The sequence below is a fragment of the Oncorhynchus nerka genome, unplaced genomic scaffold (genome assembly GCF_034236695.1).
Source record: "Oncorhynchus nerka isolate Pitt River unplaced genomic scaffold, Oner_Uvic_2.0 unplaced_scaffold_764, whole genome shotgun sequence".
Taxonomy (NCBI): Eukaryota; Metazoa; Chordata; class Actinopteri; order Salmoniformes; family Salmonidae; genus Oncorhynchus; species Oncorhynchus nerka.
The window spans coordinates 263,520-335,608 of record NW_027040452.1 but is presented as its reverse complement, the minus strand read 5'-3'; the positions used below and the strand labels follow the sequence as shown (position 1 = coordinate 335,608).

The 72,089-nt window shown below is 41.1% G+C and overlaps 2 protein-coding genes across 4 annotated transcripts; one reads left to right on the top strand and one right to left on the bottom strand.

The window, feature by feature from the left end:
- Nucleotides 1-5,479: 5,479 nt before the first annotated feature.
- On the top strand, nt 5,480-14,201 carry LOC135571104 (NLR family CARD domain-containing protein 3-like). Of its 3 annotated transcripts, none has more exons than XM_065016910.1 (8): nt 5,480-5,755; nt 6,027-6,111; nt 6,241-6,463; nt 6,840-8,613; nt 8,900-9,073; nt 9,475-9,648; nt 10,198-10,244; nt 10,683-14,201. In XM_065016910.1, exons 1-8 carry the CDS (start codon nt 5,688-5,690, stop codon nt 10,979-10,981), a joined length of 2,844 nt encoding a protein of 947 aa, XP_064872982.1. In that variant the 5' UTR covers nt 5,480-5,687; the 3' UTR covers nt 10,982-14,201. The 3 variants fall into 3 exon arrangements, with proteins under 3 accessions (XP_064872982.1, XP_064872981.1, XP_064872983.1); XM_065016909.1 differs by having other exon boundaries at nt 6,834-8,613; XM_065016911.1 differs by lacking the exon at nt 8,900-9,073 and having other exon boundaries at nt 6,834-8,613.
- A 16,177-nt stretch (nt 14,202-30,378) lies between these two features.
- On the bottom strand, nt 30,379-60,565 carry LOC135571103 (NACHT, LRR and PYD domains-containing protein 12-like). Its single transcript, XM_065016908.1, has 15 exons — nt 60,430-60,565; nt 59,327-59,417; nt 47,238-47,354; nt 45,267-45,383; nt 44,937-45,021; nt 44,566-44,794; nt 42,425-44,195; nt 41,964-42,137; nt 41,324-41,497; nt 40,560-40,733; nt 37,258-37,431; nt 36,598-36,771; nt 35,002-35,175; nt 31,896-31,942; nt 30,379-31,538 (listed from the first exon to the last, which is right to left on the bottom strand). The coding sequence occupies exons 3-15, from the start codon at nt 47,303-47,305 to the stop codon at nt 31,006-31,008; spliced, it is 3,894 nt and encodes a 1,297-aa protein (XP_064872980.1). The 5' UTR covers nt 47,306-47,354; nt 59,327-59,417; nt 60,430-60,565; the 3' UTR covers nt 30,379-31,005.
- Nucleotides 60,566-72,089: the final 11,524 nt, after the last annotated feature.

Below are 72,089 nucleotides of genomic sequence, written 5' to 3'. Positions count from 1 at the left end.
AGCAATATGATTGACATAAAATAGCATGCAACCACAGACTATATGTCCCATGATTTTCTAAAATGATCTCTCATGACTTTAGTTAGCTGTATATCTCCTATTAGGGCAGTGTTGCTTTTGGGAGAGAAAAAAAAGTGACTATAGCAGGTATTGAATCCCAGGTAAATAATCACTAGTCAAAACCTCAACCTTAGTATACATTCATTATAAAAATCTGCTTAATATCTGATATTGTTTATAAACAACCTCAGAATAGAAAAGACAGAGTGCGTCTTCCAGCCCGTCAATATATGACATCACACAACCCTAGCAGTTAGCAAATAGCACATTTTACACATACAAACCAGCCACCTTTAGGCCACAAGTCCAACTCCTTAACCACTGGGTGAAAACCTGAGTTAATCTTGGGGAATAAGCCTGAGTTAATCTGCCAAAATGAAGACAAAATGCTATGCATACATGGTATCACTTGTTATTCATAATTATTACACATAAATCATTGCCAAAAGCACAAGACATATATTATTAATGTATTGATCACAAATATACATGTTGCATCTGGTCAATATTATTAATGTATTGATCATATCAAATATCAAAACATGATTTTTATCTGCTCCAAAACAATTACATGTTGTGCAGAAACCACTGACTCACTGCATTATTCTATAGTATTATCAAGACACCTGCTGTTAACTCTTAACTACTTAGGACACCTGCTGTTAACTCTTAACTACTTAGGACACCTGCTGTTAACTCTTAACTACTTAGGACACCTGCTGTTAACTCTTAACTACTTAGGACAGCTCACGAGGTGTCATAAATTTCTGCCAACTAGGTGGGACTAGAGACTTCATAAATAGCTTTAATTTATACCCATAAGTGTAAAATGTCTTTATTCTCAGCACTTATACGACCAATTTTCTCCTCTGAGACACTTTGGCGATATGGACCCAGATCTCAAAATATTGTTATAAAAAAACATAGAATGTTTGTTAAACATAATAATAAATAATTCATATTACTAATGTAACCCACTGTAAAGACTGGGTTTCAGTTGATTGTGTTCCCCGTACAGAACGTGCGTCCCGTACAGAACCGCGTCCCCGTACAGAACCGTCCGCGTCCCCGTACAGAACCGTCCGCGTCCACGTTCGGTGTGGCGACAAGGATATTGTCTGGTTACGCGCAGAGTGGACTGAGGTGATCTTGGGGAATAACGACGGAGTTTGTTACAGTGTTGAGACACCGAAGTTTACTGTTCAATTTGCTTTTTTCTTTACGGTCAGGGACAGTATGAGTGTAGCCAGATCCTTTTCACTCTCTATCCTTGTTTCAATTTGTGTTTCACCGGATTCATCATCGAGACGAGGGACAGACAAACGACCTGCTAACTAACCAGCAGCATCCTAGTTATCCTAGCTAGTCGGTACAGCTCGGTAAGCTAGCTAGCTACTCAACCAGCAGCATCCTAGTTACCATAGCTACCACTACATCATCACCGGCTGTCTGCATTTCTTGTGGACCGATGGAGCTCCCCGGTTGTTTCTTCCACCTGTTAAATCCCGGTGAGGCTTCTCCCTCTCTCGTTGACGGATGCTGGCTACCTCTGTCCGGTTCTCCTCTCTTCACTAGATGGACGGTAACTTTAGTGTTTAAACCTCTGTGTCCAAGGACCAAACTTTTGAATATTATTTTCAGGGCGCCTCAATAGCAGGTATTGAACCCCGGGTAAATAATCACTAGTCAGAACCTCAACCTCAGTATACATTCATTATAAAAAATCATCTTAATATCTGATATTGTGAGTAAATAACCTCGAGATTGCGTCTTCCAGCCCTCCAATAAATCACATCATTCAAACCCTCCCGGTTAGTAAATGTACCTCAACATGCCCCCGGAGAAGGCAGAGTAACGACACCAGCCTTTTAGCGGGGCTGACAGACTGACTACAACGCTCGCGTCGATAAATGAATTTCGTCATTTTAAATGACACACTGCTCGCGCGCGTTAACTAATGTCTAGAAGTCAGTTATATTTGTGAAACTCTTCTTATGTTTCCCAATCTGAGCTCAGAGTAGATGAGAGATGTAATGTTTGTCTCTGTTGTGTTGAAGTCCAATCAAGCAGGAGAGACCAGCCTCCCCTGTTCCCAGCTGTGTGTCCATGAAGAGTGACATGTCTATGGATCCTCCTCTATACTTTAGAGAGGGAGACTTTTCTACTGAACAAAGGTAAGAAGAACTCATGGGTCCTGGTCAGTGAGTTAAACAACACTGTCTCTAGTCATTTCTCCTCTCCCATTTTCCAAATCCTTTTGTCCATTTTCATAGTCCTAAAACAATATTAAACAAACACAACATTCCCTCACTGTGTGTGTATGTGTGTGTGTGTGTGTGTGTGTGTGTGGTACCTGGTACCCTGCACATTGACTCAGTACTGGTTCTCCTTATAGTCTCATTATTACCTCAACTACCTGGTACCCTGCACATTGACTCAGTACTGGTAGTCCTTAAACAATATTAAACAAACACAACATTCCCTCCCTGTGTGTGTGTGTGTGTGTGTGTGTGTGTGTGTGTGTGTGTGTGTGTGTGTGTGTGTGTGTGTGTGTGTCTGAACTCCCTGGATGAGGAGAAGTAATCTCTATTCTGATTGTCTAGTACCTCTACCTACATGTACATATTATCTCTGCACACTTTGACTCAGTACTGTACATATTATCCAATTTATAGTCTCATTATTACCTCAACTACCTGGTACCCCCTGCACATTGACTCAGTACTGGTACTCCTTATAGTCTCATTATTACCTCAACTACCTGGTACCCTGCACATTGACTCAGTACTGGTACTCCTTATAGCCTCATTATTACCTCAACTACCTTACCCTGCACATTGACTCAGTAACTCCTTATAGCCTCATTATTACCTCAACTACCTGGTACCCTGCACATTGACTCAGTACTGGTACTCCTTATAGTCTCATTATTACCTCAACTACCTGGTACCCTGCACATTGACTCAGTACTGGTTCTCTCTCATTATTACCTTATAGTCTCATTATTACCTCAACTACCTGGTACCCTGCACATTGACTCAGTACTGGTACTCCTTATAGTCTCATTATTACCTCAACTACCTGGTACCCTGCACATTGACTCAGTACTGGTACTCCTTATAGTCTCATTATTACCTCAACTACCTGGTACCCTGCACATTGACTCAGTACTGGTACTCCTTATAGTCTCATTATTACCTCAACTACCTGGTACCCTGCACATTGACTCAGTACTGGTTCTCCTTATAGTCTCATTATTACCTCAACTACCTGGTACCCTGCACATTGACTCAGTACTGGTACTCCTTATAGTCTCATTATTACCTCAACTACCTGGTACCCTGCACATTGACTCATTACTGGTTCTCCTTATAGTCTCATTATTACCTCAACTACCTGGTACCCTGCACATTGACTCAGTACTGGTTCTCCTTATAGTCTCATTATTACCTCAACTACCTGGTACCCTGCACATTGACTCAGTACTGGTACTCCTTATAGTCTCATTATTACCTCAACTACCTGGTACCCTGCATATTGACTCAGTACTGGTACTCCTTATAGTCTCATTATTACCTCAACTACCTGGTACCCTGCACATTGACTCAGTACTGGTTCTCCTTATAGTCTCATTATTACCTCAACTACCTGGTACCCTGCACATTGACTCAGTATTGGTACTCCTTATAGTCTCATTATTCCGGCGGTAACATTTGAGTGAGGCAAATATATAGCATTTTGCGGAAAAAAAACATGATTATTTGTCTCTCTGAAATTAAGACATCAAGTTATTTTAAACAAATACATATCTGTCATTGAACAACCCCATGATTAGATAGTGAACAACCCCATGATTAGATAGTGAACAACCCCATGATTAGATAGTGAACAACCCCATGATTAGATAGTGAACAACCCCATGATTAGATAGTGAACAACCCCATGATTAGATAGTGAACAACCCCATGATTAGATAGTGAACAACCCCATGATTAGATAGTGAACAACCCCATGATTAGATAGTGAACAACCCCATGATTAGATAGTGAACAACCCCATGATTAGATAGTGAACAACCCCATGATTAGATAGTGAACAACCCCATGATTAGAGTAGTGAACAACCCCATGATTAGATAGTGAACAACCCCATGATTAGATAGTGAACAACCCCATGATTATGATTAGATAGTGAACAACCCCATGATTAGATAGTGAACAACCCCATGATTAGATAGTGAACAACCCCATGATTAGATAGTGAACAACCCCATGATTAGATAGTGAACAACCCCATGATTAGATAGTGAACAACCCCATGATTAGATAGTGAACAACCCCATGATTAGATAGTGAACAACCCCATGATTAGATAGTGAACAACCCCATGATTAGATAGAGAACAACCCCATGATTAGATAGTGAACAACCCCATGATTAGATAGAGAACAACCCCATGATTAGATAGTGAACAACCCCATGATTAGATAGTGAACAACCCCATGATTAGAAGTGAACAACCCCATGATTAGATAGTGAACAACCCCATGATTAGATAGTGAACAACCCCCCATGATTAGATAGTGAACAACCCCATGATTAGATAGTGAACAACCCCATGATTAGATAGTGAACAACCCCATGATTAGATAGTGAACAACCCCATGATTAGATAGTGAACAACCCCATGATTAGATAGTGAACAACCCCATGATTAGATAGTGAACAACCCCATGATTAGATAGTGAACAACCCCATGATTAGATAGTGAACAACCCCATGATTAGATAGTGAACAACCCCATGATTAGATAGTGAACAACCCCATGATTAGATAGTGAACAACCCCATGATTAGATAGTGTGATTAGATAGTGAACAACCCCATGATTAGATAGTGAACAACCCCATGATTAGATAGTGAACAACCCCATGATTAGATAGTGAAAAACCCCATGATTAGATAGTGAACAACCCCATGATTAGATAGTGAACAACCCCATGATTTAGATAGTGAACAACCCCATGATTAGATAGTGAACAACCCCATGATTAGATAGTGAACAACCCCATGATTAGATAGTGAACAACCCCATGATTAGATAGTGAACAACCCCATGATTAGATAGTGAACAACCCCATGATTAGATAGTGAACAACCCCATGATTAGATTAGATTAGATAGTGAACAATCCCATGATTAGATAGTGAACAACCCCATGATTAGATAGTGAACAACCCCATGATTAGATAGTGAACAACCCCATGATTAGATAGTGAACAACCCCATGATTAGATAGTGAACAATCCCATGATTAGATAGTGAACAACCCCATGATTAGATAGTGAACAACCCCATGATTAGATAGTGAACAACCCATGATTAGATAGTGAACAACCCCATGATTAGATAGATAGAAAAAACACACCAATCTCTTTCAGAAATGCTTTGAACAATAAAAGCTAATTTACTAACATTTCTGAAAAGTGATATATAGTGTTTTGGAATGAAACTCTTATGTTTCCCCATCTGAGCTCAGAGTAGATGAGAGATGTAATGTTTGTCTCTGTTGTGTTGAAGACCAATCAAGCAGGAGAGACCAGCCTCCCCTGTTCCCAGCTGTGTGTCTATGAAGAGTGATAAGTCTATGGATCAACCTATAGTGTTTAGAGAGGGAGACTTTTCTACTGAACAAAGGTAAGAAGAACTCATGGGTCCTGGTCAGTGAGTTAAACAACACTGTCTCTAGTCATTTCTCCTCCCATTTTCCCATTTATTGTTGTTGTTTTCATAATCCATATGCTAATCCTTTTGTCCATTCTCATAGTCCTAAAACAATTAAACAAACACAACATTCCCTCACTGTGTGTGTGTGTGTGTGTGTGTGTGTGTGTGTGTGTGTGTGTGCGCGTGTGTGTGTGTGTGTACTCCCTGGATGAGGAGATGTAATCTCATGTTTTGTCCACAGAAACCAACAGGAGAGATCAGAGTCAGAGATTCTCAGTGGTCAGTCTTCCCAGAGTCATCAAACAGACCTGGCCTCCATATTCAGTGTATGTGGTCCTGTTATGTACATTTGTTTTTGTTTACCTCAAGTAAAGTTGATCTGTCAATCATTCATTAATGTGTTAATGAGAAAGCATTTATTATCTTGCTTAACTTATTTACTTGATTTATTCCAGATGCTTGAAGATAAAATTATGACATTTGTGAAGAACGAGCTGAAGATGTTCAAGAGGATTCTTAGTCCAGAATTCCCAGAAGGCTTTGAGAGTCAGAAACAGGAAGTGGTGGACCCTGAAGATGAGCAGCAGGAGAGCAGTGCCAGAGAGGGGGCTCTGAAGATCACACTGCACATCCTGAGGAAAATGAACCAGAAGGAGCTTGCTGACACACTGGAGAAATGTAAGATCTGTCTGCCTCATGTTGAATGCTGTTTTATAACATTTAAAAGCTGTAGCTAAAGTACAGCTAAAGTAGCTGTGTAACTCAATGATATTGTAGCAGCCTTAACACAACACCTAGTGACCTCATCAAGTAGCAGCAGGGATGTGTTGTGGTGATTCATTTAGAGAGAGAACATTAATAATACCATCAATAATACCAATAATAATATAATCAGTCACACCAGTCTGTAATGCATTATGAAAACATTTACACATTTATACAGTCAGTTAAGAGAATACATTATTATAATGTACAACTTTATAACAGTCCTACAATACTGTAGACATTAAAACAGACGTAATATTCATATCCTCTGTGTTATTTCTAGATTCAGATGAGCTTGCTGTGATTTGCCAACGTGAACTCAAATCTAATCTAAAGAAGAAGTTTCAATGTGTATTTGAGGGGATCGCTAAACAAGGAAACCCAACACTTCTCAATAAGATCTACACAGAGCTCTACATCACAGAGGGTGGAACAGGAGAGGTCAATAATGAACATGAGCTGAGACAGATTGAGACAACAACCAGGAAACAAGCAAGACCAGAGACTGCAATCAAATGTAACGACATCTTCAAACCCTTAACTGGACAAGACAAACCTATCAGAACTGTGCTGACAAAGGGAGTCGCTGGCATTGGAAAAACAGTCTCTGTGCAGAAGTTCATTCTGGACTGGGCTGAAGGAAAAGCAAATCAGGATGTCCAATTTGTATTTTCATTCCCTTTTCGGGAGCTGAATTTGATGAAAGAGGACAAACACACTTTCATTGAACTTCTTAATCACTTCTCAATGGAAACCAAACAATCAGGAATCTCCATCTACAACAAGTACAAAGTTCTGTTCATCTTTGATGGTCTGGATGAGTGCCGACTGCCCCTAGACTTCCAGAAGAACAAGATCTGTTGGGACGTCACAGAGTCAACCTCAGTGGATGTTCTGCTGACAAATCTCATCAAGGGAAATCTGCTTCCCTCTGCTCTCCTCTGGATAACTACCCGACCTGCAGCAGCCAATAAGATCCCTTCAGGGTGTGTTGACCAGGTGACAGAGGTACGAGGGTTCAATGACCCACAGAAGGAGGAGTACTTCAGGAAGAGATTCAGTGATGAGGACCTGGCCAGCAGAATCATCTCACACATAAAGACATCAAGGAGCCTCCACATCATGTGCCACATTCCAGTCTTCTGTTGGATTTCTGCAACAGTCCTTGAACACATGCTGAAACATAAGAGAGAAGAGATGCCCAAGACTCTGACTGAGATGTACACACACCTTGTGGAGTTTCATACCAAACAGAAGAATGAAAAGTATCTTGGGAAAGAAGAGACAGGTCCACACTGGAATAAAGAGAGCATTCTGTCACTGGGAAAACTGGCTTTTCAACAGCTTGTGAAAGGCAATCTGATTTTCTATGAAGAAGACCTGAAAGAGGCTGGCATTGATGTTAATGAAGCCTCAGTGTACTCAGGATTGTGCACACAGCTCTTTAAAGAGGAATGTGGGCTGTACCAGGACAAGGTGTACTGCTTCGTACATCTGAGCATTCAGGAGTTTCTGGCTGCTGTATATGTGTTCCTCTCATTCAACAACAACAATGAGAATCTAATGGATGAACTGCAAACAAACGACAAGCCTGAAGTTGCTGAAGTTACTGTCTACAAGAGTGCTGTGGATAAAGCCTTACAAAGTGAGACGGGAAACCTGGACCTTTTCCTCCGCTTCCTTCTGGGCCTCTCATTGGAGTCCAATCAGAAGCACTTACGAGGTCTACTGACAAAGACAAGAATCAGCTCACAGAGCCATGAAGAAACAGTCAAGTACATCAAGGAGAAGATCAGGAAAAATCCCTCTCCAGAGAGGAGCATCAATCTGTTCCACTGTCTGAATGAACTGAATGACCATTCTCTAGTGGAGGAGATCCAAAGCTACCTGAGCTCAGGAAGTCTCTCAGAACCCAACCTGTCACCTGCACAGTGGTCAGCTCTGGTCTTTGTGTTGCTGACTTCAGAAAAGGAGCTGGATGTGTTTGACCTGAAGAAATACTCCAGATCAGAGGAAGGTCTTCTGAGGCTGCTGCCAGTGGTCAAAGCCTCCAGAGCTGTTCTGTGAGTAAATAAAATGACATTTAAGAACTAATCATCAGGAAGAAATATTCAGTTTAGAGAAAAATATGTATTATAATATGTATATAATATTATATTGAAAAACATATTGAATAAATTCATTGATTTTCACATTAGTATAACATTATGACCATACAATTCTAGGAAACGGAAGATGAATCTATATGTTGTTTGAGAGAATAAACCAAATGCATCTGCCATTGTCCTTCTACACTACTGGTGTTAAATGAACAGTGTGTTTGTGAAGTCATGATGATCTCTTTGTCAGGCTGTCAGGCTGTGGAGTCACAGAGGAAGGCTGTGCTTCTCTGGTCTCAGCTCTGGAGTCAAACCCCTCACACCTGAGAGAGCTGGACCTGAGTAACAATGACCTGAAGGATTCAGGAGTGAAGCTGCTCTCTGCTGGACTGGGGAATCCCCACTGTAAACTGGAGACTCTGAGGTCAGTATTCCTGTAGTTGGTCAACAAGTGATAACTGTTCACCAGATCCACATGTGTTTACCAGACACACATAGTCCACACCATATGTGTTTGGACAGTGAAGGTTTACAGTTTTAAATGTGGTGCTTTGCTAAATCTGATTCCTCACTGTCTGTCTTCTGACTGATACTGCTTTTTAAACTGGTCTGGTCAGTCTACTATAATATTTGTAATATGCATCTGTCTATCTGCAGGCAATACTTTGATCATTTGTCATTTTTTATGATGATACACTATTTTATGAATAGATATGAAAGGTTTCAGGACACTGATATATCTGAATATGTTGAAAAAATATACTGCCACTATTTTCACCACCAAAGAATAGCAGTGTGATTTTAATATGATTTGACTCTTTGCAGGCTGTCAGGCTGTCTAGTCACAGAGGAAGGCTGTGCTTCTCTGGTCTCAGCTCTGAGGTCAAACCCCTCACACCTGAGAGAGCTGGACCTGAGCTACAATCACCCAGGAGACTCAGGAGTCAGACTGCTCTCTGCTGGACTGGAGGATCCACACTGCAGACTGGAGAAACTCAAGTATGTAGAGGGTTTATGTCAATGTTCATATCAGACATGTTTGACTTATCAGGCTAGTTAAGACAAACATTCTGACCACCACTTGGACAAAGTTATATGCTGACTGTGTGATGTGTGTGTTTGCAGTGTCTCACACACTGTGTACTGTGTGTCACAGTGTGTGGGTACACCAGCACACATGATCACACACACACTGGACACTGTGTACACACACACACACACAAGCACTGTCTCCTGTGTGACTGTTACACACTGACACACTGGACACACACACAAAGGACAACACAAACACAGAGCACACACACAACTGACACACACACACACACACACTGGACACACAAAAAAACACAATGCACTTGACACACACACTGGACACACACACACACTGGACACACACACACAGACACACACTGGTGTGTGTGTGAACTGTGTGTGTCACACAGTGACAAAACATTTGCTTGGTGATATACATGCTATATTGTGTGTGTATATGTTGTGTGTGTGTGTGTATCCCTCAATGACTGTCTGTTCTTCTGCTTACCGCTACAGTGTGGAACATGGTGGAGAGAACAGAATGAAACCTGGACTTAGAAAATGTGAGTGTTGACTGCTGTGAAGAATATGACTAAGAATAAGTCTTAATTCAAGTTAAGTCAAAGTCAAAGACCAACATCATTACTGACTTGGTCATATTAAATATCAGCTGTAGTTCTACAGAAGCAGAAATCAGGGACACCAACGTTTACAAAGAGTTTGTCAATGTTGTGTGTGTGTGTGTGTGTGTGTGTGTGTGTGTGTGTGTGTGTGTGTGTGTGTGTGTGTGTGTGTGTGTGTGTGTGTGTAATTAATGGGAATAAGTGTGTTTTATATTACCATACAGTATAACATATGATCATTCAACAAGTCTCAAGTTACCTTAACTTCTCCTTTTGATACCTAGAAACATCTACATTAAATGAATTAGTGAAAAGTGAGTTAACATTCTAATGTGAATGATGATGATTTCTAATATTGTGTCTGGTTTCATCCATCAGATGTCTGTGATCTCACACTGGACCCAAACACAGTAAACAGACACCTCTCTCTGTCTGAGGAGAACAGAAAGGTGACATGGAGGACAGAGGAGCAGCCGTATCCTGATCACCCAGAGAGATTTGAGGACTATGGACAGGTGCTGTGTAGAGAGGGTCTGACTGGGCGCTGTTACTGGGAGGTAGAGTGGAGTGGGAGAAGGGGGGCTGATATAGGAGTGACATATAAAGGAATCAGCAGGAGAGGATGGGTTAAGGACTGTCTTATTGGACACAATAACAAGTCCTGCCAGGCACAATAGTAATCCCACTACCATAGACGTCCCCTCCTCCAGCTCCCACAGAGTAGGAGTGTATCTGGACTGGCCAGCCGGCACTCTGTCCTTCTATAGAGCCTCCTCTGACACACTGACCCACCTGATCACATTCACCTCCACATTCACTGAGCCCCTCTATCCAGGGTTTAGGGTTTGGTGGGATGGCGACTCAGTGTCTCTCTGTCAGTGACACACACACACACACACACACTGGACACACACACACACACTGGACACACACACACACACTGGACTCATACACACACACTGGACACTGAGCCCCTCTATCCAGGGTTTTGGGTTTGGGATGTTGATGGTAACTCAGTCTCCCTGAAATAATAACGGACACACACACACACACTGGACACACAAACACACACTGAACACACACACACTGAATACACACACACACACACACACACACACACACACACACACACACACACACACGCTGGACAAACACACACTGGACAAAAACACACACACACACACTAGACACACTGAACACACACACACACTGGACACACACACACACACACACTGAACACAAACACACACACGCTGAACACAAACACACACACGCTGGACAAACACACACACACACACTGGACAAAAACACACACTAGACACACTGAACACACACACACACTGGACACACACACACACACACTGAACACAAACACACACACTGAACACACACACAAACACACACACACACACTGGACACACACACACACTGGACAAACACACACACACTGAACAGACACACACACACACACTGGACAAACACACACACACACTGGACACACACACACACACACTGAACACACACACACACACTGGACACACACACACACACTGAACACACACACACACACACACACACACTGGACACACACACACACTGAACACACTGAACACACACACACACACTGAACACACAAACACACTCCTCAGTGTCCCTGTAAATAATAATGGTGGTTTGGTGACTCAGTGATATACACAGACAAACACTGGACACACACAGACACACACACACACTGAACACACACACAGACACTGGACACACACACACTGAACACACACACAGACACTGGACACACACACACACACACACACACTGAACACACACACACACACTGAACACACACACACTGGACACAGACATACATGCTGGACACACAGACACACACACGCTGGACACACACACACACACACGCTGGACACACACACACACACACGCTGGACACACACACACACACACGCTGGACACACACACACACACACGCTGGACACACACACACACACGCTGGACACAGACACACACACGCTGGACACAGACACACACACGCTGGACACAGACACACACACGCTGGACACAGACACACACACGCTGGACACAGACACACACACGCTGGACACAGACACACACGCTGGACACAGACACACACACGCTGGACACAGACACACACGCTGGACACACACACACACTGGACACACACACACACACTGGACACACACACACACACTGGACACACACACACACACTGGACACACACACACACACTGGACACACACACACACTGGACACACACACACACACACACACACACACTGGACACACACACACACACTGGACACACACACACTGGACACACACACACACTGGACACACACATACTGGACACACACACACACATACTGGACACACACACACACATACTGGACACACACACACACATACTGGACACACACACACACACTGGACACACAGACACACACTGGACACACAGACACACACTGGACACACAGACACACACTGGACACACAGACACACACACTGGACAAATACACACACACACAGGACACACACACACACAGGACACACACACACACACGCTGGACACACACACACGCTGGACACACACGCTGGACACACACGCTGGACACACACACACACTGGACACACACACACACTGGACACACACTGGACACACACACACTGGACACACACACACACACACACACGCTGGACACAGACACACACACACACACGATGGACACACACACATGCTGGACACACACACACACATACTGGACACACACACACATACTGGACACACACATACTGGACACACACACACATACTGGACACACACATACTGGACACACACACACACATACTGGACACACACACACACACACACATACTGGACACACACACACACACACACATACTGGACACACACACACACACACACATACTGGACACACACACACACACACACACACACACTGACACACACACACACTGGACACACACACACACACACACACACTGGACACACACACACACACACACACACACACACACACACACACACACACATACTGGACACACACACACACACATACTGGACACACACACACACATAGGACACACAGACACACACTGGACACACAGACACACACACTGGACAAATACACACACACACACACACACACAGGACACACACACACGCAGGACACACACACAGGACACACACACACGCAGGACACACACACACACACACAGGACACACACACACACACACAGGACACACACGCTGGACACACACACTGGACACACACGCTGGACACACACGCTGGGACACACACACACACACTGGACACACACACACACACTGGACACACACACACACACTGGACACACACACACACACTGGACACACACACACACTGGACACACACACACACTGGACACACACACACACTGGACACACACACACACTGGACACACACACACACTGGACACACACACACACACACTGGACACACACATGCTGGACACACACACACCTGCTGGACACACATACTGGACACACACACACATACTGGACTCACACACTGGACTGGGACACACACACACACTGGACACACACACACACACTGGACACACACACACACACTGGACAAATACACACACACACACACATTCTGGACACACACACACATGCGCGTCTTTCTATAGTTGTGAGGACCTCTTACAACAACACTGTTAAAATACCAATGTAATCATGTGTTGTCTTTTATGTTGAAAAACAAATTGTATAATTATATATGGACATACGCTCCATAGTTGTACAAGTATACAAGGATATATTGTACTTTTCATAATAAAACATACTTGAAACAAGAAAAGCTTGTTAATTGTGAAAACAGTTTGTTTATTGATTTTACGTTTCCTCTGTCAGGTTGATGTTAACCTGCGACTGGTTGAAACATGAAACAAATATGAAATGAAATACAAAACAATTAAATATGTGGAATAGAATTAAACAAATTGTACTATTAGTACAACAGAGTGTTGTGATGCAGGGTTACTATAGCAACAGAGTGTTGTGATGCAGGGTCACTATAGCAACAGAGTGTTGTAATGCAGGATCACTATAGCAACAGAGTGTTGTGATGCAGGGTCACTATAGCAACAGAGTGTTGTAATGCAGGGTCACTATAGCAACAGTGTTGTGATGCAGGGTCACTATAGCAACATAGTGTTGTAATGCAGGGTCACTATAGCAACAGAGTGTTGTGATGCAGGGTCACAAAAGCAACATAGTGTTGTAATGCAGGGTCACTATAGCAACATAGTGTTGTAATGCAGGGTTACTACAGTTCTCTCTGCTCTCTCTTCTCTGCTCTCTTTCTGCTCTCTCTTTCTGCTCTCTCTTTCTGCTCTCTCAGCCTGCTCTCTGTCTCTCTCTCCCTCTGCTCTATGTCTTTTCTCTGCTCTCTCTCTCCCTCTGCTCTCTCTCTGTTCTCTGCTCTCTCTCCCTCTGCTCTCTCGATCTGCTCTCTCAGCCTGCTCTCTGCTCTCTCTGCTCTCTCTTTGCTCTCTGGTCTCGCTCTCTCTCTGTTCTCTGCTCTCTCTCCCTCTGCTCTCTGCGCTCCCTCTCTCTCCCACACTCTCTGCTCTCTCTGCTCTCTCTCCCACACTCTCTGCTCTCTCTTTCTCCCACACACTCTGCTCTCTCTTTCTCCCACACACTCTGCTCTCTCTGCTCTCTCCCACACTTTCTGCTCTCTCTCTGCTCCCTCCCACACTCTCTGCTCTCTCTCTGCTCCCTCCCACACTCTCTGCTCTCTCTCTGCTCCCTCTCTCTCCCACACTCTCTGCTCTCTCTTCCTGCTCTCTCTCTGCCACACTCTGCTCTCTCTCTGCCACACTCTGCTCTCTCTCTATCTCTCACTTTCTCTTATCATAACAGTGGTGCAGTTTGGACAATCACCACTTGATGGCAGTGTTAAACCAGAAGTGATGAAAACAACATCACTGCAGAGAGAGAGAGAGAGAGAGAGAGAGTCTAATATACTGATATACAGTAACATTCAGAAAGTATTCAGACCCCTTGACTTTTTACACATTTTGTCACGTTACAGCCTTATTCTAAAATAAAATGAATTCAATTTTTTTCCCTCATCAATCTACACACAATAAAACATAATTACAAAGCCAAAAACGGTTAACTTTATATGTGAACAATTTTATTTAAAAAAAAACTTAGATATCACAGAGGGAGTAGGAGAGTAGAGAGTCAGAACAGAGGGGAAGAGAGAGGGAGGGTAGAGAGTCAGAACAGAGGGGAAGAGAGAGGGAGGGCAGAGAGACAGAACAGAGGGGAAGAGAGAGAGGGAGGGCAGAGAGTCAGAACAGAGGGGAAGAGAGAGAGGGAGGGGAGAGAGTCAGAACAGAGGGAAAGAGAAAGAGAGAGAGAGAGGGAGAGAGTCAGAACAGAGGGAAAGAGAGAGAGAGGGAGGGCAGAGGGGAAGAGAGAGAGGGAGGGCAGAGAGTCAGAACAGAGGGAAAGAGAAAGAGAGAGAGAGGGCAGAGAGTCAGAACAGAGGGGAAGAGAGAGAGTCAGAACCGAGGGAAAGAGAGAGAGTCAGAACCGAGGGAAAGAGAGAGAGGGGGAGGGCAGAGAGTCAGAACAGAGGGGAAGAGAGAGAGGGAGGGTAGAGAGTCAGAACAGAGGGAAAGAGAGAGAGGGAGGGGAGAGAGTCAGAACAGAGGGAAAGAGAGAGAGAGGGAGGGCAGAGAGTCAGAACAGAGGGGAAGAGAGAGAGGGAGGGGAGAGTCAGAACAGAGGGAGAGAGAGAGAGAGAGAGAGGGAGGGCAGAGAGTCAGAACAGAGGGAAAGAGAGAGAGAGAGAGAGGGAGGGCAGAGAGTCAGAACAGAGGGAAAGAGAGAGAGAGAGGGGAGAGAGTCAGAACAGAGGGAAAGAGAGAGAGAGGGAGGGTAGAGAGTCAGAACAGAGGGAAAGGGAAAGAGAGAGAGAGAGAGAGAGGGTAGAGAGTCAGAACAGAGGGAAAGAGAGAGAGGGTAGAGAGTCAGAACAGAGGGAAAGAGAGAGAGGGGAGAGAGTCAGAACAGAGGGAAAGAGAGAGAGGGAGGGCAGAGAGTCAGAACAGAGGGAAGAGAGAGAGAGGGATGGTAGAGAGTCAGAACAGAGGGAAGAGAGAGAGAGGGATGGTAGAGAGTCAGAACAGAGGGAAAGGGAAAGAGAGAGGGGAGAGAGTCAGAACAGAGGGAAAGAGAGAGAGAGGGAGGGTAGAGAGTCAGAACAGAGGGAAAGGGAAAGAGAGAGAGAGAGAGAGAGGGAGGGTAGAGAGTCAGAACAGAGGGAAAGGGAAAGAGAGAGAGGGGAGAGAGTCAGAACAGAGGGAAGAGAGAGAGAGGGATGGTAGAGAGTCAGAACAGAGGGAGAGAGAGAGAGAGAGAGAGAGGGAGGGCAGAGAGTCAGAACAGAGGGAAAGAGAGAGATGGAGGGGAGACAGAGGATGTGTGGAAGTTGCTTTATATTTGGTAATTGGGGGCCTTTGAGCCCTGATGGGCTGGGTGACATCAGTGACTCTCTGAGAGATATGAGTTGCTGTGGAGGGAGAGCAAGAGAGAGAGGGAGGGAGAGATTAGTCAGCAGAAATTATTCAGGATGACGTTTGTCTTTAAATGTAATTCTTCATTTCTCTCTTTCCACACTGGGGAAGATAAAGGACACACACAGACACACACACAAACACAAACACGAGGGGTAGGTATTCAGGAACTCCTCCCATGGTGTGTGCATTGATTTTAGTCCCCTTCTCATTAACTAGATGCTGACAGTGACCAGAGATGGCTAGATTGAGATAGAAGTGTGTGTGTGTGTGTGTGTGTGTGTGGAATAGAGGCATCTTAGTGGAATAGAGGCATGTGATTCATGAACCATTACTGCTGTTGGAAAACATAAGAAAGAGAGAAAGGACACTAAAGTTGGTCATGATGTTTCTCTAAAACAGTAAAGACTAAAGTTGGTCATGATGTTTCTCTGAAACGTTAAAGACTAAAGTTGGTCATGATGTTTCTCTAAAACAGTGAAGACTAAAGTTGGTCATGATGTTTCTCTAAAACAAAGAACACTAAAGTTGGTCATGATGTTTCTCTAAAACACAGAACACTAAAGTTGGTCATGATGTTTCTCTAAAACACAGAACACTAAAGTTGGTCATGATGTTTCTCTAAAACACAGAACACTAAAGTTGGTCATGATGTTTCTCTGAAACACAGAACACTAAAGTTGGTCATGATGTTTCTCTAAAACACAGAACACTAAAGTTGGTCATGATGTTTCTCTAAAACACAGAACACTAAAGTTGGTCATGATGTTTCTCTGAAACACAGAACACTAAAGTTGGTCATGATGTTCCTCTAAAACAGTAAAGACTAAAGTTGGGCATGATGTTTCTCTAAAACAATAAAGACTAAAGTTGGTCATGATGTTTCTCTAAAACACAGAACACTAAAGTTGGTCATGATGTTTCTCTAAAACAAAGAACACTAAAGTTGGTCATGATGTTCCTCTAAAACAGTAAAGACTAAAGTTGGTCATGATGTTTCTCTAAAACACAGAACACTAAAGTTGGTCATGTTTCTCTGAAACACAGAACACTAAAGTTGGTCATGATGTTTCTCTGAAACACAGAACACTAAAGTTGGTCATGATGTTTCTCTAAAACAGTAAAGACTAAAGTTGGTCATGATGTTTCTCTAAAACAGTAATGACTAAAGTTGGTCATGATGTTTCTCTGAAACAGTAAAGACTAAAGTTGGTCATGATGTTTCTCTAAAACACAGAACACTAAAGTCGGTCATGATGTTTCTCTGAAACACAGAAGACTAAAGTTAGTCATGATGTTTCTCTAAAACAGTAAAGACTAAAGTTGGTCATGATGTTTCTCTAAAACAGTAAAGACTAAAGTTGGTCATGATGTTTCTCTGAAACACAGAAGACTAAAGTTAGTCATGATGTTTCTTTAAAACAGTAAAGACTAGCATTGGCTGCAATGCATATTTTGAAAATCTGAGATGACAGTGTTGTTAACAAAAGGCTAAGCTTGTGTTTGAATATATTTATTTCATTTCATTTGCGATTTTCAGGAAAAGTTACTATTTGTATTTATGTCCGCTGCTAATTCGTTTGAGGCAAAAGGTTAATAACACAGAATAATCCATTTGAGGAAATTAAAAACTTATTTAGAAATGCTCCTTAAGTTACATGAGAACCAGTGTCTAAACACAGGCCTCCTCACAACATATAGGACAGACATCCCTCTAAGTCCTCGTGCTCAGAAATATCCTCAGGAATAGAGAATAGGTCAGGAAATCATTCATATTCCAAATCATAAGTAACAACCCAACTATTTATCCAACCAATATTTAGAATAGCATTCCTCAGTGATTCAAATGTGTCTTATCACTCAAAGTAAAAACCTCAATTTAACTTGTTCACGCTACCACGATCCCCTAGGGCACCCCCCCCACCACACTCAACTCAAAAGATGGCGCACAGAATGCAAAAATATTCTTAGAAATATTTTACCTCCACACATTAACAAGTCCAATAGCTCAAATGAAAGATAAACACCTTTTACAATTTAATGGCACAGTTGACCAACCCCCCCCTCTCAGGCACTGAATCTTCTGGCGTCTCTTTAGTTTTTCTTCAGATAGCTTTACAGTTCAAAGTGGACGGCCCATGATAATGTCCCAATTTCAATGTCTCATCTTTACCACTCATGTCTTGTCCATTCGTCAACCAATATACCAGCATCATAAGAAAATGTTAGAACAGATCTTTCTCCGTGATCACTCCAAGTGGACTCTCACAGTATGAGAGAACCATGAAAGAAAAGCAGTTGATAGCTTAGATCTGAAACTGTACACCAATTTCTGGCTTGGTTCTTTTCTCTTGGTAGAAGTGGTTTGGAAAGCCTCCTTCAACGCCTTTGTCACTCTTCTTCAGCCAGTTAGAGGGGGTTTTGAGGAACACACACCATTCGGTCCAATTATCTCTTCCATGCATTAAGATACCGTCTGATGTCACTTTTCATGATAACCTCGAAAGAACAGATCAGAACAATAGTTTAGTTCAGTTCATTAACTACATGATCAATTATTACTTTTACCAATTATTCTTAATACACATATCTAAACATATTTCACAGAGAATATCAAAACATTCTATTGAAACTATTCTTTCAAATTGGTTTATACTCCCCATCTCACTGTCAACTCCATCGTAGAGCCAAGGATCAAGAAGTTAGACCTATACCCCTCGGGAATAGAACAAAACAAACACAACAATACAATACACTCAACAATACAATACACTCCTTCACATATCACTTAAGGTGTATAACTTCAATTCAAACCCTCAAAAAACTGAATCCTCCCCCAAGTTTTACACACATATCTCCGTATGAGAGTAATGTAAAACAAAACTGAAAAGAAATGTAAAACAAAATTTCAGCTAACCTAATCAAATTAAAATCACTAAACTCAAACTTTTTTATTTATTTAACCCCAATGGTCATAGGAAAATAGACTTAAAGCAGCATACCCTTAGTTAAAAGCAATGCCCTTCACAGTGGTCCAAATTACAAATATGGCTCAGAAACATATTTACCAATTACACAAATTATTTTGAAAGCAGTATTACAAATGACCATACATTTATTATCCAAATGGCTTTCCAATGCGGGTGATCAAGCCACAACGGAAAGTCATCAGAAGGTCATAGGTCATACAAAACCCTTCAAAGCAGTGTTTTTCACTATATAAAACAAATTGTAAACAATAATCAACTAGTTCCAACATTTTTGTATTTCCATGTTCCCAGAACATTTGCGTGTGTAATGAAAAGTCAGAAAATAAAAACTCATTAATTAAAATCCCATGTGGTGAGTGCCCCTTTCAATGTGGTAGTTTATGGCCTCAATTTCACTCACTCTCCCCAAGAGTATAGTCCCTGGAAACATTCCAGAGAGAGACAGTGAAATATCCATTTTCCCGGAGAAAACACAAAAACACTTAGTATTCATTACACTACATCGATTCACAAACTCAAACGTGAAACTATAAACCAAACCTAATGATAATTCCACTGTACCTCAAATCATTAATCAGAAGTTTTAATCAAATCAATGTATATGTATGCTACAATGTTTAATTAAGTTAAATCAACTCCTAAAAAACATTTTAATATAAGCAACCTATTAATTTCAATCTGTTGATATAAATGTAGTAATAACCCATCCTGATTTTTTTTTTACAAATCTAAAATCCTTCAAAAGTTGGCACTGTCTCATCATCGTAAAAATAAAAATAAACTTGTTTTTTCCCCCACTGATATCCACAAAGGTCAATACTGTTCAGCACATCCATTAATGATATTCCTTTAGTCTGTACAGGGTCTGAAGTTCCAATGTATGCAGATGATACAGTGATAAATTCATGCAAATAACAAACTACACAAGAACTCACTACTATAATGATTCAGATGACAAAATTGCTCAGAGACTCATGTTTACATCTCAATAAAATAAAACACAGTCTGCATGTTCCTCAAAAACCAACTACTACTAAAAAGCTCCTGGTGGTATCTGATTTTAAGTGCCAAGGCATCATACTTGATTCCAACCTCTCTTTTAAAAAGCAAATTATAAAGGGACTCAAATACAAAATTCAACCTAGCTAATTACCCAAACCATATGAAATTGTTTTGACTATTGCGGTAACAACACTATAATTCAAATATATGATACTCCCCCACGTTAACATACTAGTTTACTAGTTTGGCCCAAGTTTGCTTTTCAACATTCATACCCATTTAGTCTTCTGTCAACAGGTTGTCGTACTATTCAATCCAGCAATCATCTTTAATGACCTGACATTGTTCCACATAATGGAAACATGCTATAACGTTAGACTACATGAACTTTCCTGCTCAAATTAACTGGTGTTACTTAAACAATCAAACCAAGAATCAATAACCATCAGAATCTATCCTTACGATGTTTTATGATTCAGACATCCAGTCTCCCAATTCTCAGAACAATACAGTAAATATAAACGCCACAAATCTGATGCCCACCTAGCGAATCAGCTGCTAGAAATACAGAAAAAAAATTTACCTGAACAACGGTCAAAACAATTAGAGTAAGGTATATTCAAACTAATAACGCAAATTTACGTTATTCTACAACAATCTACCTGCCTCCAGCAACTTTCCCTGACAATTAGTAGCCAACATAGCAACTAACTCTCTTCCTTCTTTTTCCCCCAGTTGGGTAAAAATATAACCCTCTCATTTCAACGTTTTTCCTTACCTCTATCGTAAGATTAAAAACCCCAACTTTATAACTTCCTCTTCTCTTTGCTCTTCACACTTATGAGAATGTATCCTATTTCTTTAAAAATAACACGCAGCGCCAAAATTATAACATGCGTCAGTCAATCTATAAGAATGAAAAACACTTCGGGTAACCACTTTCCATTGCCATTCTCTCCCCGCTATTATTCAGAATTTCTTTAACTTAGGTAACTGTCTTCTCTATTGATACAGTAATTTAAATACGACCCAATTCTCAATACATTATTCCAGCAGATCATTTAGTGAACAGACATCGTCTCGCATCAGAATTCACTTCGTTATTATTTTAAGTTGAATTAGTCTATCAATTTAACCTAAACAATCTATTGAAAACATTAAATTTATCTCTTATACAAACACTAGCGACCATAACTTTCCAGGCAAAACATACAAATAGATTATTTACAATCAAAAACTCTGAATTCAGCCAGCGCCATGACTGGGAATGGAACTCGGGCATCCCGCGTGGCAGGCGAGAATCCTACCACTGAACCACCAAAGCATGTAAATGACTAACATTCTCCAGAAATAAACACACTTTACAAGTAAAATCAAGACACGTCACTATCAGCAATTCCCAGAAAAATAATAGCCCAAATTGAATAGTACAAACGTTACTCCAGCTATGATTCTCAAATGCCAAATGAATAGATTAGCAATCAAAGAATAAAATCGACACTAATGACTAGGAAGCAGATATTGCGCCTTTTAATAAAAGTAGATTATGTTTACTTATGCAACGTATTTCAATTACTTTACTACATCACATTAATCACTCAATGATAATTAGTTTGATGGAAAACTTTAGGCTTTGTACAACATTATAAATTACATCGAGCATCCCTCGAATTCTCTTTAACTTTATGGAAAACAGGTTATTCAATAAATCCCGCAACTTCTCTCATACTGGGAAGAAAAATTATAACATGTTCAGACCTTAAGGGCAGTTTAATTTAACATGTTTCACCCAGACGGAGATAATCCAATATGCGTTTTATAGTTACATCGTTAGGGTAAGATAACCAAAAGTGGACACACTCTAATCAGTTTCTAGAGCTCAATTTCCCAGATTTTGTAGATTATTTTAATAGTGCTTAAAAACTTCATCAATTATCCATTTAAGATATCAAGTCAAAACCTACGTACGTCTATGAATGGGTGGTTTAAATTGTATCTAATCGTTCTCAGCATTACTTTCTCAACTCTCTAGTAATTGATTATACACACATACAATTTATCATCATTTCAAATAATTCACAGAATCCATATAAAACTTAAGAAATCTTAGGTACTCGCACAGAACTTTAAGGACCATCCACACAGGATTGGTCAGATGTTCGCACAGAACTTTAAGGATCATCCACACAGGATTGGTCAGATGTTCACACAGAACTTTAAGGATCATCCACACATTGGGATGTTTGGATCATCCACACAGGATTGGTCAGATGTTCGCACAGAACTTTAAGGATCATCCACACAGGATTGGTCAGATGTTCACACAGAACTTTAAGGATCATCCACACAGGATTGGTCAGATGTTCGCACAGAACTTTAAGGATCATCCACACAGGATTGGTCAGATGATCACACAGAACTTTCAGGATCACCCACACAGGATTGGTCAGATGATCACATAGAACTGGTCAGACGTCCACACAGAACATCAGAAAAAAGGTTTGTAATCACTGCCAAAGGTGCTTCAAAGTACTGAAAAGGGCTAGAAAATGTGCTAGAAATGTTTATTCATGCACACAACAGTTTTATGTGGAGGCAAAAATAAACAACCTCTTTTCACTTGGTTTATCTGTGATTTCAGATCAAAAGTAGGTTTTGTGCATTGAGTCAACCCTACCCCGCTCACACAGAACGGTCCGACAACTATTACCTAGTGATCCCATAACAAAATACTCACACAGAGTAACCCAGGGCATACCTGGCTAGCACATTTAAAATAATTGGAATTCACCACATCTGAGGGTCACTTAGACAAATCACACAGACGCACAGAATGAGGTCCTTCTTCCAATAGGGCTTCACCAAATTTCGTGTTTCACCAAGAACACATAGTCCCCTTTGGCTCCTCACCCCAACAGACGACCTCACCAAATCCCCACTGTGATCAATTCAGTGTCAGGAGGGCTCTTGGTCACTGGCAACCGGACAGTGCAGAGTATCTTTTGAGTCCACAAAACCCCAGATTACTCTCCTCTGACTCGGCCCTGCTTACGCCACCAAGGTGCCTTCCTTACAAAGGAATTCACGCTCAGTGTATACGTAACAGGCATAATTAAAAACTCGACTTCAAATCTGTGTGTGGTTCGCTCACCTTTTTCTTTAAAAAAACTCAGTTCGAGATGTGGTATCCACTCGGCTCGCTTCCTCTTAGATCAAAGGTTGGTCCATCTGCTTCGTTCCCGAAGTGTGGTTCTCCCTGAGATCCCAAGTTTAGGGGATCCCTCGTGCACAATTTATTTACCTAGATCGTAGGAACGGTCACCGAGTGAAGATTCACATCCCCTCCTCGTCGCCAAATGTCGTAGGAAATGTCCTCTATTTACCAAATCATGAGCGCAAGCCACACACAAGTCAGAGTTAGTTATCAAAGTCCATCTTTAATTATATGAGCTCCATCACAACCCTGTGACTCTCAGGCAATTCAGTTTCTATCAATGAATTCTCTGAGAGCCCCCTTACACATTGCAACTGAGATCCTTTAATAGCAAAGAACACACATAGTCAGACAGCATAGACATAATAAATCGTTCAGCTTTGTCTCCTTACTCAAACCCCAGAACCATAAACCAATCCTCCATATCAACAGGCATATATCAAATTGTCATTTAGATACAACCAATTCTAAATACAACCAATCCTGGACAAGCTCACGGGGAGCATAGAATGATTCCAGACACTGCCATTCTCCTTTCCCTGATGGGAAAAGTAGGGAGTGACTGGCACACACACACAGTGGAGCAAAAGATATGTTTACACATGATGATCCCTTGACCTCTCCCCTCTCTGCGGTCCAAGCAACTTAGTCTTGACATAGAACAGATAACTGCAACCCCGCCACAGTATTATACAAAAATACCATTCTGATGAGAAGTAACTTACAAACATATGATGAATATAAAACATCTTACCTATGTTACCAACCAATTCTGATTATTCCCCAACAAATGATAATGAGGCAATCAGTAGAGTAAAAACCCACAACAGTAGTTATGATGAGACAATCAGTAGGTTAAACCCACAACAGTAGTTATGATGAGACAATCAGTAGGTTAAACCCACAACAGTAGTTATGATGAGACAATCAGTAGGTTAAACCCACAACAGTAGTTATGATGAACAGACAATCAGTAGAGTAAAAACCCACAACAGTAGTTATGATGAACAGACAATCAGTAGGTTAAACCCACAACAGTAGTTATGATGAACAGGTTAAACCCACAACAGTAGTTATGATGAACAGACAATCAGTAGGTTAAACCCACAACAGTAGTTATGATGAACAGACAATCAGTAGGTTAAACCCACAACAGTAGTTATGATGAGACAATCAGTAGGTAAAACCCACAACAGTAGTTAAGAGCGTCTGCTAAATGACTTAAATGTAAATGTAAATGATGAGACAATCAGTAGGTTAAACCCACAACAGTAGTTATGATGAACAGACAATCAGTAGGTTAAACCCACAACAGTAGTTATGATGAACAGACAATCAGTAGGTTAAACCCACACCAGTAGTTATGATGAGACAATCAGTAGGTTAAACCCACAACAGTAGTTATGATGAACAGACAATCAGTAGGTTAAACCCACAACAGTAGTTATGATGAACAGACAATCAGTAGGTTAAACCCACAACAGTAGTTATGATGAGACAATCAGTAGGGTTAAACCCACAACAGTAGTTATGATGAACAGACAATCAGTAGGTTAAACCCACAACAGTAGTGATGAACAGACAATCAGTAGGTTAAACCCACAACAGTAGTTATGAACAGACAATCAGTAGGTAAAACCCACAACAGTAGTTATGATAATGAGACAATCAGTAGGTTAAAACCACAACAGTAGTTATGATGAGACAATCAGTAGGTTAAACCCACAACAGTAGTTATGATGAGACAATCAGTAGGTTAAACCCACAACAGTAGTTATGATGAACAGACAATCAGTAGGTTAAACCCACAACAGTAGTTATGATGAGACAATCAGTAGGTTAAACCCACAACAGTAGTTATGATGAGACAATCAGTAGGTTAAACCCACAACAGTAGTTATGATGAACAGACAATCAGTAGGTTAAACCCACAACAGTAGTTATGATGAACAGACAATCAGTAGGTTAAACCCACAACAGTAGTTATGATGAACAGACAATCAGTAGGTTAAACCCACAACAGTAGTTATGATGAACAGACAATCAGTAGGTTAAACCCACAACAGTAGTTATGATGAACAGACAATCAGTAGGTTACAAATACAAGTGAAAGTAGTTATGATGAGACAATCAGTAGGTAAAACCCACAACAGTAATTATTTTATGGTTTCAGTTGCAGATAACCAGCTGTCAATTGTTGTTGTGCTGCAAATCAAATACCAATGTTATTTGTCGCCGAATACAACAGGTACCATGAAATACCCAGTGAAATGCTGAATACAACAGGTGAAAATACAGTGCTGAATACAACAGGTACCATGAAAATACCTTACAGTGAAATGCTGAATACAACAGGTACCATGAAATACCTTACAGTGAAATGCTGAATACAACAGGTACCATGAAATACCTTACAGTGAAATGCTGAATACAACAGGTACCATGAAATACCTTACAGTGAAATGCTGAATACAACAGGTACCATGAAATACCTTACAGTGAAATGCTGAATACAACAGGTACCATGAAATACCTTACAGTGAAATGCTGAATACAACAGGTACCATGAAATACCTTACAGTGAAATGCTACAACAGCTGAATACAACAGGTACCATGAAATACCTTACAGTGAAATGCTGAATACAACAGGTACCATGAAATACCTTACAGTGAAATGCTGAATACAACAGGTACCATGAAATACCTTACAGTGAAATGCTGAATACAACAGGTACCAAATAATTAAATAATTATAATTAATAATCAAATAATTAAAGAGCAAATAATAAAATGTGATTAGAATAGAATAAAAGTAACAAATAATTAAAGAGCAAAGTAGAAAAACCTGCATTTGCAGAAAGGAGCCCAAGGCACCTTGATTACATAGATCACACAGAGGAGAGGTTATGGTTTTCATTAAATGATGTTTTCTAGGTGGAAGGTGAACCCTGTTTATGAGATTATAATGTATCAGCTGGTGATTAGGATTGTTAGATGAACCCACTAAGTTCCTGATGAATTCCTCTTCAGCAGCTACTTCCATGGACACAGTGATTTCAATGTCCTTCACCAAGGTCAGATGACCCTCAGTCAACAGTCTCTTTGGTGCATCTTCACTCTGTAGCCACATTCTAGTCTGTCTCTTATGATGTCATTTAGAACACCATTCAACTCAGTGTTCTGATAGGTTCTTTACTGCAGCAGCAAACATTGGTCCTGATTCTCCCTCTTCCTGATGTGTCCTGTGGAACCTGAACCTTTCAGTATTAACTAGTGGTTCTGGTGAAACATGTCCTTTCAGTATTAACTAGTGGTTCTGGTGAAACAGGTCCTTTCAGTATTAACTAGTGGTTCTGGTGAAACAGGTCCTTTCATTATTAACTAGTGGTTCTGGTGAAACAGGTCATTTCAGCATTAACTAGTGGTTCTGGTGAAACAGGTCCTTTCAGTATTAACTAGTGGTTCTGGTGAAACAGGTCCTTTCAGTATTAACTAGTGGTTCTGGTGAAACATGTCCTTTCAGTATTAACTAGTGGTTCTGGTGAAACAGGTCCTTTCAGTATTAACTAGTGGTTCTGGTGAAACATGTCCTTTAAGTATTAACTAGTGGTTCTGGTGAAACAGGTCCTTTCAGTATTAACTAGTGGTTCTGGTGAAACAGGTCCTTTCAGTATTAACTAGTGGTTCTGGTGAAACAGGTCCTTTCAGTATTAACTAGTGGTTCTGGTGAAACAGGTCCTTTCAGTATTAACTAGTGGTTCTGGTGAAACAGGTCCTTTCAGCGTTAACTAGTGGTTCTGGTGAAACAGGTCCTTTCAGTATTAACTAGTGGTTCTGGTGAAACATGTCCTTTCAGTATTAACTAGTGGTTCTGGTGAAACAGGTCCTTTCAGTATTAACTAGTGGTTCTGGTGAAACAGGTCCTTTCAGTATTAACTAGTGGTTCTGGTGAAACAGGTCCTTTCAGTATTAACTAGTGGTTCTGGTGAAACAGGTCCTTTCAGTATTAACTAGTGGTTCTGGTGAAACAGGTCCTTTCAGTATTAACTAGTGGTTCTGGTGAAACAGGTCCTTTCAGTATTAACTAGTGGTTCTGGTGAAACATGTCCTTTCAGTATTAACTAGTGGTTCTGGTGAAACAGGTCATTTCAGTATTAACTAGTGGTTCTGGTGAAACATGTCCTTTCAGTATTAACTAGTGGTTCTGGTGAAACATGTCCTTTCAGTATTAACTAGTGGTTCTGGTGAAACAGGTCCTTTCAGTATTAACTAGTGGTTCTGGTGAAACAGGTCCTTTCAGTATTAACTAGTGGTTCTGGTGAAACATGTCCTTTCAGTATTAACTAGTGGTTCTGGTGAAACAGGTCCTTTCAGTATTAACTATTGGTTCTGGTGAAACATGTCCTTTCAGTATTAACTAGTGGTTCTGGTGAAACAGGTCCTTTCAGTATTAACTAGTGGTTCTGGTGAAACAGGTCCTTTCAGTATTAACTACTGGTTCTGGTGAAACAGGCCCTTTCAGCATTAACTAGTGGTTCTGGTGAAACAGGTCCTTTCAGCATTAACTAGTGGTTCTGGTGAAACATGTCCTTTCAGTATTAACTAGTGGTTCTGGTGAAACAGGTCCTTTCAGTATTAACTAGTGGTTCTGGTGAAACAGGTCCTTTCAGTATTAACTAGTGGTTCTGGTGAAACATGTCCTTTCAGTATTAACTAGTGGTTCTGGTGAAACAGGTCCTTTCAGTATTAACTAGTGGTTCTGGTGAAACATGTCCTTTCAGTATTAACTAGTGGTTCTGGTAAAACAGGTCCTTTCAGTATTAACTAGTGGTTCTGGTGAAACATGTCCTTTCAGTATTAACTAGTGGTTCTGGTGAAACAGGTCCTTTCAGTATTAACTAGTGGTTCTGGTGAAACAGGTCCTTTCAGTATCTTCACAACATCCCCATACGTCTTATTACCTGTTCTGTCTGGATGTAACAGGCTGACTAGTAAATTACATGTCTTTGGCCCCATTACACTAAAAACTATAAGCACAATGATGTCCTCATCAATGTAATTTGCAAGAACAGAATATTCAAACCTTTCTGTATATGAGCTCGACTGTCAAATGGTACCAACAATTCCAGACATTTTTCATTATTCAATAGGCTCCTGATTGTCACTCACTTCAGTATTGTCCTCAACCACAGCAATAATTTCCTCAGTCACGTGATCTTTATTCACTTCGCTCATTTAGCAGTTTTAAATTCCAAAGTTCTTTGGTTTAAGTGTAATTAATGTCCTTTCTTTTAATCACTGTATATTCCTCCCTTTTTAATCAAATTGTTTTCCCGCTCCGACATCCGTCTCGGGTCCTTTTCTGCCCTTCATGATGGGTGATTCCTTCCGGATGACACCTGAAACCCCACCTCTTTCAGGAATACCTAGGATAGGATAAAGTAATCCTTCTCACCCCCCTTAAAAGATTTAGATGCACTATTGTAAAGTGGCTGTTCCACTGGATGTCTTAAGGTGAACGCACCAATTTGTAAGTCGCTCTGGATAAGAGCGTCTGCTAAATGACTTAAATGTAAATGTAAAATGATAACTCTCTCTGTTAGCTCCACTTCCCTCCATGATGATGTTAACTCTCTCTGTTAGCTCCACTTCCCTCCATGATGATGTTAACTCTCTCTGTTAGCTCCACTTCCCTCCATGATGATGTTAACTCTCTCTGTTAGCTCCACTTCCCTCCATGATGATGTTAACTCTCTCTGTTAGCTCCACTTCCCTCCATGATGATGTTAACTCTCTCTGTTAGCTCCACTTCCCTCCATGATGATGTTAACTCTCTCTGTTAGCTCCACTTCCCTCCATGATGATGTTAACTCTCTCTGTTAGCTCCACTTCCCTCCATGATGATGTTAACTCTCTCTGTTTGCTCCACTTCCCTCCATGATGATGTTAACTCTCTCTGTTAGCTCCACTTGCCTCTGCTAGTAATACACTGTGTTAACATGAGCATAGACTGAACCACAGAAAATAACAGTTTTATACAGTTGTTAAAACCAACTTCTTCCAGACAGAATAGTTCCTGTAGTTTCAGACTCATCGCCAATCTGTTGTTATGTTTTGTGGGTTTCATTACAGAATAGTTCCTGTAGATTCAGACTCATCACCAATCTGTTGTTATGTTTTGTGGGTTTCATAACCAGGTCTGTACAACAATTCAATAATGATGAGACTGGAGACAGGAATCAGTTCAACCATTTATCTGGAACGTGATCATCTCAACACATACAAACCCCCATGATGCTCTGCGGCACAACCCCAATACACAACAAATACATCATACATAAGTAAATGGACAGTAAACAAAACTCAGAGGACTTTAAATGTTCAGTTCTAGAAAGTAGGACCATGGGACAGGGTCAGAAAGGTCAGGATGTTTGATACCTGGTTACAGAGGTGACATAACAAGCATAAGGTCCATTATAACACAGTGAAGTAGGACCATGGGACAGGGTCAGAAAGGTCAGGATGTTTGATACCTGGTTACAGAGGTGACATAACAAGCATAAGGTCCATTATAACACAGTGAAGTAGAGGTGGGAGCTAAAAGCAGACATGGACAGTGAGACGGTGTGAGGAGGTCAGGGGTCAAACACTAGATCAGGACAGGTAGAAATGGCAGGGCTGGAAATAGACAGATACACATTCTGATCATGGCTCAGACCTGACCTGACACCCAATCAGAAGATGTCATAATAAAGTCCTGGCCAGTAGGCTTTATGGGATTTCCTTTCATCAAAATCCAGAACATTTAAATGAGGCATCTGTCAATAAAAAGTTACTTTTGAGCTGTAGTTGTTGTGTCCAGTGTGTCACTGACAGAGGGACACTGATTCATCATCATCCCAAACCCCAATCCCTGGATAGAGGGGCTCAGTGAATGTGGAGGTGAATGTGATCAGGTGGGTCAGTGTGTCAGAGGAGGCTCTATAGAAGGACAGAGTGCCGGCTGGCCAGTCCAGATACACTCCTACTCTGTGGGAGCTGGAGGAGGGGACGTCTATGGGAGTGGGATTATCATTGTGACAGGCTCTGTAACTGTTGCCAGAGCAGATCAGACTCCAGGACTTGTCATTGTATCCAAGACAAAAGTCATTAGCCCTTCCTCTCCTGTTGATTCCTTTATATGTCACTCCTATAACAGCCCCTCCCCCATTCCACTCTACCTCCCAGTAACAGCGACCAGTCAGACCCTCTCTACACAGCACCTGTCCCCAGTCCTCAAATCTCTCTGGGTGATCAGGATACGGCTGCTTCTCTCTCCTACATGTCACCGTTCTGTTCTCCTCAGACAGAGAGAGGTGTCTGTTTACTGTGTTTGGGTTCAGTGTGAGATCACAGACATCTGATGGATGAAACCAGACACAATATTAGAAATCATCATCATTCACATTAGAATGTTAACTCACTTTTCACTAATTCATTTAATGTAGATGTTTCTAGGTATCAAAAGGAGAAGTTAAGGTAACTTGAGACTTGTTGAATGATCATATGTTATACTGTATGGTAATATAAAACACACTTATTCCCATTAATTACACACACACAAACATTGTCAAAGCAACTCCCTGATTTCTGCTTCTGTAGAACTACAGCTGATATTTAATATGACCAAGTCAGTAATGATGTTGGTCTTTGACTTTGACTTAACTTGAATTAAGACTTATTCTTAGTCATATTCTTCACATCAGTCAACACTCACATTTTCTAAGTCCAGGTTTCATTCTGTTCTCTCCACCATGTTCCACACTGTAGCGGTAAGCAGAAGAACAGACAGTCATTGAGGGACACACCTGAACTCACACACACACACACACACACACACACACACACACACACCAAGCGAATGTTTGTCTGTGTGTGTGTGTGTATGTTTGTGAGTCCAGCGTGTGTGTCAGTCCTGTGTGTGTGTGTGTGTCCAGTGTGTGAGTGTGTGTCCAGTGTGTGTCTGTGTGTGTATGTATCCAGTGTGTGTGTGTATCCAGTGTGTGTGTGTCCAGTGTGTGTCTGTGTGTGTGTGTGGATCCAGTGTGTGTGTGTGTGTGAGTCCATTGTGTGTGAGTCCAGTGTGTGTCCAGTGTGTGTCTGTGCATGTGTGTCCAGTGTGTGTGTGTCCAGTGTGTGTCCAGTGTGTATCCAGTGTGTGTCCAATGCTTGTATGTGTGTGTGTGTGTGTGTGTTTGTGTGTACTGTGTGTGTGTGTGAGTCCAGCGTTTGTGTAAGTCCTGTGTGTGTGTGTGTCCTGTGTGTGTGTGTGTGTGTTTCCAGTGTGTGTGTGTGTGTCCAGTGTGTGTTTTGTGTGTGTGTTTGTGTGTGTGTGTGTGAGTTCAGTGTGTGTGTGTGTGTGTGTCCAGTGTGTGCGTGTGTGTGTGTCCAGTGTGTGTCCAGTGTGTGTGTGTGTGTGTGTGTATCCAGTGTGTGTTTGTCCAGTGTGTGTCTGCGTGAGTCCAGTGTGTCCAGTGTGTGTGTCCAGTGTGTGTCTGTGTGTGTGTGTATCCACTGTGTGTGTGTCCAGTGTGAGTCCAGTGTGTGTCTGTGTGTGTGTATCCAGTGTGTGTGTGTCCAGTGTGTGTCCAGTGTGTGTCCAATGCTTGTATGTGTGTGTGTGTGTGTGTGTCCTGTGTGTGTCCAGTGTGTGTGTGTGTGTCCAGTGTGTGTATCCAGTGTGTGTTTGTCCAGTGTGTGTGTGTGTGTGTCCAGTGTGTGTGTGTCCTGTGTGTGAGTGTCCAGTGTGTGTGTGTGTTTCCAGTGTGTGTCCAGTGTGTGTGTGTCCAGTGTGTGTGTATCCAGTGTGTGTGTGTGTGTCCAGTGTGTGTCCAGTGTGTGTGTGTCCTGTGTGTGTGTCCAGTGTGTGTGTGTGAGTTCAGTGTTCAGTGAGATCAGTGTGTGTGTCCAGTGTGTGTCCAGTGTGTGTGTGTCCTGTGTGTGAGTGTCCAGTGTGTGTATCCAGTGTGTGTGTGTCCAGTGTGTGTCTGTGTGTGTGTGTGTGTATCCAGTGTGTGTGTGTCCAGTGTGTGTGTGTGTGAGTCCATTGTGTGTGAGTCCAGTGTGTGTCCAGTGTGTGTGTGTCCAGTGTGTGTCTGTGCATGTGTGTCCAGTGTGTGTGTGTCCAGTGTGTGTCCAGTGTGTATCCAGTGTGTGTCCAATGCTTGTATGTGTGTGTGTGTGTGTGTGTTTGTGTGTACTGTGTGTGTGTGTGAGTCCAGCGTTTGTGTAAGTCCTGTGTGTGTGTGTGTGTCCTGTGTGTGTGTGTGTGTGTTTCCAGTGTGTGTGTGTGTCCAGTGTGTGTGTATCCAGTGTGTGTTTGTCCAGTGTGTGTTTGTGTGTGTTTGTGTGTGTGTGTGTGTGTGTGTGAGTTCAGTGTGTGTGTGTGTGTGTGTGTGTGTCCAGTGTGTGTCCAGTGTGTGTCCAGTGTGTGTGTGTGTGTGTGTGTATCCAGTGTGTGTTTGTCCAGTGTGTGCCTGCGTGAGTCCAGTGTGTGTGTCCAGTGTGTGTCTGTGTGTGTGTGTATCCACTGTGTGTGTGTCCAGTGTGTGTGTGTGTGTGAGTCCAGTGTGTGTCTGTGTGTGTGTATCCAGTGTGTGTGTGTCCAGTGTGTGTCCAGTGTGTGTCCAATGCTTGTATGTGTGTGTGTGTGTGTGTGTCCTGTGTGTGTGTGTGTGTTTCCAGTGTGTGTCCAGTGTGTGTGTGTCCAGTGTGTGTGTATCCAGTGTGTGTTTGTCCAGTGTGTGTGTGTGTGTGTCCAGTGTGTGTCCAGTGTGTGTCCAGTGTGTGTGTGTGTCCAGTGTGTGTGTGTGAGTTCAGTGTTCAGTGAGATCAGTGTGTGTGTCCAGTGTGTGTCCAGTGTGTGTGTGTCCTGTGTGTGAGTGTCCAGTGTGCGTGTCCTGTGTGTGTTTGTCCAGTGTGTGTTTGTGTGTGTGTGTGTGTGTGTGTGTGTGAGTTCAGTGTGTGTGTGTGTGTGTGTGTGTGTGTGTGTGTGTGTGTCCAGTGTGTGTCCAGTGTGTGTCCAGTGTGTGTGTGTGTGTGTGTGTGTGTATCCAGTGTGTGTTTGTCCAGTGTGTGTCTGCGTGAGTCCAGTGTGTGTGTCCAGTGTGTGTCTGTGTGTGTGTGTATCCACTGTGTGTGTGTCCAGTGTGTGTGTGTGTGTGAGTCCAGTGTGTGTCTGTGTGTGTGTATCCAGTGTGTGTGTGTCCAGTGTGTGTCCAGTGTGTGTCCAATGCTTGTATGTGTGTGTGTGTGTGTGTGTCCTGTGTGTGTGTGTGTTTCCAGTGTGTGTCCAGTGTGTGTGTGTCCAGTGTGTGTGTATCCAGTGTGTGTTTGTCCAGTGTGTGTGTGTGTGTGTCCAGTGTGTGTCCAGTGTGTGTCCAGTGTGTGTGTGTCCAGTGTGTGTGTGTGAGTTCAGTGTTCAGTGAGATCAGTGTGTGTGTCCAGTGTGTGTCCAGTGTGTGTGTGTCCTGTGTGTGAGTGTCCAGTGTGCGTGTCCTGTGTGTGTGTCCAGAGTGTGTGTCATTGAGCACACACATTGGACCCACACACTGAACTCACACACACACACACACTGAACACTGAACTCACACTCACACACAGGACACACACACACTGGACACACACTGGACACACACACACTGGACACACACTGGACACACACACACACTGGACACACACACACACTGGACACACACACACACTGGACACACAAACACAGTCAGCATATAACTTTGTCCAAGTGGTGGTCAGAATGTTTGTCTTAACCAGCCTGATAAGTCAAACATGTCTGATATGAACATTGACATAAACCCTCTACATACTTGAGTTTCTCCAGTCTGCAGTGTGGATCCTCCAGTCCAGCAGAGAGCAGTCTGACTCCTGAGTCTCCTGGGTGATTGTAGCTCAGGTCCAGCTCTCTCAGGTGTGAGGGGTTTGACCTCAGAGCTGAGACCAGAGAAGCACAGCCTTCCTCTGTGACTAGACAGCCTGACAGCCTGCAAAGAGTCAAATCATATTAAAACCACACTGATATTCTTTGGTGGGGAAAATAGTGGCAGTATATTTTTAAACTAGCTAAATAATCAAAGTATTGTTTCAGTATATTTTTTCAACATATTCAGATATATCAGTGTTATTCGTAAATGAATGTATCATTATTAGAAATGACAAATTATCAAAGTATTGCCTGCAGATAGAAACATGTATAGTACAAATATTATAGTAGACTGACCAGACCAGTTTAAAAAGCAGTATCAGTCAGAAGACAGACAGTGAGGTATCAGATTTAGATTGTATTGAGTATACAGTCCACACCATATCTATTTAGACAGTGAGGTATCAGATTTAGATTGTATTGAGTATACAGTCCACACCATATCTATTTAGACAGTGAGGTATCAGATTTAGATTGTATTGAGTATACAGTCCACACCATATCTATTTAGACAGTGAGGTATCAGATTTAGGTTGTATTGAGTATACAGTCCACACCATATCTATTTAGACAGTGAGGTATCAGATTTAGGTTGTATTGAGTATACAGTCCACACCATATCTATTTAGACAGTGAGGAATCAGATTTAGGTTGTATTGAGTATACAGTCCACACCATATCTATTTTGACAGTGAGGTATCAGATTTAGATTGTATTGAGTATACAGTCCACACCATATCTATTTTGACAGTGAAGCTGACATTTTAAATTGTGTTTTGCCCAATAATAAAATGGTGGATGATGAGTGGAGTAACTTTTCTGTCTAAGAGAGTAGATAACATGTTTCTAAACAATAATAAATTAATCCTGATGATGTCATGATTAAGAAAAATCATGAAAGAATCATGAATAATAATGAGTGAGAAAGTTACAGAGGCTACAACAAAACATGCTAACCTCTCACCATTACCAATAACAGAGGCTACAACAAAGCATGCTAACCTCTCACCATTACCAATAACAGAGACTACAACAAAACATGCTAACCTCTCACCATTACCAATAACAGAGGCTACAACAAACCATGCTAACCTCTCACCATTACCAATAACCGAGACTACAACAAAACATACTAACCTCTCACCATTACCAATAACAGAGGATACAACAACACATGCTAACCTCTCACCATTACCAATAACAGAGACTACAACAACATGCCAACCTCTCACCATTACCAATAACAGAGACTACAACAACATGCTAACCTCTCACCATTTACCTCAAATAAAAGGTGACATTCTGTACTGTCATCTAATATGAAACAATATATCTCAAATCCAAAATGCTGGAGCAGAGCACCACATTTAAAACTGTAAGCTTCACTGTCCAAACACATATGGTGTGGACTATGTGTGTCTGGTAAACACATGTGGATCTGGTGAACAGTTATCACTTGTTGACCAACTACAGGAATACTGACCTCAGAGTCTCCAGTTTACAGTGGGGATTCCCCAGTCCAGCAGAGAGCAGCTTCACTCCTGAATCCTTCAGGTCATTGTTACTCAGGTCCAGCTCTCTCAGGTGTGAGGGGTTTGACCTCAGAGCTGAGACCAGAGAAGCACAGCCTTCCTCTGTGACTCCACAGCCTGACAGCCTGACAAAGAGATCATCATGACTTCACAAACACACTGTTCATTTCACAAGTAGAATGTACATGTAGAAGGACAATTAACCTTTAATTGTGATTGATATGTGAAAATTAACAGAATATCCAGTTAGTTAACCACAACACCCCTGTGGTGAAACGATTATTGCTGTGGAAGGTAATGAGCAACATATTGTGTCCAGTGTGTGTGTGTCCTGTTGGTGTCCTATGCGTGTCCAGTATGAATGTTCAGTGAGTGTGTCTTACCAGTGTGTCCAGTGTGTGTGTTTAGTGAGTGTGTGTAAATTATGCCCATTGTGTCTCCATTGTGTGTGTCCATTGTGTGTTTGAAAGGACACACAATGGCCAGATACAGGACACACACACACACACACAGCATATAACTTTGTCCAAAAGTGGTAAGAATGTTTGTCTTAACTAGCCTGATAAGTCCAACATGTCTGATATGAACATTGACATAAACCCTCGACATACTTGAGTTTCTCCAGTCTGCAGTGTGGATCCTCCAGTCCAGCAGAGAGCAGTCTGACTCCTGAGTCTCCTGGGTGATTGTAGCTCAGGTCCAGCTCTCTCAGGTGTGAGGGGTTTGACCTCAGAGCTGAGACCAGAGAAGCACAGCCTTCCTCTGTGACTAGACAGCCTGACAGCCTGCAAAGAGTCAAATCATATTAAAATCACACTGATATTCTTTGGTGGTGAAAATAGTGGCAGTATATTTTTTCAACATATTCAGATATATCAGTGTCCTGAAACCTTCCATATCTATTCATAATTGAATGGTTTGGAAATCAAATGTTTCATATGAGGTGACATTAATGCATCATAGTTTGTTTTGGATGTATTTTATGTTTTGTCAATTATTAACTGAATTAGTGGATGATGACTGGAGAAATGTTCTGTCTAAGTGAGTAGACAATATGTCTCTAAATACCACTAGATTCATCCTGAGGATGCCATGATTAAAACAGATCTTGAATGAATCATAATAATAATGAGTTAGAATGTTACAGAGGTAACAACAAAACATGCTAACCTCTCACCATTACCAATAACAGAGACTACAACAAAACATACTAACCTCTCACCATTACCAATAACAGAGGCTACAACAAAACATACTAACCTCTCACCATTACCAATAACAGAGGCTACAACAAAACATGCTAACCTCTCACCATTACCAATAACAGAGGCTACAACAAAACATGCTAACCTCTCACCATTACCAATAACAGAGACTACAACAAAACATGCTAACCTCTCACCATTACCAATAACAGAGGCTATAACAAAACATGCTAACCTCTCACCATTACCAATAACAGAGGCTACAACAAAACATGCTAACCTCTCACCATTACCAATAACAGAGACTACAACAAAACATGCTAACCTCTCACCATTACCAATAACAGAGGCTACAACAAAACATGCTAACCTCCCACCATTACCAATAACAGAGACTACAACAATAACAGAGGCTACAACAAAACATACTAACCTCTCACCATTACCAATAACAGAGGCTACAACAAAACATGCTAACCTCTCACCATTACCAATAACAGAGGCTACAACAAAACATGCTAACCTCTCACCATTACCAATAACAGAGGCTACAACAAAACATGCTAACCTCTCACCATTACCAATAACAGAGGCTACAACAAAACATGCTAACCTCTCACCATTACCAATAACAGAGACTACAACAAAACATGCTAACCTCTCACCATTACCAATAACCGAGACTACAACAAAACATGCTAACCTCTCACCATTACCAATAACAGAGGCTACAACAAAACATGCTAACCTCTCACCATTACCAATAACAGAGGCTACAACAAAACATGCTAACCTCTCACCATTACCAATAACAGAGGCTACAACAAAACATGCTAACCTCTCACCATTACCAATAACAGAGGCTACAACAAAACATGCTAACCTCTCACCATTACCAATAACAGAGGCTCCAACAAAACATGCTAACCTCTCACCATTACCAATAACAGAGGCTACAACAAAACATACTAACCTCTCACCATTACCAATAACAGAGGCTCCAACAAAACATGCTAACCTCTAACCATTACCAATAACAGAGGCTCCAACAAAACATGCTAACCTCTCACCATTACCAATAACAGAGGCTACAACAAGACATGCTAACCTCTCACCATTACCAATAACAAAGCAGCGGAGATTGGAGTATCTGTCCATAGGACCACTTTAAGCCGTACACTCCACAGAGGCTTTACGGAAGAGTGACCAGAAAAAGTACATTGCTTTAAAGAAAAAAATGAGCAAACACATTTGGCGTTCGCCAAAAGGCATGTGGGAGACTCCCCAAACATATGGAAGAAGGTACTCTGGTCAGATGACACTAAAATTGAGCTTTAAGGCCATCAAGGAAAACGCTATGTCTGGCGCAAACCCAACACCTTTCATCACCCCGAGAACACCATGCCCACAGTGAAGCATGGTGGTGGCAGCATCATGCTGTGGAGATGTTTTTCTTCGGCAGGGAAACTGGTTCGAATTGAAGGAATGATGGATGACGCTAAATACGGGGACATTCTTGAGGGAAACCTGTTTCAGTCTTCTAGAGATTTGACACTGCTAAAGAAACACTCTAGTTGGAAAAATGTAAATGTCTTGTAATGGTCAAGTCAAAGCACAGACCTCAATCCAATTGAGAATCTGTGGAATGACTTACAGATTGTGGTGCACCAGCGGAGCCCATCCAACTTGAAGGAGCTGGAGCAGTTTTGCCTTGAAAAATGGTCAAACATCCCAGTGGCTAGATGTGCCAAGCTTATAGAGACATACCCTAAGAGACTTGCAGCTGTAATTGCTGCAAAAGGTGGCTCTACAAAGTATTGACTTGGGGGGGTGAATAGTTATGCAACAGGTGGATCTACAAAGTATTGACTTGGGGTGAATAGTTATGCAACAGGTGGATCTACAAAGTATTGACTTGGGGGTGAATAGTTATGCAACAGGTGGATCTACAAAGTATTGACTTGGGGGTGAATAGTTATGCAACAGGTGGATCTACAAAGTATTGACTTGGGGGTGAATAGTTATGCAACAGGTGGATCTACAAAGTATTGACTTGGGGGTGAATAGTTATGCAACAGGTGGATCTACAAAGTATTGACTTGGGGGTGAATAGTTATGCAACAGGTGGATCTACAAAGTATTGACTTGGGGGTGAATAGTTATGCAACAGGTGGATCTACAAAGTATTGACTTTGGGGGGGGTGAATAGTTATGCAACAGGTGGATCTACAAAGTATTGACTTGGGGGGGTGAATAGTTATGCACACTCAAGTGTTTTCTTTTTTATCTATTGGTTGTACAATAAAACATATTTTGCATCTTCAAAGTGGTAGTGTTGTGCAAATCAACTGATACAAACCCCCCAAAAAATCTATTTTAATTACAGGTTTTTAGGCAACAAAATGGAAAACAAAAAAGGAAAAATGGGGGCTGAAAACTTTTACAAGCTACTGTAACAAACATCAATATGTGTATTTATGTACATTTATGTAAATGTAAAAAAACATTTTTAATAAAAGGTGACATTCTGTACTGTCTCCTAATATGAAACATTGTATCCCAAATCCAAAATGCTGGAGCAAAGCACCACATTTAAAACTGTAAGCTTCACTGTCCAAACACATATGGTGTGGACTATGTGTGTCTGGTAAACACATGTGGATCTGGTGAACAGTTATCACTTGTTGACCAACTACAGGAATACTGACCTCAGAGTCTCCAGTTTACAGTGGGGATTCCCCAGTCCAGCAGAGAGCAGCTTCACTCCTGAATCCTTCAGGTCATTGTTACTCAGGTCCAGCTCTCTCAGGTGTGAGGGGTTTGACTCCAGAGCTGAGACCAGAGAAGCACAGCCTTCCTCTGTGACTAGACAGCCTGACAGCCTGCAAAGAGATCATCATGATTTCACAAACACACTGTTTATTTCACAAGTAGAATGTACATGTAGAAGGACAATTAACCTTTAATTGTGATTGATATGTGAAAATTAACAGAATATTTAGTTAGTTAACCACAACACCCCTGTGGTGAAACGATTATTGCTGTGGAAGGTAATGAGCAACATATTGTGTCCAGTGTGTGTGTGTGTCCTGTTGGTGTCCTATGTGTGTCCAGTGTGTGTGTGTGTGTGTGTCCAGTGTGTGTGTGTGTGTGTGTCCTGTTGGTGTCCTATGTGTGTCCAGTATGAATTTTCAGTGAGTGTGTCTTGCCAGTTTGTCCAGTGTGTGTTAAGTGTGTGCTTAGTGAGTGTGTCTTGCCAGTGTGTCCAGTGTGAGCATGTGTAAAGTATGCCCAGTGTGTGTCCATTGTGTGTGTCCATTGTGTGTTTGAAAGGACACACACAGGACACACACAGGACACACACATGACACACACAGCATATAACTTTGTCCAAGTGGTGGTCAGAATGTTTGTCTTAACTAGCCTGATAAATCCAACATGTCTGATATGAACATTGACATAAACCCTCTACATGAGTTTCTCCAGTCTGCAGTGTGAATCCTCCAGTCCAGCAGAGAGCAGTCTGACTCCTGAGTCTCCTGGGTGATTGTAGCTCAGGTCCAGCTCTCTCAGGTGTGAGGGGTTTGACCTCAGAGCTGAGACCAGAGAAGCACAGCCTTCCTCTGTGACTAGACAGCCTGACAGCCTGCAAAGAGTCAAATCATATTAAAATCACACTGATATTCTTTGGTGGTGAAAATAGTGGCAGTATTTTTTTTTCAACATATTCAGATATATCAGTGTCCTGAAACCTTCCATATCTATTCATAAAATAGTGTATCATTATTATAAATTATCATAATATTACTTGTATTATTATTATTGAGAAATGTTTAGTACGAATATTATAGTAGACTGACCAGACCAGTTTAAAAAGCAGAATCAGTCAGAAGACAGACAGTGAGGTATCAGATAAATTAAAGGTGACATTCTGTACTGTCATCTAATGTGAAACATTATATCTCAAATCCAAAATGCTGGAGCAAAGCACCACATTTAAAACTGTAACCTTCACTGTCCAAACACATATGGTGTGGACTATGTGTGTCTGGTAAACACATGTGGATCTGGTGAACAGTTATCACTTGTTGACCAACTACAGGAATACTGACCTCAGAGTCTCCAGTTTACAGTGGGGATTCCCCAGTCCAGCAGAGAGCAGCTTCACTCCTGAATCATTCAGGTCATTGTTACTCAGATCCAGCTCTCTCAGGTGTGAGGGGTTTGACTCCAGAGCTGAGACCAGAGAAGCACAGCCTTCCTCTGTGACTCCACAGCCTGACAGCCTGACAAAGAGATCATCATGACTTCACAAACACACTGTTAATTTAACACCAGTAGTGTAGAAGGACAATGGTAGATGCATTTGGTTTATTCTCTCAAACAACATATAGATTCATCTTCCGTTTTCCTAGAATTGTATGGTCATATTGTTATACTAATGTGAAAATCAATGAATTTATTCAATATGTTTTTCCAATATAATATTATATACATATTATAATACATATTTTTCTCTAAACTGAATATTTCTTCCTGATGATTAGTTCTTATATGTCATTTTATTACTCACAGAGCAGCTCTGGAGGCTTTGACCACTGGCAGCAGCCTCAGAAGACCTTCCTCTGATCTGGAGTATTTCTTCAGGTCAAACACATCCAGCTCCTTTTCTGAAGTCAGCAACACAAAGACCAGAGCTGACCACTGTGCAGGTGACAGGTTGTGTTTTGAGAGACTTCCTGAGCTCAGGTAGCTTTGAATCTCCTCCACTAGAGAATGGTCATTCAGTTCATTCAGACAGTGGAACAGATTGATGCTCCTCTCTGGAGAGGGATTCTCCCTGATCTTCTCCTTGATGTACTTGACTGTTTCTTCATGGCTCTGTGAGCTGCTTCTTGATTTTGTCAGTAGACCTTGTAAGTGCTTCTGATTGGACTCCAGTGAGAGGCCCAGTAGGAAGCGGAGGAAAAGGTCCAGGTTTCCTGTCTCACTTTGTAAGGCTTTATCCACAGCACTCTTGTAGAAAGTAACTTCAGGCTCGTCGTTTGTTTGCAGTTTTTCCATTAGATTCTCATTGTTGTTGATGAATGAGAGGAACACATATACAGCAGCCAGAAACTCCTGAATGCTCAGATGAACAAAGCAGTACACCTTGTCCTGGTACAGCCCACATTCCTCTTTAAAGAGCTGTGTGCACAATCCCGAGTACACTGAGGCTTCATTGACATCAATGCCAGCCTCTTTCAGGTCTTCTTCATAGAAAATCAGATTGCCATTCACAAGCTGTTGAAAAGCCAGTTTTCCCAGTGACAGAATGCTCTCTTTATTCCAGTGTGGACCTGTGTCTTCTTTCCCAAGATACTTTTCATTCTTCTGTTTGGTATGAAACACCACAAGGTGTGTGTACATCTCAGTCAGAGTCTTGGGCATCTCTTCTCTCTTATGTTTCAGCATGTGTTCAAGGACTGTTGCAGAAATCCAACAGAAGACTGGAATGTGGCACATGATGTGGAGGCTCCTTGATGTCTTTATGTGTGAGATGATTCTGCTGGCCAGGTCCTCATCACTGAATCTCTTCCTGAAGTACTCCTCCTTCTGTGGGTCATTGAACCCTCGTACCTCTGTCACCTGGTCAACACACCCTGAAGGGATCTTATTGGCTGCTGCAGGTCGGGTAGTTATCCAGAGGAGAGCAGAGGGGAGCAGATTTCCCTTGATGAGATTTGTCAGCAGAACATCCACTGAGGTTGACTCTGTGACGTCCCAACAGATCTTGTTCTTCTGGAAGTCTAGGGGCAGTCGGCACTCATCCAGACCATCAAAGATGAACAGAACTTTGTACTTGTTGTAGATGGAGATTCCTGATTGTTTGGTTTCCATTGAGAAGTGATTAAGAAGTTCAATGAAAGTGTGTTTGTCCTCTTTCATCAAATTCAGCTCCCGAAAAGGGATTGAAAATACAAATTGGACATCCTGATTTGCTTTTCCTTCAGCCCAGTCCAGAATGAACTTCTGCACAGAGACTGTTTTTCCAATGCCAGCGACTCCCTTTGTCAGCACAGTTCTGATAAGTTTGTCTTGTCCAGTTAAGGGTTTGAAGATGTCGTTACATTTGATTGGAGTCTCTGGTCTTGCTTGTTTCCTGGTTGTTGTCTCAATCTGTCTCAGCTCATGTTCATTATTGACCTCTCCTGTTCCACCCTCTGTGATGTAGAGCTCTGTGTAGATCTTATTGAGAAGTGTTGGGTTTCCTTGTTTAGCGATCCCCTCAAATACACATTGAAACTTCTTCTTTAGATTAGATTTGAGTTCACGTTGGCAAATCACAGCGAGCTCATCTGAATCTAGAAATAACACAGAGGATATTAATATTATGTCTGTTTTAATGTCTACAGTATTGTAGGACTGTTATAAAGTTGTACATTATAATAATGTATTCTCTTAACTGACTGTATAAATGTGTAAATGTTTTCATAATGCATTACAGACTGGTGTGACTGATTATATTATTATTGGTATTATTGATGGTATTATTAATGTTCTCTCTCTAAATGAATCACCACAACACATCCCTGCTGCTACTTGATGAGGTCACTAGGTGTTGTGTTAAGGCTGCTACAATATCATTGAGTTACACAGCTACTTTAGCTGTACTTTAGCTACAGCTTTTAAATGTTATAAAACATCATTCAACATGAGGCAGACAGATCTTACATTTCTCCAGTGTGTCAGCAAGCTCCTTCTGGTTCATTTTCCTCAGGATGTGCAGTGTGATCTTCAGAGCCCCCTCTCTGGCACTGCTCTCCTGCTTCTCATCTTCAGCATCCACCACTTCCTTATCCTGCTTCTGACTCTCAAAGCCTTCTGGGAGTTCTGGACTAAGAATCCTCTTGAACATCTTCAGCTCGTTCTTCACAAATGTCATAATATTCTGTTCAAGCAACTGAAATAAATCAAGAAAATAAGTTAAGCAAGAGAAGAAATGCTTTCTCATCAACACATTAATGAATGTTTGACAGATCAACTTTACAGATCAACTTTACTTGAGGTAAACAAAAACAAATGTACATAACAGGACCACATACTCTGAATATGGAGGCCAGGTCTGTTTGATGACTCTGGGAAGACTGACCACTGAGAATCTCTGACTCTGATCTCTCCTGTTGGTTTCTGTGGACAAAACATGAGATGACATCTCCTCATCCAGGGAGTGCACACACACACACACTCATACACACACACACACACGGAGGGAACGTTGTGTTTGTTTAATATTGTTTTAGGACTACGCTAATGGACAAAATGATTAGCCTATGGATTATGAAAACAACAACAATAAATGGGAAAATGGGAGGAGAAATGACTAGAGACAGTGTTGTTTAACTCACTGACCAGGACCCATGAGTTCTTCTTACCTTTGTTCAGTAGAAAAGTCTCCCTCTCTAAAGGATATAGGAGGATTCATAGACCGGTCACTCTTCATGGACACACAGCTGGGAACAGGGGAGGCTGGTCTCTCCTGCTTGATTGGTCTTCAACACAACAGAGACAAACATTACATCTCTCATCTACTCTGAGTTCAGATGGGGAAACATAAGAGTTTCATTCCAAAAAGCTATATATTCATATTCAGAAATGTTCGTAAATTAGCTTTTATTGTTTGAAGAAGTTATGTTTATGTTAAGTTATGTTTTTTTGCTAAATGAGATGACACGTGGGTACCTGCTTCTATAAACCAATGAGGAGATGGGACGTGGGTACCTGCTTCTATAAACCAATGAGGAGATGACACGTGGGTACCTGCTTCTATAAACCAATGAGGAGATGGCACGTGGGTACCTGCTTCTATAAACCAATGAGATGGCACGTGGGTACCTGCTTCTATAAACCAATGAGGAGATGGCACGTGGGTACCTGCTTCTATAAACCAATGAGGAGATGGCACGTGGGTACCTGCTTCTATAAACCAATGAGATGGCACGTGGGTACCTGCTTCTATAAACCAATGAGGAGATGGCACGTGGGTACCTGCTTCTATAAACCAATGAGGACATGGCACGTGGGTACCTGCTTCTATCAACCAATGAGGAGATGGCACGTGGGTACCTGCTTCTATAAACCAATGAGGAGATGGCACGTGGGTATCTGCTTCTATAAACCAATGAGGAGATGGCACGTGGGTACCTGCTTCTATAAACCAATGAGGAGATGGCACGTGGGTACCTGCTTCTATTAACCAATGAGGAGATGGCACGTGGGTACCTGCTTCTATAAACCAATGAGGAGATGGCACGTGGGTACCTGCTTCTATAAACCAATGAAGAGATGGCACGTGGGTACCTGCTTCTATAAACCAATGAGGAGATGGCACGTGGGTACCTGCTTCTATAAACCAATGAGGAGATGGCACGTGGGTACCTGCTTCTATAAACCAATGAGGAGATGGCACGTGGGTACCTGCTTCTATAAACCAATGAGGAGATGGCACGTGGGTACCTGCTTCTATAAACCAATGAGGAGATGGCACGTGGGTACCTGCTTCTATAAACCAATGAGATGCAGCGCGAACTGCGTCACAAATAGAACTGACTTCTAGACGCTCGTTGACGCGAATAATGAGACTATGGAGAACCAGTACTGAGTCAATGTACAGGGTACCAGGTAGTTGAGGTAACAATGAGACTATAAGGAGAACCAGTACTGAGTCAATGTGCAGGGTACCAGGTAGTTGAGGTAATAATGAGACTATAAGGAGAACCAGTACTGAGTCAATGTGCAGGGTACCAGGTAGTTGAGGTAATAATGAGACTATAAGGAGTACCAGTACTGAGTCAATGTGCAGGGTACCAGGTAGTTGAGGTAATAATGAGGCTATAAGTAGTACCAGTACTGAGTCAATGTGCAGGGTACCAGGTAGTTGAGTTAATAATGAGACTATAAGGAGTACCAGTACTGAGTCAATGTGCAGGGTACCAGGTAGTTGAGATAATAATGAGACTATAAGGAGTACCAGTACTGAGTCAATGTGCAGGGTACCAGGTAGTTGAGGTAATAATGAGACTATAAGGAGAACCAGTACTGAGTCAATGTGCAGGGTACCAGGTAGTTGAGGTAATAATGAGACTATAAGGAGTACCAGTACTGAGTCAATGTGCAGTCGCTCTGGATAAGAGCGTCTGCTAAATGACTTAAATGTAAATGTAAATGTAGTTGAGGTAATAATGAGACTATAAGGAGTACCAGTACTGAGTCAATGTGCAGGGTACCAGGTAGTTGAGGTAATAATGAGGCTATAAGGAGTACCATATATAAGGTAATGGGAGAGGAGAAATGACTAGAGACAGTGTTGTTTAACTCACTGACCAGGACCCATGAGTTCTTCTTACCTTTGTTTAGTAGAAAAGTCTCCCTCTCTAAAGGATAGAGGTTGACCCATAGACCCGTCACTCTTCATGGACACACAGCTGGGAACAGGGGAGGCTGGTCTCTCCTGCTTGATTGGTCTTCAACACAACAGAGACAAACATTACATCTCTGATCTACTCTGAGCTCAGATGGGGAAACATAAGAAGAGTTTCACAAATAGAACTGACTTCTAGACGTTAGTTAATGGCGCGAGCAGTGTGTCATTTTTAAAAACGAAATTAATTTATCGACGCGAGCGTTGTAGTCAGTCTGTCAGCCCCGCTAAAAGGCTGGTGTCGTTACTCTGCCTCTCCAGGGGCATGTTGAGGTACATTTACTAACCGGGAGGGTTGAATGATGTAATTTATTGGAGGGCTGGAAGACGCACTCTCGAGGTTGTTTACTCACAATATCAGATATTAAGATGATTTTTATAATGAATGTATACTGAGGTTGAGGTTCTGACTAGTGATTATTTACCCGGGGTTCAATACCTGCTATTGAGGCGCCCTGAAAATAATATTCAAAAGTTTGGTCCTTGGACACAGAGGGTTTAAACACTAAAGTTACCGTCCATCTAGTGAAGAGAGGAGAACCGGACAGAGGTAGGGACAGAGGTAGCCAGCATCCGTCAACGAGAGAGGGATAAGCCTCACCGGGATTTAACAGGTGGAAGAAACAACCGGGGAGCCGGTGATGATGTAGTGGTAGCTATGGTAACTAGGATGCTGCTGGTAGAGTAGCTAGCTAGCTTACCGAGCTGTACCGACTAGCTAGGATAACTAGGATGCTGCTGGTAGAGTAGCTAGCTAGCTTACCGAGCTGTACCGACTAGCTAGGATAACTAGGATGCTGCTGGTAGAGTAGCTAGCTAGCTTACCGAGCTGTACCGACTAGCTTGGTTAGCTTGGTTCTGTCCCTCCTCTCGATGATGAATCCGGTGAAACACAAATTGAAACAAGGATAGAGAGTGAAAAGGATCTGTCTACACACATACTGTCCCCGACCGTAAAGAAAAAAGCAAATTGAACAATAAACTTCGGTGTCTCAACACTGTAACAAACTCCATCGTTATTCCCCGAGATCACCTCAGTCCACTCTGCGCGTAACCGGCTTGGCGCCACACCGAACGTGGACGCGGACAGTTCTGTACGCAATATTTAGGACACCTGGTGAGCTGTCCTAAGTAGTTAAGTGTTAACAGCAGGTGTCCTGAGTAGTTAAGTGTTAACAGCAGGTGTCCTAAGTAGTTAAGTGTTAACAGCAGGTGTCCTAAGTAGTTAAGAGTTAACAGCAGGTGTCCTAAGTAGTTAAGAGTTAACAGCAGGTGTCCTAAGTAGTTAAGAGTTAACAGCAGGTGTCTTGATAATACTATAGAATAATGCAGTGAGTCAGTGGTTCCTGCTCCACATGTAATTGCATTGTAGTAGTTAAAAGAATGTTTTATATTTCTATATGATCAATCCATTAATAATATAGACCAACATGCAACAGTATGTCTTGTGCTTTTGGCAATGATTTATGTATAATAATTATGTATAACTAGTGATACCATGTATGTCTGTGGCGGCAGGTAGCCTTGTGGTTAGAGTGTAGAGGTGGCAGGTCGCCTTGTGGTTAGAGTGTAGAGATGGCAGGTAGCCTTGTGGTTAGAGTGTAGATGTGGCAGGTAGCCTCATGGTTAGAGTGTAGAGGTGGCAGGTCGCCTTGTGGTTAGAGTGTAGAGATGGCAGGTAGCCTCGTGGTTAGAGTGTAGAGGTGGCAGGTAGCCTCGTGGTTAGAGTGTAGAGGTGGCAGGTAGCCTCGTGGTTAGAGTGTTGGGCCAGTAACCGAAAGGTTGCTAGATTGAATCCCTGAGCTGACAAGGTAAAAATCTGCCCCTGAACAAGACAGTTAACCACTGTTCCTAGGCAGACATTGTAAATAACATCTGCTAACCATGTGTATGTGACCAATAACATCTGCTAATCATGTGTATGTGACCAATAACATCTGCTAACCATGTGTATGTGACCAATAACATCTGCTAACCCTGTGTATGTGACCAATAACATCTGCTAACCATGTGTATGTGACCAATAACATCTGCTAACCCTGTGTATGTGACCAATAACATCTGCTAATCATGTGTATGTGACCAATAACATCTGCTAACCCTGTGTATGTGACCAATAACATCTGCTAACCCTGTGTATGTAACCAATAACATCTGCTAACCATGTGTATGTGACCAATAACATCTGCTAACCCTGTGCATGGGACCAATAACATCTGCTATCCATGTGTATGTGACCAATAACATCTGCTAACCCTGTGTATGTGACCAATAACATCTGCTAACCCTGTGTATGTAACCAATAACATCTGCTAACCATGTGTATGTGACCAATAACATCTGCTAACCCTGTGCATGGGACCAATAACATCTGCTAACCCTGTGTATGTGACCAATAACATCTGCTAATCATGTGTATGTCACCAATTTGATTTATATCTGGGACTACATTTGTTTATGTGTTGGCTTTGTGTTGTGTTTGTAAACTCCAGCTCAGATGATTGAGCTAAAAACCCTTAAAGTATCTGTCCAGTGTTTACAGGTTTATATGAAATCTGACCTAAAATGTATTAAAATATGAGTGAAATAGTTTTCCTTCTAATAATTGGTAATTAAGTTATTAATTTATCATTTTATTTCACCTTTATTTAACCAGGTTGGCCTATTAAGGACAAGTTTAAATTTACAACTGCGACCTGGCCAAGATAAAGCAAAGCAGACAAAAACAACAATTTAGAGTTACACATGGGATTAGCAAACGGACAGTCGGTAACACAATAGAAAGGGTATCGGTAACACAATAGAAAGGGATTAGCAAACGGACAGTCAGTAACACAATAGAAAGGGATTAGCAAACGGACTGTAACACAATAGAAAGGGATTAGCAAACAGACAGTCTGTAACACAATAGAAAGGGATTAGCAAACGGACAGTCGATAACACAATAGAAAGGGATTAGCAAACGGACAGTCGGTAACACAATAGAAAGGGATTAGCAAACGGACAGTCAGTAACACAATAGAAAGGGATTAGCAAACGGACTGTAACACAATAGAAAGGGATTAGCAAATGGACAGTCGGTAACACAATAGAAAGGGATTAGCAAACGGACAGTCGGTAACACAATAGAAAGGGATTAGCAAACGGACAGTCAGTAACACAATAGAAAGGGATTAGCAAACGGACTATAACACAATAGAAAGGGATTAGCAAACGGACAGTCAGTAACACAATAGAAAGGGATTAGCAAACGGACAGTCAGTAACAATAGAAAGGGATTAGCAAACGGACAGTCGGTAACAATAGAAAGGGATTAGCAAACGGACTGTAACACAATAGAAAGGGATTAGCAAACGGACAGTCGGTAACAATAGAAAGGGATTAGCAAATGGACAGTCGGTAACACAATAGAAAGGGATTAGCAAACGGACAGTCAGTAACACAATAGAAAGGGATTAGCAAACGGACAGTCAGTAACACAATAGAAAGGGATTAGCAAACGGACAGTCGGTAACACAATAGAAAGGGATTAGCAAACGGACAGTCGGTAACACAATAGAAAGAGATTAGCAAACGGACAGTCGATAACACAATAGAAAGGGATTAGCAAGAAGTCGGTAACACAATAGAAAGGGATTAGCAAACGGACAGTCAGTAACACAATAGAAAGGGATTAGCAAACGGACTGTAACACAATAGAAAGGGATTAGCAAATGGACAGTCGGTAACACAATAGAAAGGGATTAGCAAACGGACAGTCGGTAACACAATAGAAAGGGATTAGCAAACGGACAGTCAGTAACACAATAGAAAGGGATTAGCAAACGGACTGTAACACAATAGAAAGGGATTAGCAAACGGACAGTCAGTAACACAATAGAAAGGGATTAGCAAACGGACTGTAACACAATAGAAAGGGATTAGCAAACGGACAGTCAGTAACACAATAGAAAGGGATTAGCAAACGGACAGTCAGTAACAATAGAAACGGATTAGCAAACGGACAGTCGGTAACAATAGAAAGGGATTAGCAAACGGACTGTAACACAATAGAAAGGGATTAGCAAACGGACAGTCAGTAACAATAGAAACGGATTAGCAAACGGACAGTCGGTAACAATAGAAAGGGATTAGCAAACGGACTGTAACACAATAGAAAGGGATTAGCAAACGGACTGTAACACAATAGAAAGGGATTAGCAAACGGACAGTCGGTAACACAATAGAAAGGGATTAGCAAACGGACAGTCGGTAACAATAGAAAGGGATTAGCAAACGGACTGTAACACAATAGAAAGGGATTAGCAAACGGACTGTAACACAATAGAAAGGGATTAGCAAACGGACAGTCGGTAACACAATAGAAAGGGATTAGCAAACGGACAGTCAGTAACACAATAGAAAGGGATTAGCAAACGGACAGTCAGTAACACAATAGAAAGGGATTAGCAAACGGACAGTCAGTAACAATAGAAAGGGATTAGCAAACGGACAGTCGGTAACAATAGAAAGGGATTAGCAAACGGACAGTCGGTAACACAATAGAAAGGGATTAGCAAACGGACAGTCGGTAACAATAGAAAGGGATTAGCAAACGGACAGTCGGTAACAATAGAAAGGGATTAGCAAACGGACAGTCGGTAACACAATAGAAAGGGATTAGCAAACGGACAGTCAGTAACACAATAGAAAGGGATTAGCAAATGGACAGTCAGTAACACAATAGAAAGGGATTAGCAAACGGACAGTCGGTAACACAATAGAAAGGGATTAGCAAACGGACAGTCGGTAACACAATAGAAAGGGATTAGCAAACGGACAGTCGGTAACACAATAGAAAGGGATTAGCAAACGGACAGTCGGTAACACAATAGAAAGGGATTAGCAAACGGACTGTAACACAATAGAAAGGGATTAGCAAACAGACAGTCTGTAACACAATAGAAAGGGATTAGCAAACGGACAGTCGATAACACAATAGAAAGGGATTAGCAAACGGACAGTCGGTAACACAATAGAAAGGGATTAGCAAACGGACAGTCAGTAACACAATAGAAAGGGATTAGCAAACGGACTGTAACACAATAGAAAGGGATTAGCAAATGGACAGTCGGTAACACAATAGAAAGGGATTAGCAAACGGACAGTCGGTAACACAATAGAAAGGGATTAGCAAACGGACAGTCAGTAACACAATAGAAAGGGATTTACGGCAAACGGACAGTCAGTAACACAATAGAAAGGGATTAGCAAACGGACAGTCAGTAACAATAGAAAGGGATTAGCAAACGGACAGTCGGTAACAATAGAAAGGGATTAGCAAACGGACTGTAACACAATAGAAAGGGATTAGCAAACGGACAGTCGGTAACAATAGAAAGGGATTAGCAAATGGACAGTCGGTAACACAATAGAAAGGGATTAGCAAACGGACAGTCAGTAACACAATAGAAAGGGATTAGCAAACGGACAGTCAGTAACACAATAGAAAGGGATTAGCAAACGGACAGTCGGTAACACAATAGAAAGGGATTAGCAAACGGACAGTCGGTAACACAATAGAAAGAGATTAGCAAACGGACAGTCGATAACACAATAGAAAGGGATTAGCAAACGGACAGTCGGTAACACAATAGAAAGGGATTAGCAAACGGACAGTCAGTAACACAATAGAAAGGGATTAGCAAACGGACTGTAACACAATAGAAAGGGATTAGCAAATGGACAGTCGGTAACACAATAGAAAGGGATTAGCAAACGGACAGTCGGTAACACAATAGAAAGGGATTAGCAAACGGACAGTCAGTAACACAATAGAAAGGGATTAGCAAACGGACTGTAACACAATAGAAAGGGATTAGCAAACGGACAGTCAGTAACACAATAGAAAGGGATTAGCAAACGGACTGTAACACAATAGAAAGGGATTAGCAAACGGACAGTCAGTAACACAATAGAAAGGGATTAGCAAACGGACAGTCAGTAACAATAGAAACGGATTAGCAAACGGACAGTCGGTAACAATAGAAAGGGATTAGCAAACGGACTGTAACACAATAGAAAGGGATTAGCAAACGGACTGTAACACAATAGAAAGGGATTAGCAAACGGACAGTCGGTAACACAATAGAAAGGGATTAGCAAACGGACAGTCAGTAACACAATAGAAAGGGATTAGCAAACGGACAGTCAGTAACACAATAGAAAGGGATTAGCAAACGGACAGTCAGTAACAATAGAAAGGGATTAGCAAACGGACAGTCGGTAACAATAGAAAGGGATTAGCAAACGGACAGTCGGTAACACAATAGAAAGGGATTAGCAAACGGACTGTAACACAATAGAAAGGGATTAGCAAACGGACAGTCAGTAACACAATAGAAAGGGATTAGCAAACGGACTGTAACACAATAGAAAGGGATTAGCAAACGGACAGTCAGTAACACAATAGAAAGGGATTAGCAAACGGACAGTCAGTAACAATAGAAACGGATTAGCAAACGGACAGTCGGTAACAATAGAAAGGGATTAGCAAACGGACTGTAACACAATAGAAAGGGATTAGCAAACGGACTGTAACACAATAGAAAGGGATTAGCAAACGGACAGTCGGTAACACAATAGAAAGGGATTAGCAAACGGACAGTCAGTAACACAATAGAAAGGGATTAGCAAACGGACAGTCAGTAACACAATAGAAAGGGATTAGCAAACGGACAGTCAGTAACAATAGAAAGGGATTAGCAAACGGACAGTCGGTAACAATAGAAAGGGATTAGCAAACGGACAGTCGGTAACACAATAGAAAGGGATTAGCAAACGGACAGTCGGTAACAATAGAAAGGGATTAGCAAACAGACAGTCGGTAACAATAGAAAGGGATTAGCAAACGGACAGTCGGTAACACAATAGAAAGGGATTAGCAAACGGACAGTCAGTAACACAATAGAAAGGGATTAGCAAATGGACAGTCAGTAACACAATAGAAAGGGATTAGCAAACGGACAGTCGGTAACACAATAGAAAGGGATTAGCAAACGGACAGTCGGTAACACAATAGAAAGGGATTAGCAAACGGACAGTCGGTAACACAATAGAAAGAGATTACCACTGAGGAAGTACAGTTAGCAGCCCAGTCAAAACTGTTCGCTGCTCTGGCCCCCAATGGTGGAACAAACTCCCTCACGACGCCAGGACAGCGGAGTCAATCACCACCTTCCGGAGACAAGGAAACCCCACCTCTTTCAGGAATACCAGGATAGGATAAAGTAATCCTTCTCACCCCTCCCCCTTAAAAGATTTAGATGCACTATTGTAAAGTGGCTGTTCCACTGGATGTCTTAAGGTGAACGGACCAATTTGTAAATCGCTCTGGATAAGAGCGTCTGCTAAATGACTTAAATGTAAATGTAAATGGATTAGCAAACGGACAGTCGGTAACACAATAGAAAGGGATTAGCAAACGGACAGTCGGTAACACAATAGAAAGGGATTAGCAAACGGACAGTCGGTAACACAATAGAAAGGGATTAGCAAACGGACAGTCGGTAACACAATAGAAAGGGATTAGCAACCGGACAGTCAGTAACACAATAGAAAGGGATTAGCAAACGGACAGTCGGTAACACAATAGAAAGGGATTAGCAAACGGACAGTCGGTAACACAATAGAAAGGGATTAGCAAACGGACAGTCGGTAACACAATAGAAAGGGATTAGCAAACGGACAGTCGGTAACACAATAGAAAGGGATTAGCAAACGGACAGTCGGTAACACAATAGAAAGGGATTAGCAAACGGACAGTCGGTAACACAATAGAAAGGGATTAGCAAACGGACAGTCGGTAACACAATAGAAAGGGATTAGCAAACGGACAGTCGGTAACACAATAGAAAGGGATTAGCAAACGGACAGTCAGTAACACAATAGAAAGGGATTAGCAAACGGACAGTCAGTAACACAATAGAAAGAGATTAACAAACGGACAGTCAGTAACACAATAGAAAGGGATTAGCAAACGGACAGTCGGTTACACAATAGAAAGGGATTAGCAAACGGACTGTAACACAATAGAACAATCTATGTTCAGTGCAGATGTAGTACGATTAGGGAATTAAGGCAATAGAGAGGCCATAGTGCCATAGTGGTGTTGGCTACGATTAGGGAATTAAGGCAATAGAGGCCATCAGGCCATAGTGGTGTTGGCTTTGGGGATGACCAGTGAACTATACCTGCTGGAGCGCGTGCTACAAGTGGGTGTTGCTATGGTGACCAGTGAGCTGAGATAAAGCGTGGCTTTACCTAGCAAAGACTTACAGATAACCTGGAGCCAGTGGGTTTGGCGGCGAATGTGTAGTGAGGACCAGCCAACAACAGCATACAGGTCTCAGTGGTGGGTAGTGTATGGGGCTTTGGTGACAAAACGGATGGCACTGTGATAGACTGCATCCGATTTGCTGAGTAGAGTGTTGGAGGCTATTTTGTAAATGACAGTCGGTAGGCTAGTCAGTTTTACGAGGGTATGTTTGGCAGCATGAGTGAAGGAGGCTTTGTTGCGAAATAGGAAGCTGATTCTAGATTTAATTTTGGATTGGAGATGCTTAATGTGAGTCTGGAAGGAGAGTTTACAGTCTAACCAGACACCCAGGTATTTGTAGTTGTCCACGTATTCTAAGTCAGAACCGTCCAGAGTAGTGATGCTAGTCAGGTGGGCGGGTGCAGGCAGCGATCAGTTGAAGAGCATTCAGTTTTACTTGGGTATGAGTTAACAGAATACAACCTTTTAAAAGTTAGATTTTTACAACCTTGTCTGTTTTGTGCTCTGGGATTTGTAGAACCTGTGTTTAACATTTTGAACACAAACACGCTATTTGTATCAATATCAGGAGTATTTACTCTGTGATTAGAAACCTGGTATATACCAGGAGTATTTACTCTGTGTTTAGATACCTGGTATATACCAGGAGTATTTACTCTGTGTTTAGATACCTGGTATATACCAGGAGTATTTACTCTGTGTTTAGATACCTGGTATTTACTCTGTGTTTAGATACCTGGTATATACCAGGAGTATTTACTCTGTGCTTAGATACCTGGTATATACCAGGAGTATTTACTCTGTGATTAGATACCTGGTATTTACTCTGTGTTTAGATACCTGGTATATACCAGGAGTATTTACTCTGTGATTAGATACCTGGTATATACCAGGAGTATTTACTCTGTGTTTAGATACCTGGTATTTACTCTGTGTTTAGATACCTGGTATATACCAGGAGTATTTACTCTGTGATTAGATACCTGGTATATACCAGGAGTATTTACTCTGTGTTTAGATACCTGGTATATACCAGGAGTATTTACTCTGTGTTTAGATACCTGGTATATACCAGGAGTATTTACTCTGTGTTTAGATACCTGGTATATACCAGGAGTATTTACTCTGTGATTAGATACCTGGTATATACCAGGAGTATTTACTCTGTGTTTAGATACCTGGTATATACCAGGAGTATTTATTTTTTCAGAAAATTATCTAAATGAGCTTTTATTGTTTAGAGAAATGATGAAAAAGATTGGTGTTTTTTTCCACTATCTAATCACGGCATGGGGTTGTTCAATGACAGACATGCATTTGTTTAAAATCTATCACTTGATGGTTTCCTTTCAAAAAGACAAATAAACATGTTTTTTTCTTAAGTGCTACATATCTGTCTCACTCTCAGAGAAATCAGTAGTACTGCTAGGTTTTATACAGTAATAATATATATCTGTCTCACTCTCAGAGAAATCAGTAGTACTGCTAGGTTTTACACAGTAATAATATATATCTGCCTCACTCTCAGAGAAATCAGTAGTACTGCTAGGTTTTATACAGTAATAATATATATCTGTCTCACTCTCAGAGAAATCAGTAGTACTAATAGGTTTTACACAGTAATAATATATATCTGCCTCACTCTCAGAGAAATCAGTAGTACTGCTAGGTTTTACACAGTAATAATATATATCTGCCTCACTCTCAGAGAAATCAGTAGTACTGCTAGGTTTAACACAGTAATAATATATATCATATATATCAGTCATACAGTCAAATGTAACAAATAACTGCATTTTTAATAAAGAACTGTACAAATGATACACGTGTGCCTCAGACCACTAGAACAGCTGAGTAATCTAACACCTGCCTCAGACCACTATAAAAGCTGAGTAATTTAATCTAACTGGGAGTCTCCTGAGTAGTTTCAAAAAACCATTGTTATTAACGTTGAAAACGCTAATCTAACACCTTAGACCACTAGAACAGCTGAGTAACCAAACACCTGTCTCAGACCACTAGAACAGCTGAGTAATCTAACACCTGCCTCAGACCACTAGAACAGCTGAGTGATCTACCACCTGCCTCAGACCACTAGAACAGCTGAGTAATCTAACACCTGCCTCAGACCACTAGAACAGCTGAGTAATCTAACACCTGTCTCAGACCACTAGAACAGCTGAATAATCTACCACCTGCCTCAGACCACTAGAACAGCTGAGTAAACTAACACCTCAGACCACTAGAATAGCTGAGTAAACTAACACCTGCCTCAGACCACTAGAACAGCTGAGTAATCTAACACCTGCCTCAGACCACTAGAACAGCTGAGTAATCTAACACCTGCCTCAGACCACTAGAACAGCTGAGTAATCTAACACCTGCCTCAGACCACTAGAACAGCTGAGTAATATAACACCTGCCTCAGACCACTAGAACAGCTGAGTAATCTAACACCTGCCTCAGACCACTAGAACAGCTGAGTAATCTAACACCTGCCTCAGACCACTAGAACAGCTGAGTAATCTAACACCTGTCTCAGACCACTAGAACAGCTGAATAATCTAACACCTGCCTCAGACCACTAGAACAGCTGAGTAATCTAACACCTGCCTCAGACCACTAGAACAGCTGAGTAATCTAACACCTGCCTCAGACCACTAGAACAGCTGAGTAATCTACCACCTGCCTCAGACCACTAGAACAGCTGAGTAATCTAACACCTGCCTCAGACCACTGGAACAGCTGAGTAAACTAACACCTGCCTCAGACCACTAGAACAGCTGAGTAATCTAACACCTGCCTCAGACCACTAGAACAGCTGAGTAATCTAACACCTGCCTCAGACCACTAGAACAGCTGAGTAAACTAACACCTGCCTCAGACCACTAGAACAGCTGAGTAATATAACACCTGCCTCAGACCACTAGAACAGCTGAGTAAACTAACACCTGCCTCAGACCACTAGAACAGCTGAGTAAACTAACACCTGCCTCAGACCACTAGAACAGCTGAGTAAACTAACACCTGCCTCAGACCACTAGAACAGCTGAGTAATATAACACCTGCCTCAGACCATTAGAACAGCTGAGTAAACGAACACCTGCCTCAGACCACTAGAACAGCTGAGTAAACTAACACCACTCGTAGATCAGCTGAGTGAGTCGTTAGATTATTTTTTGCCCTTCCGCATGACTTTATACACAGAAGATCTCTGCTAAACATAGAATCACATGGTTTATCCGTCTCTCTGTGACACCGATAAATTCAGAACAAAGTTGACAATGTCTTTGCAATTGATTCAAACAAGGGACTTCTACAAATTTGCTTCAAATGAAAACCGAGATGACTGCATTAAACTATGAACTGGCTTTAGGCCTATTTCAATCACATTGTTCAGTATATTGAGTTCTATTTTGCTACATGTAGGCTACTCTGTAATTTGTCTCAATATATTTAATGATGTGTAACATGAACACAATGTCAAATCTGGGATTTACTGCATTTTAATTGGGTAAGCATTAGAATATGTCTCCTCAATCTTTGAAACTATAGGTGATAATAGAAGCTGATCTGTGGTCAGTATTGTGACATAATTATAATGTTAAGGAAATATTTGAATGGAGAAAGCTGATCTGAGAGCAGTGCTCCCTTTCTTTCCATCCTATCAGTATTGATACATGATCCGGACGTGTTACCTTGTTGTGCTGCTGATCCTGTTTCTACTGGTTTGCCTGATGATATGGGACTCTGCCCTGTTCACCAGGACGTGCTACGTTGCCCTTAAACCTTGGAAATAGTAACACAAAATAAAAACAATGAGACTATAAGGAGAACCAGTACTGAGTCAATGTGCAGGGTACCAGGTAGTTGAGGTAATAATGAGGCTATAAGGAGTACCAGTACTGAGTCAATGTGCAGGGTACCAGGTAGTTGAGGTAATAATGAGGCTATAAGGAGTACCAGTACTGAGTCAATGTGCAGGGTACCAGGTAGTTGAGGTAATAATGAGACTATAAGGAGAACCAGTACTGAGTCAATGTGCAGGGTACCAGGTAGTTGAGGTAATAATGAGACTATAAGGAGGACCAGTACTGAGTCAATGTGCAGGGTACCAGGTAGTTGAGTTAATAATGAGACTATAAGGAGATCCAGTACTGAGTCAATGTGCAGGGTACCAGGTAGTTGAGGTAATAATGAGACTATAAGGAGAACCAGTACTGAGTCAATGTGCAGGGTACCAGGTAGTTGAGGTAATAATGAGACTATAAGGAGTACCAGTACTGAGTCAATGTGCAGGGTACCAGGTAGTTGAGGTAATAATGAGACTACAAGGAGAACCAGTACTGAGTCAATGTGCAGGGTACCAGGTAGTTCAGGTAATAATGAGACTATAAGGAGAACCAGTACTGAGTCAATGTGCAGGGTACCAGGTAGTTCAGGTAATAATGAGACTATAAGGAGAACCAGTACTGAGTCAATGTGCAGGGTACCAGGTAGTTGAGGTAATTGAGGTAATATGTACATGTAGGTCGGGGTATAAGTGACTTGGCAATCAGGATAGAGATTACATCTCCTCATCCAGGGAGTTCAGACACACACACACACACACACACACACACACACACACACACACACACAGGGAATGTTGTGTTTAATATTGTTTTAGGACTATGAAAATGGACAAAAGGATGAGCCTATTGATTATGAAAACAACAACAATAAATGGGAAAATGGGAGGAGAAATGACTAGAGACAGTGTTGTTTAACTCACTGACCAGGACCCATGAGTTCTTCTTACCTTTGTTCAGTAGAAAAGTCTCCCTTTCTAAACTCTATAGGAGGATTCATAGACTGGTCACTCTTCATGGACACACAGCTGGGAACAGGGGAGGCTGGTCTCTCCTGCTTGATTGGTCTTCAACACAACAGAGACAAACATTACATCTCTCATCTACTCTGAGCTCAGATGGGGAAACATAAGAAGAGTTTCATTCCAAAACGCTATATATCACTTTTCAGAAACGTTCATAAATGATTGTTTAAAGAAATGATGAGAGTTTGGTGTTTTTTCACAAGTTAATCAGGCGATTGTTCAATGGCAGACATCTATTAGTTAAAAATCTATCAATTGATGTTTCATTTCAGAGAGACATATAATCATGTTTTTTTTGCTAAATATATATATAAATATACAAATATATATATATATATTTATTATTATTTATATATTTATTTACCTTTTTTTCCACCTTTATTTAACCAGGTAGGCTAGTTGAGAACACCTTTATTTAACCAGGTAGGCCAGTTGAGAACACCTTTATTTAACCAGGTAGGCTAGTTGAGAACACCTTTATTTAACCAGGTAGGCTAGTTGGGAACAAGTTCTCATTTACAACTGCAACCTGGCCAAGATAAAGCAAAGCAGTGTGACACATACAACAACACAGAGTTACACATGGAATAAACAAGCGTACAGTAGAAAAATAAAGTCTATTTACAGTGCAAATGGCGTGAGGAGGTAATAAAGTAGCAAAGTAATTACAATTTAGCAGATAAACACTGGAGTGATAGATGATGATGAGCAGATGATGATGTGCAAGCAGAAATACTGATGTGCAAAAGAGCAGAAAAGTAAATAAAAACAATATGGGGATGAGGTAGGTAGATTGGGTGGGCTATTTACCGATGGACTATGTACAGTAAATACTACTTCAATAAGGAATTACACTTTCACTACTGCAGTTGCTACATAATTCCAATAGATGGCAGCATAAGACCCCTAATGACATTTCAGTAGATTAGTTTAGTTTTCTCCCTGGATACACCACCACTCCCCTCACAGGAAAACTCCTGTGTGCTTCTTCCTGTCCCTTTCCACACTGCTAACACAAGAGGAAGGACTGAAACAGCATTTAACAGATTACTGTGAAGTAATATAATGATGATTCATGTTTATTATAACCTGGTTTTATACTCATGTTTTGAAATTATATTTCACGAGGCAAGTCAGTTAAGAACAAATTCTTATTTTCAATGACAGCCTAGGAACAGTGGGTTAACTGCCTGTTCAGGAGCAGAATGGCATATTTGTACCTTGTCAGCTCGGGGATTTGAACTTGCAACCTTCCAGTTACTAGTCCAACACTCTAACCACTAGGCTACCTGTCTCTAACCACTAGGCTATTAATAAGCCTGAACATTAATTCAGTCAATTCTGGTCCAGAAAAACGTATTTTCCCAGCACATTCATTGGTATTATGAAACTGGATGCAATGAACTTCGTCCAAAAAAAGCGTTGTTAAAAACGGAATGTTTACAGCCTCCTTGAGGGCCCCGAAAATAATATTCAAAAGTTCGGTCCTTGGACACAGAGGGTTTAAACACTAAAGTTACCGTCCATCTAGTGAAAGAGGAGAACCGGACAGAGGTAGCCAGCATCCGTCAACTCCATCGGTCCACAGGAAATGCAGACAGTCGGTGATGATGTAGTGGTAGCTATGGTAACTAGGATGCTGCTGGTAGAGTAGCTAGCTAGCTTACCGAGCTGTACCGACTAGCTAGGATAACTAGGAGGCTGCTGGTAGAGTAGCTAGCTAGATTACCGAGCTGTACTGACTAGCTAGGATAACTAGGATGCTGCTGGTAGAGTAGCTAGCTAGCTTACCGAGCTGTACCGACTAGCTAGGATAACTAGGATGCTGCTGGTAGAGTAGCTAGCTAGCTTACCGAGCTGTACCGACTAGCTTGGCTAGCTAGCAGGTCGTTCGTCTGTCCCTCGTCTCGATGATGATGACGAATGAAAAGAGTGAAAAGGATCTGGCTACACTCATCCTGTCCCTGACCGTAAAGAAAAAAGCAAATTGAACAGTAAACTTCTGTGTTTCAACACTGTAACAAACTCCGTAGTTATGCTCCAAGATCACCTCAGTCCACTCTGCGCATAACCGGATAATCTCCTTGGCGCCACACCGAACGTGGACGAGGACAGTTCTGTACGGGGACGCGGACAGTTCTGTACGGGGACGCGGACGTTTCTGTACGGGGACGCGGACAGTCCTGTATGGGGACAGTCCTGTACTGGGACGTGGACAGTTCTGTACGGGGACGCGGACAGTTCTGTACGGGGACGTGGACAGTTCTGTACGGGGACGAGGACAGTTCTGTACGGGGACGTGGACAGTTCTGTATGGGGACAGTTCTGTACGGGGACGTGGACAGTTCTGTACGGGGACGCGGACAGTTCTGTATGGGGACAGTTCTGTCCTGGGACGCGGACAGTTCTGTACGGGGACGTGGACAGTTCTGTACGGGGACGTGGACAGTTCTGTACGGGGACGTGGACAGTTCTGTACGGGGACGTGGACAGTTCTGTACGGGGACGCGGACAGTTCTGTATGGGGACAGTTCTGTACTGGGACGTGGACAGTTCTGTATGGGGACAGTTCTGTACGGGGACGCGGACAGTTCTGTATGGGGACAGTTCTGTACTGGGACGTGGACAGTTCTGTATGGGGACAGTTTTGTACGGGGATGAGGACAGTTCTGTACGGGGACAGTTCTGTACTGGGACGCGGACAGTTCTGTACGGGGATGAGGACAGTTCTGTACGGGGACGCGGACAGTTCTGTACAGGGACGCGGACAGTTCTGTAAGGGGATGAGGACAGTTCTGAACGGGGACAGGACAGTTCTGTACAATAACGAGGACAGTCCTTTCTGGGTGAGGACAGTTCCAGAACGTGGACATGATCAGTGCAACACAATCAACTAAACCCAGTCTTTACAGTGGGTTACATTAAAAAAAGTGTCTCAGAGTAGAACATTGGTCGTATAAGTGCTGAGAATAAAGACATTATACACTTATGGGTATAAGTGGGGGGGTAACTATGCATGAAGTCTCTAGTCCCACCTAGTCGGCAGATATTTAGGACACCTCGTGAGCTGTCTTAAGTAGTTAAGAGTTAACAGCAGGTGTCCTGAGTAGTTAAGAGTTAACAGCAGGTGTCCTAAGTAGTTAAGAGTTAACAGCAGGTGTCCTGAGTAGTTAAGTGTTAACAGCAGGTGTCCTAAGTAGTTAAGAGTTAACAGCAGGTGTCCTGAGTAGTTAAGAGTTAACAGCAGGTGTCTTGATAATACTATAGAATAATGCAGTGAGTCAGTGGTTCCTGCTCCACATGTAATTGCATTGTAGTAGTTAAAAGAATGTTTTATATTTCTATATGATCAATCCATTAATAATATAGACCAACATGCAACAGTACGTCTTGTGCTTTTGGCAATGATTTATGCATAAAAATTATAATAAGTCATACCATTTATGTCTGCACAGCATTGTGTCTACATTTTGGCAGATTAACTCAGGTTTTCGCCCAGCGGCTAAGGAGTTGGTGCTTGTGGCCAAAAGGTGGCTGGTTCAAATCCCGGGCCGGGAAAAAACCCACCAGAAGTGATCTGATGACTGGAAGGCTGCTTGATTCACATCCTCTAAACATTAACCTTCCGTTGATCAGAACTCCAGAGGTTCTTCTTCACTGAACCAAACAATATAGATAATGTTTTAGTGGTTCCATATATTAAGGAAGTGATAGAAGCCTTTATGGTTCTATAAGGAACCTTATTTTCTGAGAGTGTAAAATAATAAACACGTTGTTCTTCTGATTATTTAATTATCTACATCATGTTATTTCAAGTTCTCCCTTTGGAGCACAACATCATGTTGTTATTTAATTATCTACATCATGTTATTTCAAGTTCTCCCTTTGGAGCACAACATCATGTTGTTAAATAATACTCCTAAATTGGGGATGGATATAAACTGGGCAGTTGAAGGCGTCTGGGGTGTAATATGTGTTCAATGAATATGAACATTGTATGCAACGTTGTAGGCAACATTATTGGCAGGGACATGATACCTACTATGTCAAAGATATTTAGAGTTGTTAAACAGAAGTGTAGATATAACGGTTATATTGTCTAAAAGATGCATTCTATTATATTAGGCAATAATTCAGAATAGGCAAAGTGGTCGTGTCATGTGAAAATTCTATCAAATGTCTAACATTACAACGAGTACAGTCAGGGTGCCGCGAACCCCTGCAGTACCTCCACAAACCCCGGATTGAGAACCCCTGCAGTACCTCCCCAGACCCCGGATTGAGAACCCCTGCAGTACCTCCACAGAGCCCCGATTGAGAACCCCTGCAGTACCTCCACAGACCCCGGATTGAGAACCCCTGCAGTACCTCCACAGACCCTCTCCCTCTCCCCCTCTCTGTCTCTCTCTCTCTCTCTCTCTGTCTCTCTCTCTCTCTCCCTCAACAACATCAACATCAAATGATTAGAAATTACCAGTAAACAGAATTCCTTGGTGTCCACATCAACAACAAACTAGAATGGTCCAAACACACCAAGACAGTCGTAAAGAGGGCCCCGGATTGAGAACAAAACCTATTCCCCCTCAGAGACTGAAACCATTTGACATGGGTCCTCAGATCCTTAAAATATTCTACAGCTGCACCATCGAGAGCATCCTGACTGGTGGCATTACTGCCTGGTTCGGCAACTGCTGGCCACCGACCACAAGGCACTACAGAGGCAGTGCGTCCACAGCCCAGCACATCACATCACCGGGGCCAAGCTTCCTGCCATCCAGGACCTCTATACCAGGCGGTGACAGAGGAAGGCCCAGTACATCACTCGGGGCCAGAAGCTTCCTGCCATCCAGGACCTCTATACCAGGAGGTGACAGAGGAAGGCCCAGTACATCACAGGGCCAAGATTCCTGCCATCCAGGACCTATATACCAGGCGGTGTCAGAGGAAGGCCCAGTACATCACAGGGCCAAGCTTCCTGCCACCCAGGACCTCTATACCAGGAGGTGACAGAGGAAGGCCCTACAGAGGGTAGTCCACAGGCCCAGTACATCACCCCAAGCTTCCTGCCACCCAGGACCTCTATACCAGGAGGTGACAGAGGAAGGCCCACAGAGGGTAGTGAGAAGGCCCAGTACATCACCGGGGCCAAGCTTCCTGCCATCCAGGACCTCTATACCAGGAGGTGACAGAGGAAGGCCCAGTACATCACTGGGGGCAAGCTTCCTGCCATCCAGGACCTCTATACCAGGAGGTGACAGAGGAAGGCCCTAAATCTTGTCAATCTTCAATTCATTTCTCTCAGCCAATCATCAATTCATTTTCTCAGCCAATCATCAGTCATTTGTGTTAAGTGCTGTGCTGGTTCAATGTCATTCTAAAGTCTGTTGTCAATTTGTTTACTGTAAAATAACATTGTTTCAGGTTAAAACACCATTTTTTTTTCAAGAGGTTTACTCTGAGTTTGTAACAGACTGATTGGTCAGCTATTTGACCAGTAACAGGAGCTTCACTATTCTTAGGTAGCATAATGTCTTCAGCTTTCCTTCATGCCTGAGGGCACATGCTTTCCAGTCGGCTTAAATTGAAGATAAGGCAAATAGGAGTGGTAATATCGTCCTCTATTATCCTCAGTAATCTTCCATCCAGGTTGTCAGACCCCGGTGGTTTTTCATTGTTGATAGTCAACAATAATTGTTTAAAACCTCTTCCACAATGACTTTACAAAAACTTCAAATCACTACACTTGTCTTTCATAATATATATTGGATGTGTAGTGTCAGCTTTTGTACTTTTGTATATATATATATATATAAATACCCATCTAAAATATATTAGTTAAAAATCTGAGAACAGTAATATTGAAGGTACCCATAAGCAACCATTTCTGATTAAAAAACAAATGTGAACATTTTGGAAATAAACTCATAATAATGATATCAAAAATTGTAATCTCACCTCTTAGCTTTGTGTCATGTTCCCAGAGAGACTCATTTTAGATAAGTCCCTCCTCTTCTCCCCAGAGAGACTAGTTTTAGAGGCAGGGCCCCTCCTCTCTCTCCCCAAGAGACTCATTTTAGAGCACTGACCCCTAAACAGAGATCCAACATGTTGGTTGTAGTTAACACAGTGACAACTAAACAGAGATCCAAAATGTTGGTTGTAGTTAACACAGTGACAACTAAACAGAGATCCAACATGTTGGTTGTGGTTAACACAGTGACAACAATAAAAGAGATACAGCATGTTGTTGAGGTTAACACAGTGACAACTAAAATAGATCCAACATGTTGGTTGTAGTTAACACAGTAATTATTTAATAATCAATAAGTTACTCATTTATTAATTATCTCTTATAAACATTTATTAACAGACACAGAAACAATAGATGATTTAATGCATCACTGTTTGAAAACATAGTTGTGACATTTCATCTCCATGGTAATGTAATAATAATAATAAGTCACTGTTTGTTAAGGTAGTTCTAGACAGTACAGCAACAATAATAATAATAATAATAATAAGTCACTGTTTGTTAAGGTAGTTATAGACAGTACAGCAACAATAATAATAATAATAATAATAAGTCACTGTTTGTTAAGGTAGTTATAGACAGTACAGCAACAATAATAATAATAATAATAATAATAAGTCACTGTTTGTTAAGGTAGTTATAGACAGTACAACAACAATAATAATAATAATAATAATAATAAGTCACTGTTTGTTAAGGTAGTTATAGACAGTACAGCAACAATAATAATAATAATAAGTCACTGTTTGTTAAGGTAGTTATAGACAGTACAGCAACAATAATAATAATAATAATAATAAGTCACTGTTTGTTAAGGTAGTTATAGACAGTACAGCAACAATAATAATAATAATAATAATAATAATAATAAGTCACTGTTTGTTAAGGTAGTTATAGACAGTACAGCAACAATAATAATAATAATAATAATAATAATAAGTCACTGTTTGTTAAGGTAGTTATAGACAGTACAGCAACAATAATAATAATAATAATAAGTCACTGTTTGTTAAGGTAGTTATAGACAGTACAGCAACAATAATAATAATAATAAGTCACTGTTTGTTAAGGTAGTTATAGACAGTACAGCAACAATAACAATAATAATAATAAGTCACTGTTTGTTAAGGTAGTTATAGACAGTACAGCAACAATAATAATAATAATAAGTCACTGTTTGTTAAGGTAGTTATAGACAGTACAGCAACAATAATAATAATAATAATAATAATAATAATAAGTCACTGTTTGTTAAGGTAGTTATAGACAGTACAGCAACAATAATAATAATAATAATAAGTCACTGTTTGTTAAGGTAGTTATAGACAGTACAGCAACAATAATAATAATAATAATAATAATAATAATAATAAGTCACTGTTTGTTAAGGTAGTTCTAGACAGTACAGCAACAATAATAATAATAATAATAATAAGTCACTGTTTGTTAAGGTAGTTATAGACAGTACAACAACAATAATAATAATAATAAGTCACTGTTTGTTAAGGTAGTTATAGACAGTACAGCAACAATAATAATAATAATAATAAGTCACTGTTTGTTAAGGTAGTTATAGACAGTACAGCAACAATAATAATAATAATAATAATAATAATAATAATAAGTCACTGTTTGTTAAGGTAGTTATAGACAGTACAGCAACAATAATAATAATAATAATAATAATAATAATAATAAGTCACTGTTTGTTAAGGTAGTTATAGACAGTACAGCAACAATAATAATAATAATAATAATAATAATAATAATAAGTCACTGTTTGTTAAGGTAGTTATAGACAGTACAGCAACAATAATAATAATAATAATAATAATAATAATAATAAGTCACTGTTTGTTAAGGTAGTTATAGACAGTACAGCAACAATAATAATAATAATAATAATAATAATAATAAGTCACTGTTTGTTAAGGTAGTTATAGACAGTACAGCAACAATAATAATAATAATAATAATAATAAGTCACTGTTTGTTAAGGTAGTTCTAGACAGTACAGCAACAATAATAATAATAATAATAAGTCACTGTTTGTTAAGGTAGTTATAGACAGTACAGCAACAATAATAATAATAATAATAAGTCACTGTTTGTTAAGGTAGTTATAGACAGTACAGCAACAACAATAATAATAATAATAAGTCACTGTTTGTTAAGGTAGTTATAGACAGTACAGAAACAATAATAATAATAATAATAATAATAATAATAATAATAATAAGTCACTGTTTGTTAAGGTAGTTATAGACAGTACAGCAACAATAATAATAATAATAATAAGTCACTGTTTGTTAAGGTAGTTATAGACAGTACAACAACAATAATAATAATAATAAGTCACTGTTTGTTAAGGTAGTTATAGACAGTACAGCAACAATAATAATAATAATAATAATAAGACACTGTTTGTTAAGGTAGTTATAGACAGTACAGCAACAATAATAATAATAATAAGTCACTGTTTGTTAAGGTAGTTATAGACAGTACAGCAACAATAATAATAATAATAATAATAATAATAATAAGTCACTGTTTGTTAAGGTAGTTATAGACAGTACAGCAACAATAATAATAATAATAATAATAATAATAATAAGTCACTGTTTGTTAAGGTAGTTATAGACAGTACAGCAACAATAATAATAATAATAATAATAATAATAATAAGTCACTGTTTGTTAAGGTAGTTATAGACAGTACAGCAACAATAATAATAATAATAATAATAATAAGTCACTGTTTGTTAAGGTAGTTATAGACAGTACAGCAACAATAATAATAATAATAAGTCACTGTTTGTTAAGGTAGTTATAGACAGTACAGCAACAATAATAATAATAATAATAATAATAAGTTACTGTTTGTTAAGGTAGTTATAGACAGTACAGCAACAATAATAATAATAATAATAAGTCACTGTTTGTTAAGGTAGTTATAGACAGTACAGCAACAATAATAATAATAATAATAAGTCACTGTTTGTTAAGGTAGTTATAGACAGTACAGCAACAATAATAATAATAATAATAAGTCACTGTTTGTTAAGGTAGTTATAGACAGTACAGCAACAATAATAATAATAATAATAATAAGTCACTGTTTGTTAAAGTAGTTATAGACAGGCTAATAATGAGGCTATAAGGAGTACCAGTACTGAGTCAATGTGCAGGGTACCAGGTAGTTGAGGTAATAATGAGACTATAAGGAGTACCAGTACTGAGTCAATGTGCAGGGTACCAGGTAGTTGAGGTAATAATGAGACTATAATTGAGATAATATGTACATGTAGGTAGAGGTAAAAGTGACTAGACAATCAGAATAGAGATTACTTCTCCTCATCCAGGGAGTTCACACACACACACACACACACACACACACACACACACACACACACACACACACACACACACACACACACACACACACACACACACACACAGGGAGGGAATGTTGTGTTTGTTTAATATTGTTTAAGGACTATGAGAATGGACAAAATGATTAGCCTATGGATTATGAAAACAACAACAATAAATGGGAAAATGGGAGGAGAAATGACTAGAGACAGTGTTGTTTAACTCACTGACCAGGACCCATGAGTTCTTCTTACCTTTGTTCAGTAGAAAAGTCTCCCTCTCTAAAGTATAGAGGAGGTTCCATAGACTGGTCACTCTTCATGGACACACAGCTGGGAACAGGGGAGGCTGGTCTCTCCTGCTTGATTGGTCTTCAACACAACAGAGACAAACATTACATCTCTCATCTACACTGAGCTCAGATGGGGAAACATAAGAAGAGTTTCATTCCAAAATGCTATATATCACTTTTCAGAAATGTTCATAGATTAGCTTTTATTGTTTAAAGAAGTTATGTTATGTTATGTAATAATGAGACTATAAGGAGAACCAGTACTGAGTCAATGTGCAGGGTACCAGGTAGTTGAGGTAATAATGATACTATAAGGAGAACCAGTACTGAGTCAATGTGCAGGGTACCAGGTAGTTGAGGTAATAATGAGGCTATAAGGAGAACCAGTACTGAGTCAATGTGCAGGGTACCAGGTAGTTGAGGTAATAATGAGACTATAAGGAGAACCAGTACTGAGTCAATGTGCAGGGTACCAGGTAGTTGAGGTAATAATGAGGCTATAAGGAGAACCAGTACTGAGTCAATGTGCAGGGTACCAGGTAGTTGAGGTAATAATGAGACTATAAGGAGAACCAGTACTGAGTCAATGTGCAGGGTACCAGGTAGTTGAGGTAATAATGAGACTATAAGGAGAACCAGTACTGAGTCAATGTGCAGGGTACCAGGTAGTTGAGGTAATAATGAGACTATAAGGAGTACCAGTACTGAGTCAATGTGCAGGGTACCAGGTAGTTGAGGTAATAATGAGACTATAAGGAGTACCAGTACTGAGTCAATGTGCAGGGTACCAGGTAGTTGAGGTAATAATGAGACTATAAAAAGAACCAGTACTGAGTCAATGTGCAGGGTACCAGGTAGTTGAGGTAATAATGAGGCTATAAGGAGTACCAGTACTGAGTCAATGTGCAGGGTACCAGGTAGTTGAGGTAATAATGAGACTATAAGGAGTACCAGTACTGAGTCAATGTGCAGGGTACCAGGTAGTTGAGGTAATAATGAGACTATAAGGAGTACCAGTACTGAGGCAATGTGCAGGGTACCAGGTAGTTGAGGTAATAATGAGACTATAAGGAGAACCAGTACTGAGTCAGTGTGCAGGGTACCAGGTAGTTGAGGTAATAATGAGACTATAAGGAGTACCAGTACTGAGTCAATGTGCAGGGTACCAGGTAGTTGAGGTAATAATGAGACTATAATTGAGATAATATGTACATGTAGGTAGAGGTAAAAGTGACTAGACAATCAGAATAGAGATTACTTCTCCTCATCCAGGGAGTTCAGACACACACACACACACACACACACACACACACACACACACACACACACACACACACACACACACACACACACACACACACACAGGGAGGGAATGTTGTGTTTGTTTAATATTGTTTAAGGACTATGAAAATGGAAAAAATGATGAGCCTATGGATTATGAAAACAACAACAATAAATGGGAAAATGGGAGAGGAGAAATGACTAGAGACGGTGTTGTTTAACTCACTGACCATGACTCATGAGTTCTTCTTACCTTTGTTCAGTATAAATATCTTCCTCTCTAAAGAATATAGGTACACCCATAGACTTGTCACTCTTCATGGACACACAGCTGGGAAGAGGGGAGGCTGGTCTCTCCTGCTTGATTGGGCTTCAACACAACAGAGACAAACATTACATCTCTCATCTACTCTGAGCTCAGATGGGGAAACATAAGAAGAGTTTCATTCCAAAACGCGATATCTCACTTTTCGTAAATTTTCGTAAATGAGCTTTTATTGTTTAAAGAAATTAGGAAAGAGATTGGTGTGTTTTTTCACTATCTAATCACGGCATGGGGTTGTTCACTATCTAATCATGGCATGGGGTTGTTCCCTATCTAATCACATGG

Coding starts and splice junctions, on each gene's coding strand:
- LOC135571103 (XM_065016908.1), bottom strand. CDS start 47,305: ATGAAGAGTGACGGGTCTATGGGTCAACCTCTATCCTTTAGAGAGGGA. Junction 44,795..44,936: donor ACCTGGCCTCCATATTCAGA/GTATGTGGTCCT, acceptor GATTTATTTCAG/TTGCTTGAACAGAATATTAT. Junction 42,138..42,424: donor AAAGCCTCCAGAGCTGCTCT/GTGAGTAATAAA, acceptor TCTCTTTGTCAG/GCTGTCAGGCTGTGGAGTCA.
- LOC135571104 (XM_065016909.1), top strand. CDS start 5,688: ATGAAGAGTGATAAGTCTATGGATCAACCTATAGTGTTTAGAGAGGGA. Junction 5,756..6,026: donor GACTTTTCTACTGAACAAAG/GTAAGAAGAACT, acceptor TTTTGTCCACAG/AAACCAACAGGAGAGATCAG. Junction 9,649..10,197: donor TGCAGACTGGAGAAACTCAA/GTATGTAGAGGG, acceptor TTACCGCTACAG/TGTGGAACATGGTGGAGAGA.